At 37.2% G+C, this 72,089-nt stretch overlaps 2 protein-coding genes and 1 long non-coding RNA gene across 3 annotated transcripts; 2 read left to right on the top strand and 1 right to left on the bottom strand.

Moving 5' to 3' along the window:
• The first annotated feature begins 33,404 nt into the window (after positions 1 to 33,404).
• LOC133820899 (uncharacterized) lies at positions 33,405 to 34,961 on the top strand. Its single transcript, XR_009887217.1, has 3 exons — positions 33,405 to 33,682; positions 33,787 to 33,959; positions 34,856 to 34,961. It is a non-coding gene; the product is annotated as an uncharacterized LOC133820899 (long non-coding RNA).
• A 936-nt stretch (positions 34,962 to 35,897) lies between these two features.
• LOC133820886 (stromal processing peptidase, chloroplastic-like) lies at positions 35,898 to 37,458 on the top strand. Its single transcript, XM_062253459.1, has 2 exons — positions 35,898 to 36,614; positions 37,234 to 37,458. Exons 1-2 carry the CDS (start codon positions 36,372 to 36,374, stop codon positions 37,312 to 37,314), a joined length of 324 nt encoding a protein of 107 aa, XP_062109443.1. The 5' UTR covers positions 35,898 to 36,371; the 3' UTR covers positions 37,315 to 37,458.
• A 5,854-nt stretch (positions 37,459 to 43,312) lies between these two features.
• LOC133823597 (protein MOR1-like) lies at positions 43,313 to 47,385 on the bottom strand. The gene is made up of 5 exons (XM_062256462.1): positions 47,327 to 47,385; positions 45,229 to 45,317; positions 44,434 to 44,600; positions 44,229 to 44,304; positions 43,313 to 44,106 (listed from the first exon to the last, which is right to left on the bottom strand). The coding sequence occupies exons 1-5, from the start codon at positions 47,383 to 47,385 to the stop codon at positions 43,970 to 43,972; spliced, it is 528 nt and encodes a 175-aa protein (XP_062112446.1). The 3' UTR covers positions 43,313 to 43,969.
• Positions 47,386 to 72,089: the final 24,704 nt, after the last annotated feature.

Below are 72,089 nucleotides of genomic sequence, written 5' to 3'. Positions count from 1 at the left end.
GACCTTACTATCAGTAGTGTAGGAAAAGTGTTGCCTATAACCATGAGTTTCTATTTGTATTAGTTTGTCTGCCTTTTGATTACCATCAGATAAAGATTTATTTCATTCAGTATATTATCTCTTTTTATTTTTTATTTTTGCAATCTCTCTTAATTTAATAACCTATGGTCACACTCATAGGATATTAAGGGGGCATCAACGGTAGATATGCATTTGGATATAACCAGATGCGCGAGCTTAGATAGTTCGGACATAACCGAATTACCAAAAACATAAAAAGTATTTGGATATAACCAAATACGCGAGCTTAGATAGTTTGGACCTAACCGAATTATCAAAAACATATAAAGTATTTGGATGTAACTAGATACGCGAGCTTAGATAGTTCGGACATAACCGAATTATCAAAAACCGAAAACGTTTGGAGTTAACCAGATGTGCAAACTTAACAGGTTTGGAACAAACCAGCCAAAAAACTAATTGATGGTAAGTAGGAACCTAAACCTATTTCGAAAGAAAAATAGTTTCGAACTCTTAACCTTGGAGCAAAAACTGAGGATGAGGAAAAGTGACTAAGCAAAAAAGATATAACCAAATCATTCACATTACATACCATATAAGTACTTTTGGGTTCATGGTTAAAGTATATCCGACTTTGAAAAATAACGAGGTCGGAAGCGGATAATTTGAACAAACTGTGCATGAATGCATTGAGCTTCGAACCTAAATCCACAATATGTTTGTATGAATAAATAAACATAAATGATTCATCCATAAAAAATGTGCAAAATATTTCGAGCCAAGAAATGTAAAGCATATATATGTAATATTTAAAGAAATTGTATCAGCCCCGAGGGCATAAATTAAAATAATTACAAAGATTAGGGGACGTAGCCCCAATAGATGGTCTCCCCGAGATCAGATTTAAGGAAGAGGAGTCTCCTTGGCCTTCTCGGCATCAGCAGCACCAGATTCCTCAGGACGAATAGCATGGCTGTCCTCCTGGGCTCCCTCTGAAACAGCATCCCGAGCAGCCTTTTCCTTCTCGAGCTCTTTAGCCTCTTCCTTCTCGAGCCGAGCATTCCACCTGTCAAGAAGAGTCACCTCGTGAGGACCTAAGAAGCTGGTGTCCAGATCTTCATTGTAGGCCCACATTCGGTACATGGTCGAGTCAATCGCTTGTTCCTTCTTCTCTTTGTACTCAGCAAGGAGACGAGCTTTTGCATCCTCCATGATGTCAAAGGTAGCAGCCTTTTCCTCTTCAAGCTTCTTGTTGATCTCCTGAAGCTGGGTGATCTCCTTCTTATGCTCCTCGAGCTCAGTTTTCAGCTTCCCAAGCTCGGTGGCCATGTCCTCACGTTCCTTGGCTCCTGCTTCAAGCTTCGTATTCGCTGCATTCAGATCATCGCTCGCTTTGAGATGGAGATTCTTCTCCTCTTGAGCATGAGACTTACTCGAATGAATCTCGTTGTTCAACTTATAATTGAGCTGGGCGGTAAAGGCAAGAGACTGAAAAAGAAAAAGTCATCATTAACACCAAGTCTGTGTGATTATAACTAAGAAGAAGGACTATAGAAGGATACTTACCGCGGCAGCGAGCTCGATACTCTTCTCATAGAGGACAGTGCAGTCTTGGGTATCATTTAAGCATTGCCATTGGGGAGCTTCAAGACTGCCAAAGCTCTGGCCGATCCGGGACATAACATCCGAGACCAGCGTAGATCCATGGGACCCAGCGGCATTGTCAACCACATATGCATCCATGTGGGTGGAAACTGATAGCTTCTGTGCTCGAGAAGCAGAAGGCCTTCTAGAAGGCGGACCTAAGGATGACTGAACCACCACAGGAGGTCGGGACTCAACCATAGCGGAGGGACCGACCAGCGAAGTCGGCGCCACTGCCGAGGCAACGACCTGCGAGGACGGCGCCGTTGGGGAAGCACCGGCCTGGGAAGTCGCCGCAGCGATGGAGCTCAAAACCGGCGGAGCAGGAGGAGGGATTTTCTTAGACCTCTTGGGGCCCTTGCCCGGCTAGTCGGTCTTCAGCGCCCCCGCTCTGGGACGCTTGCTCCTCTTGGCGGCAGCACCATCGATGATGTTGTCAAGGTCGAAGTCCATCTTGCCTGCACAAGTCACAACACAGAGTGAGTTAATAAAAGAGAAGCATACAAGTTGTTTCAGTATCACAGACGTATAAAGTGATGATAGAAGAAACCTAACTAGAACTCTCCCCCTAGATCAAGCTTGGGGACCATGAAACTCCCCCGTCTTCAGAGGAGGCGGGGGGAGTGCCTTCCCTATATGTGGGTGATAACCTCGAAAGGTCCCTATAATCGTTGGTCCCGTACTGAACAGCTATCCCGTTCCATACCTCATCCGTGGTATACACGGTTCGTGGAACGGTTCTCGAAGATTGCTAGTGCTTTGACTGAGCTGACACGCAAAAGCCAGAAGTTTGTGTGGTCAGATAAGTGTGAGAACAGCTTCCAGGAACTGAAGCAGAGATTGATTACAGCTCCGATTCTGAGTCTTCCGACAGATCAGGAGAAGTTTGTGATTTACTGTGATGCTTCTCATCAGGGTTTGGGCTGTGTTTTGATGCAATCAGAGAAAGTTATAGCTTATGCTTCTCATCAGTTGAAGGAGTACGAGAAGAGGTATCCTACTCATGACTTAGAGTTGGCAGCGGTGGTTTTTGCTTTGAAGATAAGGAGGCATTATCTCTATGGAGAGAAGTGTGAGATTTATACAGACCACAAGAGCCTGAAGTACTTCTTCACCCAGAAAGACTTGAACATGAGACAAAGGCGTTGGCTGGAATTAGTAAAAGATTATGATTGTGAGATTTTGTATCACCCAGGAAAAGCCAACGTGGTAGCTGATGCTTTGAGCCGGAAAGGTCCGGGGCAGATTCATGGCATGAGGCTGATAGCCAGAGAGTTAGCAGATGATATGACCAGAGCTGGTATAGAGTTGCTGGTGGGCCAGTTGGCTAATATTACGCTGCAGTCTACATTGTTAGAGAGGATCAAAGAGGGTCAGTTGAGTGATCCACAGCTGATTAAGATCAGGGAGGATGTTCTGGCTTGAGCATCCAGGGATTATTTAGTGTCTAAGGTAGGTTTGTTGAGATACAAGGGGCGGATATGTGTTCCGTTAGACATTGCATTGAGACGAGAGATTCTGGATGAATCTCATACTACACCTTACTCTTTGCATCCAGGCACCACGAAGATGTACCAGGATGTGAGATCATTATATTGGTGGCCGGGGATGAAGAGAGATGCAGTAGAGTATGTGGCTAAGTGCTTGACATGTCAACAGGTCAAGGCTGAGCATCAGAGGCCGGCAGGGACACTGCAGCCTCTGGATATCCCAGAGTGGAAGTGGGAAGACATCACAATGGATTTTGTGGTGGGCTTACCCAGGACTACTGGTCAACATGACTCCGTTTGGGTGATAGTAGATCGCTACACCAAGTCAGCTCACTTTCTGCTAGTGAAGACTATGTATACAGTCGATCAGTATGCAGATCTCTATGTGAAAGAGATCGTGCGGCTCCATGGTGCACCCAGATCGATCGTGTCAGATCGGGACCCTATGTTCACTTCCAAGTTCTGGGGGAGTTTGCAGAAAGCCATGGGGACAAAGTTGAAATTCAGTACAGCTTATCATCCTCAGACAGATGGGCAATCTGAGAGGACGATCCAGATTCTGGAGGACATGCTGAGAGCATGTGTGCTGGATTTCGGTGGGTCTTGGAGTAGGTATCTGCCTTTGATAGAGTTCTCCTACAACAACAGTTACCAATCTACCATTGGAGTAGCACCTTATGAGATGCTATATGGTAGGAAGTGCAGATCTCCCATCCATTGGGATGAGACAGGAGAAAGGAGATACTTAGGTCCTGACGCAGTTAAGAGGACCAGTGAGGCTATAGAGAAGATTAGAGCTAGAATGCTTGCTTCTCAGAGTAGACAGAAGAGCTATGCAGATCCCAAGCGCAGGAATGTGGAGTTCCAGGTAGGAGACTATGTTTTCCTCAGAGTCTCACCATGGAAAGGGGTGAGAAGGTTTGGGAAGAAAGGCAAGCTGAGTCCTAGATTTGTAGGTCCATTTGAGATCCTGGAGAGGGTTGGTCAGGTGGCTTACAGATTGGCTTTGCCTCCGGTGTTGTCTGCCGTGCACAATGTATTTCATGTATCAGCTCTTCGGAGGTATGTATCTGATGAGGACCATATACTGAGTTATGAAGATCTGGAGCTTGAGCCAGATCTCTCCTTTGAGGAGCAGCCAGTTCAGATACTTGACAGAAAGGACAAGGTCCTCAGGAATAAGACAATACCTTTGGTTAAGGTATTGTGGAGGAACAGCAAGGTCGAGGAGGCGACCTAGGAGCTGGAGTCGGATATGCAGAGTCAGTTTCCCGAGCTGTTCAGGTAAATTTCGGGGACGAAATTTCAGTAAGGAGGGGATAGTTGTAATGCCCCGAATTCTCCGATGTGTCTAACGACATGAATAGTAGGCCGGGAGGGCCATACTTACTTAATTATGTTATTAATTGATTAAATGCATGTATATATTGATTATATTATGATATGATGTGAAATGCATGCATATGAGTCCATATTTACAATTACAGGGGTGTGATGATAATTTGGCCCGTTGAGGGTAATTTGTGTATTTGGGTGCATGATATGATTTGTGAATGAGATTCTATTATTATGGAGATATATTCGAGCTAAGCCACATGAGACGGTTATTTTTAGTGGATTAGTGGTTTTACCATAACGGGGTCAATTTTGGGGTAATGGAAATGTTCATTTGGTGATAGATTGGGAATATTTGAGATCAGGGTGAAATTCTGGAGGTTTTGACTATAATGTCCCTGGGGGTGTTTTCGGGACCCCGAGTATTAGGTTTTATTTGAGGTTACTTAAGGTTGAAGTAGCTTATCAGATAGAACATACGATAGAAAACCTCTCGTTCCCCTTCGTTAGTTCATTTTCGCCACCCGGAGCACATTTGACGAAATCTTGAGTTCTAGGAGTCGGATTCGAGCGAGGATTGAGGCATAGCGATCCTAGGAAAGATTAGAAGCTTCTTAACCGAAGGATTCGACGGAAAACAACCTAATCGAAGGTAATCGAAGTTTAAGTTTTGAGTTTTTCCGAGTTTCTAAGCTTTGAATTGATTTTGTGAATTGTTGAGTTTTTGGTTTGTTCGAGCCTTGGGTTTTGAGGGTTTTGATGCATGGGGAAGCTTGGGAACTTTGTTTTGATGATTGGGGAATGTTTAGGTATGTTTTTGGAGGCTTTGGAGTGTTAGAAATGCAGTTGGGAATGGCCCAGGGTTGGGGGCCGCGGCCCTGTTCTTGAGCGCCGCGGCCCTAGTTCGAAGAAGCAGGTGTCAGGAAATTGGCCTTGCTGGGCGCCGCGGTCCAGGCCGCAGCCCTAGCCTCAGAGAACCCTGGGGGCCGCGGCCTAAGGTGCTAGGGCCGCTGCCCTTGCCCTGTTTTCGCCCCGTTTGCTCGTTTTGACCCCGGGAACCTAGTTTTTAAGCCTTGGGAGTGTCCTTACTACTTGGATTAGTTTGGATTGATCTCTTGGAGGCTAGGTAATGGTTTGAGAACCCTTGATTATCTTGATTATTAATAGTATCCCATATGTGTTGTGATTAGGTAACCACTAAAGGACTAAAAGCTAAACCGTTCTCAAGGGTCGTTCTTTTGTTCATTCTAGCTCGAATCGAAGGTAAGAAAACTGCACCCAAAGTGTGACATGCATGGATATTTTTGAGGCATGTTGATTGTATAAATATGGACATGGATTGAGCACAGAATCGACAAAAGTGTTAGTATCAGCTGTGAAGCTGTGACTTATTTGTCAGATTCGGCGGTGATACTGGACACAGGTCAGGTAGCGCTAATTTATTTGTCAGAACGGCCTTAGCGTGAATCACGCAAGCCAACAGAGATTAGATCTAATCGACTACTAGCATTGAATGACTCAAGGAGCATTAATGCCTGACTGACCCTGAGGGTCGATGAATGAGAAAACAGAGCTTGGAGGCTAGTGGCTTACCTAGCAGCCACTCCCCGCTAGAAAACATAGCTTGGAGACTAGTGGCTTACCTAACAGCCACTCTCCCGTTAAAATCATGTGTTGTTCATTTGCTTGTTTGAAAGCTTTATGATTCAGTGTGATTATAATGATAATCACTTGATAATGTTTATGAAAAGTATTATGTTTTCTTGCTGGGCTATGGCTCATGGGTGCTATGTGGTGCAGGTAAAGGGAAAGAAAAGCTCACCTAGCCTTGAGTGGAGAGCTGATGTGGTGTTGTGTACATATGCGGCCGCTTGACCACCATGACCAAGGAGCTCTCAGAGGAACTAGGGGGTTTACCCTATTTTTGCCGCTTAGGTCGGCGGGATTGTAAATTTGAAACAGTAATGACCATTTTGTACTGAGAAACACTTGTAAATGTTTTGTTTAGCTCTGCAGAGCAGTTTGTAATAAAATCTCCATTTCCTTTTTATTGGTTTAATACCTTAACCTGTTAATTACACTTAGAGCACATTTTTGACCAAAGGACTCAGGTAACGAGTCAAATTTCCGGTCCACCGTTCACCGTAACTGTTCTGGGGTAGCCAGGGCATTACAATCTCGCAAGCCATGTGACCTCGGGAGATGTCTCTAGCTCGAAAATTGACGAGAAACCTAGGAAGCTAAGGCCTTGGAGATATATGATAACCACCTTGAATATCTATAAGTGTTATCCATACGAGATGTAATCCTCATTTATTACTGTAAATCCCTTAGAATCGTGGGATATTATTTGGTCAGTTATACGTCCCCTGGTCTTCAGGGGACGTTTCCTTTTATATCTGATTATAGGCATTTAAAGCCATTAATTTTATTTACACAAAAAGAGTAACTACCCAAAATATGTGGGATAGTATTCTGCAGCCTTCTCTATAAATAGAGAGGTCATGCACCATTGTAAGGGACTGAAATTCTGAACCTTGAGAGAAAACTCTGAAGAATTCATGCTAAAGAATTTTCAGAGATAATCTTGAGTTTAATAACAGAGACTCGTGGACTATGCAGATTTAACTGCTGAACCACGTAAAAATCGTGTGTTTGTGTTGTCGTATTTAAATTGGCCATTATCAGTTATTGTTTACGTGCTCTTCTTTCACTGCTGACGAAAAACGGCGTCAACACAGAGCCTACTTCATTATGGATGAATATTTATGATATTCAAACTCCTCTAACATTTGTTTAATAATATTACATTAAAAATTAATTAATAGCAATCCACTTTGCAATTTAATCAACAACCAATAAAATTAAATTAATAATTAATAAATAAAATATCACTAAATATTTAACAATATATAACTTATTCTTGTAATTTTATAAACTTAAGTACCTCAAATGTATGCTTGAAATACAAATTTTGTGGCAAAAACTACCCTAAAATCTTACTCCAACAAAACCACAAGCTACAAAATTAATTTAATTAATATATAAAATATTACTAAACAAATATCACTAAACAATTTCCATTGAGCCACTAATTAACCTAAACAAAAAATGTGGTATATATAGAGCTTAGACTTATAAACTCTAACTACTAAGTCACTAAAAACTCAATAGTTAATACAAAAAACATATAAACTTTTCATATATCTCAAATATTTCAAATTATTTAAAAAATTTATTTTAACATAACTATATATAATCAACCTAGCTACAATGTTAATAAAAAAATTAATATATATATAAAGTATACATAATTTTTAAATTAAAAAATAATAAATAAAAAAAATCATAAACATATACTTGAATAAAATCTATACACAATGTGATATGTAAAATTAATCACAACAAATAAAGAAAAATATCACTAAATGTCATTTTAACAATGATTTATACTTATAATTTTGAAAACTTACCTCAAAGGTGTGCTTGAAAGAGAAAATTTTAGTCAAAATCTCAAGTTTCCACAATTGATATATTCTCCAAGAAAATCCTAAAATATCTAATGAAGAAACACATAATCATAAAAAACTAACACAAATCGCATATAAATATCATCTTAATACATAACGTATAATTTTTTCAAGAAAATTTACCGCAAAACTTTAAAATGGAGAGATTTTCGTAGGTTTCAAACCCTAAAAATTACCAGAATTTTGCCCCAATTCACCTCTGCCCACCTCTATGTATCATGCCTTTGGAAGAGAAGAAGTCGAGGGTAATAGCTAGGGAGAACTTCCAATGTCTCCCAATGGGAGACGTGGCACATGTCCGACATCTCCCAGTGGGAGATGTGCCACATGTCCTACGTCTCCCAATGGGATACGTTGGATGTACCCACTGGACACGTGTTTAGACCACAAATTTTCATCGTCTTCCAACACTTTTGATGTCTTACAATTTTAGTAATTAATAAAAAAAAATTCAATGTCTCCCAACACAAGATATTTAAAATCCCTCCTAATTTTTAATGTCTTACATCAATAGTGTAAGACATTGTAGGGAGTCATTGAATGTCAAAATTGCTGTAATGTATACTCATTTCGTTCTATTATTTCCAAAATCTGTCATAGGTACAATATATTGAGCGTTATGAGAATTTCATCATATATATTTTTATATGTATTTACTTATTCAAACTCTATGATCATGACTCCATTGTAGAACACGAAAGCACTCTTAGTTTCCCTCTTGTTGTATTGGGTTGCATAAGACTGCATTAGGTTACGTTTGACACATGAATTTGGTTGCATTAGTTTGCATGTATTTCCATGTGTTGCTTTAGATGACATAGAGTTGCATTGTGTTATATTTGAAATAAAATTAGGTTGTATTTGAATTTTCATTTGTGGTTGCATATGAGATGCACCATTTTTTGCAATGTATGCAAGCTTTTCAACCTATGTTGCAACAAGTTTTGAAACTTCTTCAACATATTTGACAACTTAAGTTCAACCTCTATTGCATTTGGGTTATTTTATGTTGCATTTGAAATTGTATTGAGTTGCATGGTGTTGCATGGACTTTCATGGATTACCATGTGTTGGTATAGGTTACATTGACTTCCATTTGAGGTTGCAGTGAGATTCATTATTGTAGGTTGCGTGAGTTGCATAAGAATGGAATTAGAATATGAGTTTTTACATTGCCATGGGTTGCATGGCGTTAACGCAGATTGCATGGGCTTTCATTTGAGGTTATAATGCAATTTGCATTAGAGATTTTGCGTAGAAATACATGTATTAGTCATTGCTTTAAGTTGCATTGGGCTTTCAATTGAAGGTTGATTTAGTTTGCATTGAGTGGTATTTAAGGTTGCATAGGGTTGCATTTGAGCTATTTTAGGTTGCATTTTGGTAGCTTAGGCTTGTCATGTGTTGCTTTAGGTTGCATGAGATTGTACTGGCTTGCATTTAATATTGTAATGGGTTGCATGAGTTCCATAAGAATGAAATTAGAATATGAATTTTAATGTTACCATGGATTTCATGGGCTTGCTTTGAGGTTGCAGTTGGTTTTCTTAGGATGATTTAGGTTGCATTGGACTTTTGTTTGATGTTGAAGTGGGGTTGCATTAGTTGCATATGGGTTATATTTACAAATGATTATTTTAAAGTTGCCTGAGGCTACATAGAGTTTCATTAAGTTTCATTTTAGGTTTCATCAAGTTGCTTGAGTTGTATAACAATAAAAATAACATTTGAGTTTATTTAAATTTTCATGGTTTGCATTTAGTTGTAGAGGGTTGTATAAGAGTTTATTGGGTTCATTTTAGGTTTCATCAAGTTGCTTGAGTTGTATAACAATAAAAATAACATTTGAGTTTATTTAAATTTTCATGGTTTGCATTTAGTTGTAGAGGGTTGTATAAGAGTTTATTGGGAACATTTTTTAAAAAAAATATCAACAAGATTAAAAAAAATCAACATTAAAAGATTGAAGAGTGTTAATTTGCACCTATAAATATATATATATATTTATACAAGATGAGTCTGTAATAATATCAAGTAGAAATAGATATTTGTTAATTCTATTTTTAACTGTTTTTATTTTAAAATAAACTAAATAATGGAAGCTGAAGTGTAGGCTCTCTGTCATGATTGGAACTATAACTACATTTGAGGCTTTTGATACAAATGGAGGTAACAGATATAAAGATTGTTAATATTTACAAGTAAAACGTAAACAAAAAGAATTCAAAACTAAAAAATGCTCTACATTATAAGCAAAACAAAGAAATATCACGCTTGTTGATAGCACAACATTTTGCTAAATGACAATTTTCAGAAGGAATAATTAATTGCAAACCCTACAAAATAAGAACATGAAAATAAAGAAGAATAAATAAAACTATAGAATAATGAGCCCTAATAAATCAAATTTACTGGATGCAACCACAATTAACTACATACAATTACATGTTGCTACAAATTAAATCATATATAGTCAAATTAAAGAAACCATATGCATTCTTAAAAACATAACAAATAAAGACAAAAAAGAAATCTAAACAACACGTGTAAACTTGTTGCAACCTAAATAATAGAAAAATTAAAAAAAATTACCAAAATCCACACATAATAAATTTCTAGGTTGTTACATAATTCACTTATGAAATAATAATAATAATAATAATAATAATAATAATAATAATAATAATAATAATAATAATAATATAGTTGACCCTCAAAGCTATCATTCAATGCATACTCATATTTCTTGTATTGGCCCGTTATCTGTATGTTAATAAAAATTTGCATAATGAGGTTGCTTTAGGTTTCATTTGAAATTGCATTGGGTTGTATGGACTTGCATGTGTTGCTTTAGGGTGCATGGGGTTGCGGTGCATTGCTTTTGAGGTTGAAGTGGGTTGCATTGCATTTAAAATGACATTGGGTTGCATGGGCTTGCATATGCTGCTTGAGGTTATATGTGGTAGGAGTGGTTTGTATAATTTACATAAGAATGAAATTAGAATATGAGTTTTTATGTTGCCATGGCTTGAAGTGGTTTGAATATGCTTGCATTTGAAGTTGCAATGATTTTCTTCAGGATGCTTTATGTTGCATTGCGCTTGAATTTGATGTTTATTTAGGTTGCAAAGGGCTTGCATTAGTTGTATAAGAAGGGAAATTTGCAAATGAGTTTGTTTAAGTCATCTTAGGTTGCATGGAGTTACATTATGTTTACAACTAAGGTTGTAGTGGGTTTCTTGAGTTGCATAAGAGGGAAATTAGCATATTAAGTTGCCATGTTTTGCATTTGAGGCATTTAATACAAGTGGAGCTAACAAGTCCAAAGAGAGTTAAAGTGGATGCAAAAATAATCCAACAATGAAAAATTTGAGCTCCATATCTAACCAAGAGACTAAAAGTCATGTAAAATGCTCCCTCAGAGAATAAGATGTCTTGGCCACGACGCGTCTTGCGAGGCCTTCACCTCACGCGCCTTGAATCCACCCAAGGCCCTCGCCCCATGTGCCTCATCTTTGCTTGAGGCCTCACTTGTGGCCATCGCCACGCAAGGCCTACCCTCGAGGCTCCACTGCATGCATGCCTCTCAAGGCAAGGCATTTCCATATGCCATGTAAGTTTCAACCTCAAGGTAACTATGTTCGGCTATGAGAGTCCCTCTATTAGTGACTCAAGTGGGACTTCACCCCGAAGGGTCAGATGATTGCCAAATATTCTCGCGAATTTCCATGGCATGGTACAAGGTAAGCACCTTGATTTGGATCTAAGTCACAAAAAAGGTCTTCCATCTTGCCTACCTAAATGCCTCAACACAAGGCCATTATCAAGAAGTGCCTTTCATAATGAGACCACACTTACATAAAGGCCTCAACACAATTCCATCATCAAGAAGGAGTTCGCTACACGAGGCCCACTTACATACATGCCTCAACGCGGTACTACGATGAAGAATTATGCAAGGCCATGCCAATGTAATGCCCCAAATTCTCCGATATGGTTTAATGGCGGGATTAGTAGGCCGGGAGGGCCATACTTGCTTAATTATGCCATTAATTGATAGAATGCATGTATATGTGAATTATATTATAATATGATGTTAAATTCATGCATGTGGGTCCACATTTTAAATACAGGGGTGTGATGATAATTTGGCCCGTTGAGGGCATAATTGTATATTTGTATGCATGTCGGTGATATATTGTTGAGGCTACATTATAATGTGGATTTGTTCGAGCTATTCGGCATGAGACGATCTTTGATTATTAAGTGGCGGTTTAGTCATAATGGGGTTAAGTTCGAGGCTCGGGATGAGTCTCGGGGTGATTTTAATGATTAGAGCATTACCGGGAGTTAAAGGGTAACGGGATATGAATTATTGGTATTTGGGATTATCGAGAATAGAGGGAATTGGAGAGCGGTAATTATGATTAACGAGATGGATTGGAAAGGATGATTTTACCCTTGGGAGGCTTTAGAAACTTTTGTTTGACCTAGGGGCATTAAGGTTATTTGACTTGAGATATATATTGTTTTGTTAACCTGTAGAAGAACAGAACAAAAATAGAGCAAGGTTTCACCTCTCCCGTACATCATCCTCCTCCTTCTTCCTTTCAATTTTTGAAAGTCAAATTGAGGAATCAAGCTAGGAAATCAAGGATTTGAGTTTATAGATTTGGTCCATCCATTGAAGAGGGTTTAATCTCGAGCTTGAGGTAAGATTCAGCCATGAAATTTCTGGTTTTACTCTGTTTTTGGTTTGGTTGAAAGCTTGAGAGTTTTGATTATAGAATTGGGTATTTGGTGTTGTTTTAAGTGGTTAAAAGCTTGGGTTTTGTTGTGGGAATGTTGGTTGTGTTGTGGTGATGATTGGTGTTGATTTTGGGATTGATTTGAGGAAGGTTTGGTTGTGTTTGGTTTGAGAAAGAAAGGGAAAAAAATCTGGGTTCTAGGTTGAGCTACAGCTCTATTCTTGGGCGTTGCAGCTTAAGCTATGTAAAGGAGAATTTGGTGCTGATGGGCTATTAGAGCTGCAGCTCTAACTTGTACAGCTGCGGCTCTAATGCTATCAGAGAGGGTTTTGGGTGGGGCTAAGGCTCAAAAGTTTGGGGCCGCGGCTCAAAATGGGAATTTGGCCAAAATGGGTTTTAAGTGATAGAAACTCAAACCTAAGGGCTCGGGATTGAACCTACTACCCGGTTTAGTAGAATTTGACATCTCGGAGGTTAGGACTTGGTCCGGGAACCTTTGATTATTCATTTTATTGATGGAATCCCATAATTGGTTATGACCAGGTGACCGCTAAGGGACCAAAAGGTTGATCATTCTCAGGGGTCGTTCTTATATTAATTCTCGCTCGAGCTTAAGGTAAGAAAACTGCACCCTGTGTATATATGACATGCGTGATTGTTATTGAGGCATGTTGATTGATAAATGTGGACATGGATTGCCTATTAAATGCTAGCGAATGTTGTTTACTTGTATATGTATTGACTAGTCAGGGACACTGACTTAAGAGTCAAAAATGGCATAGCGTCATGAACGCCGAGCCAAATGAAGACTAGATCTAATCGATATCAGCGTTGAATGGCTCTAAGGCATTAATACTTGACTGACCCTAAGGTCGATGAACTTATAAGCGCTTGCCTAGTCTAAGACTAGTTACTAGAGCCAGGGCCAATGGCCCAGGTGACTGTTTGTCACATGGCTAGGGAACGATGTTCTAGGGTTATGACTCTAAGTTCATGAGGAAGGTTATGTTGGTGACTAGTCACCATGCACCTATCCTGTTCGAACTAATAAAAGTTCACTTATCTATTAAGCCCCGGTGACCCTATCGTCACAAGGCTCAAGGGAGTTGGACCCAACTTAGTGACTTTTGCGACTGTCACCTATTTGTTTGGACTAATGGTCCTGAATGATTATTATGATCATTGATGATATTATATCATGCTTTATTGTGTTTTCTTGCTGGGCCATGGCTCATGGGTGCTATGTGGTGCAGGTAAAGGGAAAGAAAAGCTCACCCAACATTGAGTGGAGAGCTTCGGTGGTGATGTGTACATATGCGGCCGCTTGACCACCACGGCCAAGGAGTTCTCAGAGGAACTAGGGGGTTTACCCTATTTTTGTCGCTTAGGTCGGCAGGTTTGTACTTTTGAAACAGTAATGACCTCTTTGAGTTGTAAATAACTTGTAAATGTTTTTGTGGGCCCATGAAAAGTTTTATGTACTTAATAAAATATATAATTTCCTTTCTATTGATTTTCCACCTTAGCCTGTTAATAACACTTAGATACACGTTTTTAACCAAAGGACTCGGGTAGCAGGTCGAATTTCCGGTTCACCGATCACCGTAACTGTTCTGGAGTAACCAGGGCGTTACAACCAACATATGTGCCTTGACATGAGACTAAAATGAAGAAGAACCTTGCTCTACAAGGCCATGCCCACATACATGCCTAGACATGGGACTATGATGAAGGGCCTTGCTATGTGAGGCCATGCCCATATATGTGCCTCGATGTGGGACTACAATGAAGAGGAGCCTTGTTATGCAAGGCCATGCCCACATACATGCCTCAACGTGTGGCCAATGTCCTAGATAGGCTTGCTATACGGGTTGGTGACCTACCATCATCAGCCCGAGCCATCTTTGCAAGCATACATGTAGAGATATGCAAGAAGAAGTCTCAAGAAACTTATGTGAATGTTTGTTTCTCACTTGAAGCGTCAACGTAGAAGAGACTCACTCTACCTTGAAGAAGGATTTTCTAGCTTACAACCACTTAAAAAGCATGTCTTAAAAAGGTGAGAGGCAACCGCTAGGTACGGGGAACTCTGTCATGCAAGGTACATACCAACAAGCAGTGGTACTCCAAGTTAGTACAAGAGGTGGTAGCACTACCTCCTCACCTCTACATAGCTTAGACCTGACCACAACTACCTCAACACCACTACTCTCTACACCCTAACGCCTACGACATTTCAAAGTAATATGTTTTCCCCTTGGGAAAACCATGCATTAAGTGTTATGATTTGTACATAGTGAAATTGGTCGTGCACAACAAGGTGCAAAAACCATAATGATTTCATTAAAGTCAACATGAGAGTGTTGATTTTTGTTGTAAGCATTAAAAAATATTTTTTTTTGGGTGCAAAGTGTTTCTTTGGAGTATATAAGAGTACCCAAAAAGTTTGGACGCATTTGGAGATGTTTTGAGTCAATCTATAAGGATAAAAGTTAGTGGCAGTGGCGTTTCATTGCATGTTGAGAGGCATTTCAAGAGGCGATGCATCGCCTGTCTCATAAAAGTATAGAAAGGAGATGCATCGCCTGCATGCAGACTATGTATCGCGTGGGTCGTCCGTACAAAGCCATATAGGTACGTGTTTTGGCTCCAAAACTCATTTTAAAATGCTCTAATCTTATTGGTTAACACGAATGATGGTTCCTACACTATTTAAGGGGTTCATATGAGATTTTAGTGAATTGATCACTCTCCACTATCTCTTTCTCTCCCTTAAACCCTCTCTCTTTCTAACTCGCAAAGATTACTAGTTTTCTCCAAAATTGTCATCAAGAAGGCTTGACTTGTTTGAAAACCAAGGCTTATAAATCCCAATCTCATTCCACTTTGTTGTAGCTTCAAGCATCCTCTTATGGGAGGATAGATATAGAGATTTTTGGATAAAAAAATCTATTTGTGTGAATCCTTTTGTCACCTCCATTGATTTATTTAAGTTCATAATCTTTAGGATTTTATGTAACTAGGGTTTCTCTTTTCAAAGTTCATCTCTTCCTCTTGATTTAATTTTTGTTATTCTTAAATTGTTTATGTTGTTATATTGTGCTTAATTCTCCTGAATAACAATATCATTTTTGGGATCATAAACCATAATCCCAACAATCAGCAATCAACAATCGCTATCCCCAAACCCTAGAGTTCTCTATTCCAAAATTGTTTATGCCTAGAGTTATACTCTTTCAAGAATCCTGAACACCATGTAAGAAAGTTCTTCAATCTCAGCCCTTAAGTTCATGTGCCAAGATCTAGTGAGGCTAGATCTATTTGATGGCTCTAACTTTGTTCTTTGGCAAGACAAGATCAAGTTTCTCCTTACAACTTTGAATTTATACTACAACTTGGATAAGGATATGAAAGGTTTAGGTCCACCCAAGGACAATGATTCTCAAGAAGTCATCAAGGTGAGGAAGAAACGTGAAGAAGATCAACTTATATGTCGTGGTACTGTGATTTGGGAGGCTCATGAGAAGAAATACAAAGGGGAAAAGGAAGGTACTGAGAAATCCCTTATAACTCAATACATGGAATTTAATTATTTGATGAAAAACACCTACTTCCTCAAGTACATGAATTGCAAGTTATTGTGAATAAGTTGTCTACTCTGGAGATAACATTGTTGGTGTCCTTTATAGTGGGTGCCATAATATCCAAGTTGCCTCCATCTTGTAGGAGCTATAGGAAGAATACGTTCCTTAAGAATGAGGAGATATCTTTGGAGGAAATCCTAAAGCACCTATGGATTGAAAAAAAATTCTAGTTCAAGAGACAAGTGTATGGAAGTGTCCAATGTAGGGACATCAAAGGTTAATGTCATAGAGAAACTCTCTCAATCAAAGGGGAAAGCTCACAAGAAGCTCCAATTGAAGAAGGACAACCACCTAGCCCTAAGGAAGAATGAAGGGTAGTTTAAGGGTACCAGAGGCCTTTGGTTTGTTTGTGCCAAGAGTGGCCACTTGGCTAGGGAATGCAAAGTCTGGAAATCTACTAATTTTGGATCCAAGGTCAACAAAACTGAAAAGAATTTGGTTGCTACCTTGATTGAGGTTAATACCATCCAAGGCAAAGTGCAAGGATGGTGGTATGACACCTATAATACTATTCATGTAACTTATGATAATGGACATAGATACTTTATTAACTTTATTGATGATTGTTCTAGGTTGACATATGTTTACTTGCTTAAGAATAAGAATGAAGCCTTTAGCATGTTTAAAATTTACTAAGCAAAGGTTGAAAATCAATTGGAAAAAGAAAATCAACGTAATAAGAAGTAATAGGGGTAGTGAATATTTTCCAATGAATTAAATTTGTTTTGTGAAATGAATGGTATAACACATGAATGTACAAAACCATTATACACCCCCAACAAAATGATATAGTGGAGAGAAAGAATAGAACATTTGTGGAAATGATAAATTCTATCCTTTTGCAAGCAAATTTGAGTTTTGCATTGTGGGGATAATCCTTGCTATCCGCTTCTCATATTCTAAACTAGATTCCTTCAAACAAAAATCAAATTTCACTGTATGAAAGATGGAAAAGAAAGAGGCCCAACCTAGGGTATCTCAAAGTGTGGGGTTTCCTTGCTTATTGCAAGAGCATGGAACCTAAAAGGACAAAGTTGGGCCCTAGAGCGATAAAGTGTGTATTTGTAGGCTATGCCTCAACTAGTAAAGTCTATAGACAATTAGACATAGAGTCTAATGTCATAGTTGAATCAAGTGAAATTGAGTTCTTTGAGAACTTGTGGTATAGTGACAACAAACCTCAAGAACATATCTCATTGGAACGAATTCAAGAAGAGTTACCTTCAAGGGTTGTAGAACAACCATTATTTCCTAGAACAAGCCAAAGGATTAAAGAGGTAGGGTCACAAGACAAGTGTTCACAAGTGGATATACTTTACTTAGTAGAGGCTAACTACAAAGGAGACACTTGGAAGTATCCAATGGTACTTTAAGTGGAGGATGATCCTAAAACCTTCCAAGAAGCTATATTTTCAAGAGACTCCAAATTTTGGACGGAGCCAATAAATGATGACATGGATTCAATTATTTCAAACCACTCTTAGGAAATTGTTGATCTACCACAAGGATCACAACCAATAGGTTGTAAGTGGGTATTTCAAAGAAAATATCACACCTATGTAACCATTAAAAAGTTTAGAGCAAGGTTGGTGGCTAAAGGGTTTAAATAAAAGGAAGACATAGACTAGTTTGATACCGGTGGCATGAGTAGGGTTATTACTATTAGGCATGCTTCTTATTATTTGGTAACTAGTTATTAACTGCTTATGAGCATGTTTAAGTTTTCTTGCTGAGCCTTAGCTCACAGGTGCTATATGGTACATGTAAGGGGAAAGGGAAGCTAGACCAGCCATGAGTTGGAGAGCTTCGATGGCAATGTGTATATATGCAGCTGGTCGACCACCACGGTCGGTGTTTCTCACAGGAACTAGAGTCAAACCCTAATTTTGCCGCTTAGGTCGGCTGGTTGTAATTTTAGAGTTGTAATTACCCTCTTGGAACTGTAAACAACTTTGTAAACATTTATTATGGGATCCCATGTACAACTTAACGTTTAACAGAATAACTATTCCTTTTGACAGAAATATTTAACCCTAAACCATTAATCACATTTAGTTACACATTTATGGCCAAATGACTCGTTTAGCGAGTCTAGTACTAGTTAAAATACACAGTGTAATAGTCTTGGCTAACCAGGGCGTTACAGGCGCGCCTCAGAAAGTGTCTATGGAAATGCATAGGAATGTTCTCTAACTTGTAGAGGGTTGCGGCCCCCAGAGGAAGGCCACAGATCAAATGGAAAATGTAACGTCCCAAATTTTCTAATAAGGCTTAGTGCCTTGATTAAAGTGTCGGGAGGGCAATAATTGATTTAATTGTATTACTATGTGATTATTTGTCATATATGTGTATCAATAAGTGATTACTTCAATTAAATTATTATATGACTAGATATGCATGTTTAGGTGATTTAAATATGCCTATGGGCTCGTTCATATTGTTAAGGGCATATTTGTAGTTTTTGACCCATTGAGGGTATATATATGTGTGTGTTATGTTGTGATATGTCTGAGACCACAATATTGTGGATATATATTTGAGATGTGTGATCTGAGGCTGTTCTAGGGAGCGGAAACGCGGAATAGTCACAATGGGGTCAAATGGCCGGCTCGGGGTGTGCCTAGGGGTATTTTGGGGAGTTAGTGTGTGTTCAAATTTATTGGGTAATTGGTAGCTATTTAACGAATATTTGGGTATGTCGGGATGAATTGGGGATTTATAGGAATACTCAAGGAATTAGCGGGAATGGTGCAAATGGCGTGTTTTCCTTTGGTGGTATTAAAGAGCTAAGATTTAAGTTAGGGGAAATTTGGTCATTTTGGTGCCAAGGGCTAGACATACACATATGACCTTAGGGCTCTAGAATCAATCAGAAGGAACTCAGCCTCTCAATCTCTCTCTCTCTCTACTTGAATCATTCTCTCCCCCTTGGTGCACTTCAAAGTTTGGTGAAATTCTTGGGTAATCTTCTGAGGATTTGAGGAAACTTGAAGCTTGAAGTGCTTGGGGTTTAGCTTAGGGTCGGATTCTCAGTTGAGGTAAGGATTTTATTCTTAATTTTGTTAGTCTTTCTGCTATCATTTAGGGGTACTCATGGGGATTGGGCCTTAGGCTAGTTTGTCGATTTTAGTGAGATTATGGGATAGTTTTTGGGGTATTTATACTGATTATGTTGCCTTGATATGAATTCTACATAAAATTATGGGTTTAGGTATTTATTTGGGTCTGAATTGGTGATTTTGTCTAGAGAAAACGCAGGGGGATTTATGCATTTTGGAGCTCAAGCCGCGACCTTGTTCTTCAAGAGTCACGGTCCGTGTGCATGAGAAGGCCTTGGAGGGTCTATGAAGTTGCCCAGACGCTGCGGCCCAGGTAGGACGCCCTGTGGCCTGTCTCCCCCAAGAGAGAGCCTTGGGCTCTCTGACTTGTAGCGCGTCACAACCCTAGGGGCTAGATTGCAGCTCAAATTAGGGGAAATGGACAAAACAGGATTTTAAGCTCGGGAACTCAAATTTAAGGGCTCAGGATGGATTCTACTACTCGGTTTAGTAGAATTTGAGGTCCTAGAGGCTAAAATATTATTTCAAAATTATTTTAATTGGTTTAGGTTAAGATGGATATTGATTATTATTGAGTTATGACTAGGTTTATCTGATAAGGCCCGAGTTTAGGGGATTATGCTCGAGATCGCAATATACGGTCATCTCGGTACAGATGTAAGCAAATTTTTAATGCTATGTATGAATATTTATAATTTGTTATACCATGTTTGTGTGATTATGATTGATCGGCGAAGGCCAGCATCGGCGACGGCCGGGAACGACAACAAGCATGCTGAATGCAGGCTGCAATGGCATGTCCATATAGGGTGTTGTACTCACCCATTCAGTGAAAACCGTGAACCCGGTGCTTGGTACTGCAACTTGGTTGGCATAAGCTGCTATGTGAATAGTTTGTGTTATCTGTATTAAAGTTATGAATTTACTGAAATGAATTGTTATATGTTATATGTGTGGAGTTTTCTTCCTGAGCCTTGTCTCACGGTTGCTCTATGGTGCAGGTAAGGGGAAGGAAAAGGCCAACCAAGCATGAGTTGGAGGGCATGGAGTGGCGCGTACATGTTTGGCCTACCTAGCCGACACGGTTGGGTAGTTTTGAGGAACACTGTGCAAATGTCTAATTTTGTCGCTTAGGTCAACTATACCCTAACTCTTGAGTTTTAAACATATTTTAAAACAATATTTTGGGATCCCAATGTAACACCTTTTATGATTTAAATGAATGTCCAACCTTTTGACTTGAGTTTCATTAAATGAGACTTTATTTTGATTTAATCACCCTTTTTGGTATAATACCTCGATTAGCGAGCTAATGGCACATTTTAAAAGCACATGGTAATTGCTCTAGGGTAGTAGAGCATTACAAAAAATAGTGCCCAATTAGGGGTTTTGGGCTCGGGAACTCAAACTTAGGGGCTTTGGAAGGATCCTACTACCCAGTTTAGTAGAATTTGAGGTCCCGGAGGCTAGTATATTATTATGAAGGCTTTTAATTGATTTTGATTATGATGGATATTTATTATTACGTTGTGACTAGGTTTTATCGCTAAGGCTCGGGGTTAGGGATCATGCTCGAGATCGCTTGGTACTGTCTTCTCGAGACGCAGGTAAGAAAATGTGTGTGCCCGTAGAGTAGGGCATGGCGTGATTATCTATGTTTTGTATTATGTATGAATATTTATAATTGTTATGTCGTGTATATATGTTTTCAATTTATTGAAAAAGGTCAGAATCGGTGAAGGTCGAGATTGGCGAAGGTCGCGATTGGCAAAGGCCGGGATCAGCAATAAGCATGTTGAATGCAGGCTGCCATGGGATGGCCATCTAGGATGTTTTACTCATCCCTTAGCTGAAGACCATGAACCCGGTGCCTGGCAACACACCTTGATCGGCTTAGCCGCTATGTGAATTCTCTGTTGTATCTTTTTAAGTTATGCATTTACTGAAATTAATTATTATATGCTATGTTTGTGGAGTTTTCTTGCTAGGCCTTGGATCACGGGTGCTCTATATGCTATGTAAGGCTGACCAAGCATGAGTTAGAGGGCATGGAGTGGTGCGTACATGTTTGGCCAACCTGGACGCCACGACTGTGGTGGTTTTGAGGAACGGGTTATAACTGTTCGATTTTGTTGCCTAGGTCGACCGTAAAGTAACTTTTGAGTTGTAAATATGTTTTAAACAATATTTTGGGATCCCAATGTAATACTTCCATTACTTAAATGACTATCCAAACTATTATATTGAATTCTTATTTAAATCAGTTTTTACTTTAACCTAATCACACTTTTTGTCAAAAACCTTGATTAGCGAGTTAATGGCACATTTTAAAATTACATGGTAACAACTCTAGGGTAGTAGAGTGTTACACCAGCTATTCAATTATCTTTGGTAACTTAGAACATTTGAGGCACAATTCTTTGGTCGTTTTGAGGTATCCAACAACTCTTTCTGCGATCTTCCAATATTTAATACTTGGATTGCTAGTAAACCTACTTAGTTTACTAATCATAAATGCAATATCTGCTCAAGTACAATGTGTGGCATACATCAAACTCCTAACTATAGTTGCATTCTCTAGTTAATCCACCACTCTCCCTTCATTCTTTTCAAGCTTTAGACTTGAATCGAAGGGTGTGTTTGCATCTTTGATATTAAGATAACCAAACCTGTCAATCATTTTTTCAATATAATGAGCTTGACCTAAGACATATCCATCAACATTTCTTCCAACCTTGAGAGATAGTATGGTATCGACCTCTCCCAGGTATTTTATCTTGAAGGTGGAAGAAAGAAACCTATTTGTTTCTAATATGCCTTTCATGTAATTGCTTAATATCAACATTTTATCAACATATAGACACACCAAGATGACATAGTCATCACAAGTCTTAGAATATAAGCACTTATCCACTCTATTGTGTCTAAACCCATATGAAACAATGGCTTTATCAAACTTCTCATGCCATCATTTTCGTGCTTGTTTTAAACAATATAGTGAATTAACAAGCTTACAGAGCTCATGTTAATTTTCCCTTAGAACAAATCCTTCTAGCTGTTCCATGTAAACCTCCTCTTCAAGATTACCATTGAGGAATTCCATTTTGACATATATTTGATGAACATATAGGTTTTTTTATGATAAGGCAAACAACAATATTATAGATGTTTTCCTTGCTACAAGCATGTAGGTATCAAAATAATCTATGCCTTTTATTCATCTAATACATTTGGCCATCAACCTTGCCTTGTAGCTCGAATGATCCCATTAGTGATGTATTTTCTTTGAAATACCCACTTGCATCTTATTGGCTTTGATCCTTGTGGTAGATCAATAATCTCCCAAGTATGGTTAGAAATGATTGAATCTATCTCATCATTTATTGCCTCCTTCTAAAAGTAAGGTCCCATGAGGACATAACTTCTCAGAAAGTTTTAGGATCATCCTCCTATTGAAGTACCATTGGATACTTCCATGTGACTCTCTTGTGATTTTCCTTTACTAGGTAAAGAGTCTCCACTTGAGAGAGTTTATTTTGTGATCCACTCTATTTAAGCCTTTGGCTGCATATAGGCAATTTCGATTGCTCTACAACCCTTGAAGGTAACTCCTCTTAAGTTCTAATGAGATAAGTTCTTGAGGCTTATTGTCACTATACTAAAAATTCTCAAAGAACTCAACTTCTCCTGATTTAATTATCACATTGAATCCAAGTCTAATAGCCTATAGGCCTTGCAATTTGAGGCATAGACTACCAATACACATTTAATGGCCCTTGGACCCAACTTGGTAAATTTAGGCTCCGTGCTCTTGCAATAGGCAAGGCACCCCCACACTTTGAGATACCCTAGGTTTGACCTCTTTCTCTTCCATATCTCATATGGTGAAATTTGATTCTTCTTTAGAGGAATCCAATTTAGAATATGACAAACAGAGAGCAAGGTTTCTCCCCATAACGCAAAACTCAAATTTCATGTAATAGCATAGCATTTATCACTTCAACATATGTTCAATTCTTTCTTTCTGCTATGCCAATTTGTTGGGGTGTATACGGGGTTGTACATACATGTATTATACCATGCATCTCACAAACACGTTGAATTCATTGGAAAAGTATTCACTGTCCCTATCACTTCTAATCACTTTAATTTTCTTTTCCAATTGATTATCAACTTTGGCTTTATATATTTTGAACATGCTAAATGCCTCATCCTTATTCTTATGCAAGTACACATATGTGAATCTATAACAATCATCAATAAAGGTAATAAAATACATATGTCCACCCCTAGTAATTATTCCATTCAATTCACATAAATCATTATGCATCAAATCAAACAACTTAGTTTCTCTCTAAACACTTGGATAAGGTCTTTACAATCTTAGATTTAATACATAATTCAAATTTATCATGCTGAACATCATTGCATACAATTAAACCACATTTGACAACTATTTCAATTGTACTATAACCTATATAAGCAAGTCTATTATGCCACAAAGTAATAGGATCAAAGCCAAGCATATAAGAGGAAGATGTGCATGCATTATCATCAAAACATGAGTTTTTGGTACACTATTTGATGATTCCATAAAAAACATACCCTTTCCCCACAAAGTAATTCCCCTTGGACAAGATTATTTTGTTGAACTCAAACACCACTTTGATGCCTGATTTGCTCAACAAGGGCCCACTCACAAGATTCCTACACATATCCGGAACATTCAACACATTGGTCAAAACAATCTTCTTTTTGGATGTGAAGTAGAGATAAAAAATTCCCATTGCTCAATACCTTGGATCTATGCTCATTCCCATTTGAATCTTATGGCCATCCTTTGATTCTTCAAAAGTTTTGAAGTCCTCTCTATCATAAGTTACACGAATGGTGGCACAAGTGTCATACCACCATCCGTGCACTTTCCCTTGGATGGAATTAACCTCACTCAAGGTAGCAACCAACTCTTCTTCGGTTGTGTTGGCCTTCAATCCATGGTTACGGGACTATCGAAACATGCATTCTCTAGCCATGTGACAACTCTTGTCACAAACAAAACATGGTCTTCTCACACCTTTGAATTTCTCTTCATTATTCTTTGGGGCTAGGTAGGTATCCTTCTTTAATTGGGGTTTCTTGTGTGTCTTCCCTTTGGATTAAGATGGTTTCTCTATGGTGATAGCCTTGTATGTCCCACTATTGGAATCTTCCATTCTTATGGATAATCCTCTCTCTATAGCCCCGCCACGTCCCATCCATATTGAAAGATTCCAGCAATGTTATCTTTAGAGTAGATAATTTATTCACAATAACCTGTAGCTCATGTACTTGGGGGGGGGGGGGGGGGTAAGGGTTTTCCATCAAAGAATTTAAATTCCATGTATTGTAGAGATCATAGAGATGACCCAATAGGTCATTGAGTATGTGGCCTCTATATATTAATTCATCTTCTTCCCTTTTCTTTATTTCCTTAATCACTTCGTGAGTATGATCATCATTTGTAGCATCCAAAGTCTTCAAATATTTGTAAAGGATGTGGTGAACCTTCAATGTTGTGATAAGAAACTTGAACTTGTCTTGCCAATGCATAAAGTTTGAGCCATCTAATTGGTCTAGTCTCACTATATCTTAAGACATCAACATGAGGGCTGAGATTGAGGAGATTTATTCCATAGTCATTGTGAGTAGATAAACCATAGATATAGACATACTTTGATACAAAACTTAGGTTTGGGGTTAGAGATTTTTTATTATTGGGGATAAGGCTATAAACCAAGCTTTGTATATTACAATTCAAAAGGATAAATAGGATAAACTATTCTATAATGGAAGAATAATACAAAGAACATAACATAAATAAAACAAGTTGCAGAATCGACCTTTGGGTTGAAGAACCTTGGTTACATAAAATCACAAGTCTATCATTTTCTGTGAATCACAAAATGGAACAAAGGCTTGACACAAATGAAAATTTGTTGTAAAAAAATCTCTATTCCTAGCTTCCTCTTAAGATTACTCTACAATGGAATGAGATTGGGATTCACAAGCTTTGAATCTTCATGCAAGTCAAACTTTCTTGATGAATATCTTTTTGAAAACTAGTAATCTTGAGAGCTAGAGAGAGCAAGAGAGGTGAGTGATCAATTCACCAAGAACTCAAGTGACTGCTTTAAATAGTTAGGAACACTCATTAGAATCAACTAATGTGATTAGAGCATTTGATTTGAATTTTGGAGCCAAAAACACGTGAAAGTACTGACCGCCCAAGCGATGCATAGCCACTATAGAGAAAATGTGTCACCTGTGTAGTTATTCCAAGGACCAGTGACGCGTCACCTCCTAGAGGCAACACAACACAGGTTTCTCTGACTTGGTACCCTAAAACATATCTCAAAACATCCCCAAATGCTACCAAACATTTTGGGTACTCTTATATACTCCAATGAAACAGTTTTGATCCAAAAAGATAATTTATAGATGCTTATACCAAAAGTAAACTCTCACATTTTGAATTTAGTGAAATAATTATGGTTTTTGCACCTCTTCGTGCCTAACCAATTTCACTATGTAGTTAACTAATTATAATAGCCATTATCTCAGACGAGTTTTGATACAATAGTGCGGACAAGTGCTTATATTCTAAGACTTGTGATGACTATGTCATTCTACTATGTCTATATGTTGATGATATGCTGATATTAAGTAATGACATGAAATGCATATTAGAATCAAAGAGGTTTCTATCTTCTACATTTAAGATGAAAGACCATGGAGAGTTTGATACCATACTAGGTTTCAAAGTTAGAAGAAATGTGTATGGATATGTCTTAGGTGAAGCTTATTGTGTTGAGAAGATGCTTTTCAAATTAGGTCATCTTAATATCAAAGATGCAAACATGCCCTTTGATTCAAGCCAAAAGCTTGAAAAGAATAAAAGGAGAGTGGTGGCTCAATTAGAAGACACAAAGACTATAGAGAGTTTAATGTATGCCACACTATAGATATGGCATTTGCGGTTAGTAAACTAAGTAGGTTTACTACCAATTCAAGTGTCAAACTTTGGAAGACCATATAATTTTTTTTTGGATACCTCAAAAGGATTAAAGATCTATACCTCCAATATTCATAGTTTCCAAAGATACTTAAAGGATATTCTGATGCTCACTTAATATTCGATGTAGGAGAAAATGTTTCTACAACTGGTTGGGTGTTCACCAATGTTGGGGGTGCAGTTTCTTGGGGATGTAAGAAACAAATATATGTATGTTACTCAATCATGGAGTTCAAGTTAGTAGGTTTAGCAGCAACCGAAAAAGAGGCCGTGTGGCTTAGAGACCTCATGATGGAGATACCTTCAACAATGGTTGATGTATCAATGATATCGATACATTGCGATAGTCAAGAAACATTTATTATGCTTACAATAAAATATACAACAAATATTATAGACATATAAGTTTAAGACATGACTACATGAGAAAATTTATAGATGAGAGAGTCATATCAATAACGCAGGTCAAATTGTGTGAGAACTTAGCAGACCCATTTATCAAACCACGAGGAAGAGATTTGGTTAGTTCTATAAATAAAGGGATGAGACTAAAGCTCCTTTAAAAATAGACTCCTGAATAATGGCAACCCTACTCAAAGCTCGTATACATCAAGTGTAGTGTTCAAAGGGTAAGAAAAAGTTGTTGATATGGGAATAGTTGACAACATTAACGAATTAGAGTCCCATCTGGAATAGTTAATGTTGGTTGCTACCGGAGATGAGGGTTAAGCCATAGGCTTTTAATGAAATTCAATTGAGAGAAATAAGGATAGCTAAAAGGTAGCAAAAATGTTGTAAAAATTTTACCTATATTAACCTAAATGTGGAGGCACCTCTCAAGAGAGTAAGAGTTTTTCTCCAGATGATTCATGAATTGATAAGCACAAGGACATAATAGTGTTAAGCATGCAAAGTGGGAACACATGAGTAATCAGGTAGAGGTGTATGAGATACTACCAGATTTTTCACTAGGAGTGCTTGGTACATTCTTTTAATACTACCAATTATTTCGTTAAAGTTGTAATGCCCTAAATATTCCATTCTTTCAAAAATACTTAATTCGACATAATTCATAAAAAAATACCAATTTTTGCTACTATCATCTTTATAACAAAACATGTAGAAAATACTAGATCCAGATTTAAGTAAAACATTTAATGCAACATGATACATGACTTTAAAATAATACTAGACTTCTTTAAAATATTTTAAAATATAAAATAAATCTGTGGCATTCTTGATCATTTTCTGGTTCATATGCCCCTCCCCCCCAACATACATACTTCATCTAGATAGGGTTCAACTGGCTACGATAGTAAGTAAACATTTACTAATGCCTACAACTGGAGGGAAAGTAAAGGAGTGAGCTTGAGAGCCTTGTAAGGAAGTACAATAGAAAACTGTCTTAGTAACTAGCATAAAATCATAGGCTTTCCTAATACATAAAATGTTGAAGCATTTCCAAGGAATTCCATCATACCTTATTCATTGACTTGCCACCTTTATCTCAATCTTGTAATACTAACAAAACATACTATCATATAATGCCATGTCTTAGCATACATGACATCTACCAAACACAACTTTAACTCGTCACATTCTAACATCCATATGATATGACATATTATCAAACTAGACATAGTATACATCACCATGGTCATAGTATTCAAATCTCACCCATAACATATGTCAAACTTAACATTCATACAATCATACATAAAACATTACATGCAACACGTATTATGGAATAAAAGCTAGGTTAGGAAAATTATCCTCTTAGGCCCACCTTGATCATTATTCTAGGGCAACCATTGCCAAACATTCATACATGGTAAACTCATCTACCAAAATAATTGTGCCTACAACCATCATCATAACATAGCAAACACATAACGCAACACATAGAAAACGAGTTGACTTCCTTACCTCAAGTCCTTCCTAATAACAGAGCATGACTTCTTCACAAAAATACCTATAATCAAAGTTATAAACTTTACTTTAAATTAAATTACTTATAAACATAAGAAAATACAAACTTGCATTATTATGATCTCCCTTGAACTCTAAGTAACCTTGCATGGGCCATGCGCACATCTAGAGCATATATTCTCTCATAGGCCAAAACCCACATATAAAGTTCCCAAAATTATTTCTTTGATTCTAATCATGATTTACCAACTTATCATTGGATTAACAATAATAGTAAGTCATAAAATTACATAGGGTATTTGAAACCATTTCCATACCCTAATTTCCTAAGGTTGCCTAAAACCCTAGCTTAAAATAATTTCCCAAAAATAATGTCATTACCCTAACTTAAGTATAATACCTAGTGCTCTTATCAAATATCATGAGCACAAAACATATAGCTTACCTTGTTTTTGGGGCTTGGTCGAACCCTAGTGACCTTCTCCTTTATTTATTTTTTGTGTCTGAAGCCTAATTACCTCAATCACCACTTTCTATGTTAACCATAGCATCATTGAGAACTTTGACTACCAAATAAATCACACTTATTTGTTCTTGTGGGTGGCTGAAACTCTATATCTTTCCATTTTGAGAGGAGGAAAATGAAACTACTTACCTCAAACCCTAGCTTCTTCTTCTTCTCCTTTGGCCTCTTCTCTCTTTTCTCTTCTCTTCCAAACTGAAAGAAAAATGAAACCCTCACCTCCTATTTACAAGCCCTTGGCAGAAACCCTATAAAGAGAAAACAAGGAAATTTCTATTTTCCTTTTTTTTTATTATTTTCCATAAAGCCTTTTTTTATTAATACAATTTTTATTTCAATAGTTAATAAATAAATTGAATTTATATTATTTTTTATTAATTAAATAAGAAAATAAAAAAAATTAAATTTGAAATCCTAATTTTAAAATTATAGCCCCTTTCACTTTTTTTTTTGGATTCCCTCTCCCCCGATCTCACTTTCTCTCTCTTTCCCTCTCCCTTGCGTCGCCTCTGCCCAGGTGAGTTGAACTAGCTCTGGCCACCACCTCCATACACACATGACACTAGGAGGAAGAGGAGCTCTCAAAACCTAGGACACCCGAGTCCTGTCGTCTCACTCGCTGCCCTCTCTCACAATGGGGAAGCTGAACCGTGACGTCGCCGTGACTTTGGAGGAGTTTTTCGGCCTCCATCATCGTCAAAACACAAATCCAAGGTCATGGTTGAGTCCAAAATGATGATAGAAACAAACCCCATTGAGGGATCGATTCCAATCATTGATGAAGAAGTGGGAGGTCCTTCATCGGAATCCATGGATTCCATGGTTGCTTAACTTCAATCCGCCCACCACATGCCACCGTGAGTCACACTGCCGTCACCACTAGCTTCCCCATTGAACAATATTCGAAACCCCTAGATTCAATTTCTCAACCATCATTGTTGAACAATTACGCCGCTGCCGTGGCCAGAGCACCACTGTGAGTAAGACCCAGCTCCAACTCCTTGGTGTTCTGATGTTTGTTTCGAACTTCACGTGTTACCACAAAGCTCGTATTGAATGGTGAACCTATTTGTATAAATTTCTAACCCCGATTTTAATTGTTGTCTATGATTTTATCATTGGAAATGTCGCAGTGATTAGAGAAGTGATTTGGCTCCTCAGAAGATAATAATGTCTTGTAGAGCTCGCCTAGAGCTCCTCAGAGTGTAGATTCCTCCTAACATGTTATTATCCGTTTCTAGTTGTGGATGTCTTCAACTTAGGTCACGTCCTGAGTACATCTGTTATGGTCCTCCCATCTTCTTGACCAATTAGTCTTCTAGGCCTAGGAGTTTGTCCTCGGGACTTAGAGGGAACCCCAGATGTCAGTAGGAGAAGCTTTGTACCGCAAGCGGCCACGTTACATCTTTTTGTGCTTTGAATAGTGGTATCGAGCCCGTACACTCAACAATTGGCATGTTCCAATGTGCTACCTAACATAGGAAGCATGCAGCTGCGTTCTGTTAGTGTCAAGGGGGGTATCTCCAGTAAAGAAGTGGGTTGCAACATATGAATTAGGCCCACCAACTTTATTAGGGCACCTGAAGGTGTTAATTAGTGTTAAACTCTCAAATGACTGGGAATATTTGTAATAAATCCTTATTAATGGAATTAATTGCCCCTATACACTTTAATTAGGGCTAGGGCGTCCATTGTAAGGGACTTTTGGCTTTTAGATATTTGATCCCACTTTTGTACTCATAACAATATATACGCTTCCTGAGAAAACCTCCATGGAAGCTTGCCATATCCAACATCAAGAATACTAATACTAAAGCCTCGTGGACTAGGGTGGTGTTTTTAACCTGAACCACATAAAATTTGTATCTTTTACATGCATTTCTTTTAGTTCTTGTTTAATTAGTTGGTAACGAAAAAGGCAGTCAAAATTTTGGTGATTTTAGTGAGAGCTATGCAGAAAGCTTTGAAGATTAAATAATGCTGACCGCCAAAAGAAATGCTCCAGATGATGCTGATCCTCCCACCGGAGTTGAGGGAGGACCACCCAACTGACCACCTCCACCAGAGTATACAGAGGTGGCCTAGATGGATTACGATGAAAATGCTGACTACGACAACAAAGACGGTGAGTTTTACGAGGATGATTATCCTCAGTCCATGGTTGAGGAACCACCAGAGGTGGTGGCTGTCAGAAACCAAGTCGCCACCAACATCAAAAAATTGATGCCCAGAAGAGGAATATCGCCACCGTACATGAGATGGTTAATTCCATGAGGGCTACTCTAACAACCCAAGGGCTGTGATTGGACCCTCATGGTGAGGTACCACTTAGGCAACCAGTTAGCGCCATCTGCGCACCCAGCTAGAGCATCGCCTGATGGGCCAGTGGGTGTGCCTCTCAAGCACCCCACTGACAGTGGCGCATGGTCCGCTAGCTGGCGTGCCACCTGCACACCCTATTGCAGCTGGAACCACACTTGCACCACACAATTGTGAAAAATGCAAAGTCGATGAAGATCTCGCACAAGGGTGGAAGAGAACTCATCGGGCTTCTGAGCCCGTTCAGGCCATGAGATGGGCCAATGATACCCAAAGGCATGGAATCTGAGACACTGCCAAGCCACTAGTGTTCGCGGAGCTCAGAGTGTCCCACCCAAAGCACGCTGCGACAGACCGCGTTAGGCCTGGAGGTCGTATCCTACCGACACCTCGTCCACCTCACAAAAACTCTGGCCAAGGGGCCAACATGAGAAATGTCTCTGCCAACTGAGGACAAGGAATCAATGTCTCGGTCAATAACGAATACGTTGACTCCGAGGGGAAAATAAAAGTAGGATTCCCCAAAGATGGTGGTCACCACCAAGCACAACCTGACTTGCAAGGCGACTTGAATGCTCGTAGGGGCAGGGTAACTCCCGAGGACTATCCTTGGAGACAACAACAACCAAGTAGCTTCAGCACCATGCCATATGTTGGTTTTAGTACCACTGTGATAGGCTAGAAACTCCCACTGGATACAATGCTTTTTAGCCGACATTTAGTGCTAGAACTGCAGCTCTGGCCCTTTTAGCGGCACCCAGAGAGATCCCCAACATGAGCAAATGTACTAGAAAAGGCAAGAGAAAGAAGCCCAAGAGAACTGGAGCAGCTCCTGACGAGAAGTATGTTCCACAATACTTCGAGTACTCAGACCTGGTGGATACTCAGGAGAATATTTTCCTGGTCACTAAGCAGTAGGTCCACTACCAAAAACCGTAACCTATGTGGAGGGATCGAGAGAAAAGACATTCCACTATGTTTTTCTGGTTCCATAATGATTTGGGGCACCATACCAACGAGTCCATGAAACGTAGAGATGAGATTGAAAGACTCATCAAGCTAGGGCCAGTGCACGCCCAGCCCAGGCTCCGGCCAGAGGATTGCCTCCACAGTAGGTGGTTCCTCAACCCCTAGGCCAAGTGCACGCGACTCTGTAGTAGCAGATAGCCCCTAGTGAACGGGCACGTAGCGACAATCTTTGACCGAACCTGCCTGGGAGGTATATCGAGGTGCTCGCAGAATCTCAATTTGTGGGCCCTAAACCATGACAACGATGTGGTGGCATTGGCCGACTTTCCAGCACAAATGCCTTGAATGATGAACCAAGTCATCACATTCTCTGAGGACAATGCTTAGAGTGTGCATTTTCCCCACCACAATCTTTTAGAGGTCAAGAGCCAGATCTCCAACAAGATCAGTTCTGTGAACATCTTGTTCAAGAAAGCCTTCGAGAAGATTTGGCTTATTGCTAGTTACTTGACCCCTTGCACCTCCACCCTTTTTGGGTTCTCAGGGGAATATCTTATTCTAATGGGGCAGGTTAAGCTACCAGTGACACTTGGAGAAGTTCCATGCTAAGCCTTCAAGTATTGCACATTTGTGGTCGTAGACTTCTCCTTCGCTTATAACACTACTACAAAATACCCTTTACGGGACACTTTTTTAGGACACGCACATAAATGCAAGTCCTTAAAAATATTTATGAAGTTTTTAGGACACTCATTGAGAGTCCTGAAAAAACGTAATTTAAGACTCGCAATGAGTGTCCTAAAAGAAAATGCGAGTCCTAAAAAAATCTGGGCTATAAAAATAAGTGTTTTACTTAATATTTTTAAGGACTTGCTTTGAGAGTCTTTAATACTCTTTTAGGACTCGCAATGAGTGTCCTAAAAGAATCTGCGAGTCCTAAAAAATCTGAGCTAAAAAATAAGTATTTCACTTAAAAAATTTAAGGACTTGCTTCAGGAGTCTTACTATTTTTTTAGAAGCAAGTCCTAAAAAAGTATTAAGAACCCTCATTTTTAGTATTAAGACTCTCCAAACGAGTCCTTAATTATTTTGAAGTAAAAAGCATAAAAAACTATGGCTTTTTCGAAATTATAAGGTTAAAATACACAAAATAGAAAACTCATCAGCCATTTGGGGATTTATTCATCACACGATCTAGGGCTGCTGGGTGGTGAACGGCGGCTGCTGGGCGAACAGCTGCTCGGCGGCGGCTGGGTGAACGGCGACGGTGATGGTGGTGAACGCCTCCAGCAAGCGTGGGTTCTCGGCTCCAGCACTCTCGGCGGCGGTGCGGGTTCTCGGCTCCATCACTCTCGGCGGCGGCGTGCTTCTCAGCGTGGGTCTCTGCTGGTTGCTGGTTGCTGGTTCACGATTCCAGCAGGTTATCTTTTGCACCTTTTATTTAATCTATCCACCATTATGTTTAAAATTTTATTTCTTATTTTGTCTCTCTCTTCCAGACCTCATCTGTCTCAAAATCCCTAGAATTCCTCTACACATCTAGCTCTCACTGCCTTTGAAATCCCTCATTTCAATACAAAGGGACCAAAGCCCAAATGAATCCTCATCATATCATCTCACTGTTTCTATGTGCATCGTCTTCCCCCTTCTTTCTCTACGGAGCTGTCTAGGTTTCATTTCATTTACAACCAAGTGTGGTAAGTTTCGATTCTTATATTTGGTGACCTTATTTGTTTTTTGTTTCCTCTGACTGTAAAATCTATCTTTTGTTAATAGATTTATATATTTCTTTATGGAAAGACTTTTGGTAAATGGTTAAGAATGACTTTGTGAGCATCCCATGAGCATAAGACATATGGAAGTGTTTAAAGACTGAATATATTTGATCTTTAAAATAATTCCTTAAGGTTCTTTGTTCTTCTCAATTTTTTTTCTTCATGTTAATTTCTATTCATGTTGATTTGGGGATATCTTTAGGTGAGTCTTGCTCCTGTATATTTTTTAAGAAAGTAGTAGCAACGTTGGTAATATTTTTTCTCCCCTGTCTCCTTTTCATTTTAATTTTATACCCATCATGATTTTGGTATACTACCCATTGTGATTTCTGGAATCACTTGAATGTTCAAAACGTAAGAATAAAATATAAGAAAAGAGCACTTTGAAGAAGTAGTTAGTTTACTATGCTCACGGGGAGATATTATATATATATATAAATCATTTATAGGTGATGTCTCTTCAATTAATTATATATGATGTTGTTAAATTTTTAATCTTCTGTTTTTTTATATTTTAATTTGTAATAGAAAGATGATATTTCCTACAATAGAACTTTAATAATAATAGTTATTTAAAAATTTGTAGGACCATGTTTGATGTGTTTCTTGTGGACTTCTTGAATGTCATGTTTACAAATTGCCACTTATGATAACTTTAAAAGCTTGGCTCTGTTTATGTAATGTAGTTTAGAATTATAGATGTTTCCTATACGAAAGCCTAAAAGATTGAAGAGTATTCTAGTATTTCTTGAGACTATATATATATATATAGATAGAGGTATCCAAGTAAGTCTGATTCATGTCTTTTAATCTCAAAGCTGTTGCAGCCCCAAATTAGTAGAAATTAAATGATGGCTTCTACTAAAGATCAAGTTCTACAAGCTAGCAAATATTGTCAGAAATTGCACTAAATGATCAGGTACTGAGTTTATATTTCAAATGAATTTCCTTTTGTTTCCACACTTTATTTAATAGTATTGAAACTTGAAAGAGCTTGGTTATATATATATATAGTAATTGGAATAGTAATTCATAGTTATACCATTAAGACAAAATAGAAAAACACAGATTTTGGTGGAGCATGAACCTATACATATAATATAATCTAATTCAAACAAATGAGGTGCACACCAACCGTTTGTTAAATGGCCTCTCGAAACTCTGTTATTGTTATTTGTATTAGTTCTATTTTGGATGGAATAAGTTAAAATGGTTGGTCTTGCCATTGCTTTCATTTTATTTAGCAGCTATTGCTGTCACATAAAACTTAAATTAGTTATCAGTTGTGTTAGTGCTGAATTTATTCTTCGATGTATTTATGAGCTTATATGCCTGTGGTTGTGCATTATGCAGGTTGATCATTCTCAACTTATTTTGGTCTATATGTATTATTAATTTTCATCATGTCCTAATGCAATTTATGCTATTTGGTAAATGCCTTGTTCTAATTACAATTCATTTATCAACAAATTTATACTTGCAGTTCAAGACTAGACTATTTAATTGTTGAAAAGATTATCTGGTCTAAACTTGCTGGACTAAAATAATTTTTTTAGTTTCATTTGGTTGATATTGTCTTAAGGACAACTTTTTTAGTAATGATTTATCATTGTATTTATGTGAATGAACATTTATTATAGATTTGTTCTCTGTTTTTGTTATGCCTTTGACTTTAACTCTGTTTTTTGTTGAGTTGAAGTGTTTTGATCATAATAATGAATATATCATTATTTTTACCTAAACCAACATTTACTTATTAATGAATTTTATATCTTGCTAATTGCTGAGATGATATATGGGTGCAAAGCAATACTTTTTTAAACTATTTGACTCTTGTTTGTAGGCCAGATTTGATTTATATATATATAGAAAGGAAGAAATAAAACTATCTCTTTTTTAACAGCAAGTATTTGTTTTCTTTTGAAATTAGTGGGGCTGAAAAATTACATGAAAATTTGCACATGAAATTTTTTATATGTATATATATGCTATTTATCTCAGACCAAATGATAGTTTGCCACGTTCAGTATATATTTGAAATCTACTGTGAAGTTGTTATCTATAAATATACATATTATATATATAAGCTTATGCAATGGTGACAAGTTTTCTTTCACCAATCAAATTATGGTGAAAGAAATCATACCATATTGAAAGGAAGTTTATGACTAGTCAAGTTCATAAGCTTAGGTGTGAATAGATACATGGTGACCTCTATAGTCTCTTATTTATGTGCATTTATTTATCGAAGTTTTAATAAGAACATATTAATAGACGGAGTTAACACTTGTGGTGCCATTTACTTGGTTAAAGTTTTTTGTAGTGAGGCTAATCATGCTTGCGCTGTTTCAGGTTCATCGCTTGAAAGAATTTGGGGTTACCAAGGGAGAATTGACTCGCTATTTGGATGCACTTTTGAAAGATAGTGAACATCTGGCAGCTATGATTGATAATGTGTCATCCGTAGATAATTTGGATTTTATTATGGAGAGTGACGCATTGGGCCATACAGTAATAGACCAGAGGCAAGGACATGAGAGTTTGGTCACTGTTGCTGGAACAATTAAACTTGAGGAGGTAACAACTTTACTATACAAGACTAGTTCTGTCTTTAGAATCTGTACTGTGTTGAGCTTGATGATCTTCTGTAAGAACTTAGCTCTTCATTCAAATAATAATATTAAATTAAATGGCAGTCTTGTTGAGGTAGTGTGGTTATATAGCTTTATGGTGAAGTTTTATTCATCTTTGGGTGTGTTGTGCTTTTGTGCAAAAAATTAAGCAGTTATCTTAGTTTTGGTCATTTGGTTAACTAGTGAACTAAAGTGTTTTTTTTTTACCGTCTGTGCAGCCTCCTAGTATATATTTATTGATCTTTTATTCTCAGTTACCTCATTTTTCACTGGCATGTTATCTTTAATTATTTTCTTGTATAGGTACGTTCTATTGGGGCTAAAGTATTGGGACAACTCAAAACACATTTTTTTCAGTGATTTACAATAAATAAAAACATGTACTGGTGAATTATGTTTTAATTTTCATGTAATATGTTTTTTTTTGTAACCTATTTATTTGTTAAATTTTCATGTAGTATATTTCTGTTAATTGATGTTGAGCTTTGCTTAGTCAGATTATACATTTTTTTTTGAAAAGTTTGATGAAGCTAATAATTAAAGAACTTTTTTACAATGTGCAGGTCTATATTGAGATGCATTTCTTTAGCGCAATACTAGACAACAATGTTGAAGCTTTTAGAATCAAAATTATATTTCACTAACTTTGTATACATTTCTTGTTTAATATTTGGTGATGATAGAATTTTACTATAGTATAAACTATCATGTAATATGATTTTGTAAGTCGAGAAGACTAAATACTGGAATGATATTTTTGAGTAATTAATAAATTATTTTGTTGTATTTTCTTTTGAAATTTTAGAAATCTAACATATATAATACATTTTGGACACTCAAAGGGATATATTTTTTCTAAATCAAAATGAAAATTGTAGCTGCATTTTTTTTAAAAAAAAATTACTTTTAAGGGCATGCAAAGTGAGTCCTAAAAAATTACTTAAAGAACTAAACTAGATTTTTTAGGACTCGCAATGAGAGTCCTAAAAACATAAGTAAAGACATTCAACCAGATTTTTTAAGACTTGCACCAGATTTTTTAGGATTCGCGTTGCGAGTCCTAAAAACATTCTTTCAGGACTCGCAATGGGAGTCCTAAAAACTTAATTAAAGACACTCGACCAGATTTTTTAGGACTCGCACTAGATTTTTTAGGACTCGCGTTGCGAGTCCTAAAAATGTTCTTTTAGGACTTGCATTGCGAGTCCTAAAAACTTAATTAAAGGCATTCAACCAGATTTTTTAGGACTCGCAACCCGAGTCCTAAAAACAATTTTTTAGGACTCGCAATGCGAGTCCTAAAAAACCTTAGTTTTTAAGGCTCTCAAATAGAGGACTCGCGCCTCGCGAGTTCTAAAAACTTTTTTAGGACTCGCAATGCTAGTCCTAAAAATCCTTTTTTGTAGTAGTGTAATGCCATTCTGGGATGACCATCCTTGGTAGAGTTTGGAGAATTCACCTCAATATGCCACTTGTGCATGAATTTCCCCACAGTGGAAGGAATAGACACAGCCTACAAAGATCAAGAGGAGGCCTTCCAGTGCTACAATGTGTCACTCAAGCATCCAGTGATGGTGATTGAGGCGGCAACAACACACAAGCAGCCTCCTCCTGAGGTGACAGAGGTCCAGGCTTTCAAAGGGAAAGGGAGTCTAATGAGTTCCACCCCGGAGTCCAGGAAGCACTACAAGAAAAAATTCTTTTAATAACACCAAAAATGTGTTATCAAAACCTACGATAACACTTTCTGATGTGTTAAGACAGACTATGTTATCGTAGGTCAGGGTACTTTACATAACACTTTATCAGTGTTATACAGATGTGTTATTGTACTGTCAACGATAACACAATTTCTATGTTATTTTAATATATAGATAAGTGTTGAATTATGTTATTTATAGTCGATACTATAACACTTTTTTTGTGTTATACTACACTTTAGCATAACACTTTTTTTGTGTTATACTACACTTTAGTATAACACTTTTTTTGTGTTATCCTACACTTTAGTATAACACTTTTTTTGTGTTATACTACACTTTAGTATAACACATTTTTTGTATTATACTACACTTTAGTATAACACATGTGTTATATTAGCTTAGAGAAACATAATCTTTTTTTACTTACAAAACTAGGAAAATAAATATGAAAGTTGAAGCCAAATAAGGTAACATAAATAGATTTTTATTAATTACTCAAATGTAATTACAATATTTAGTCTACTAGTCTAGGCTTAAGAAATCATATTACAACATAATTTATGTCCAATTCAGATTCATTTATCACTAAATACAAAACAAGAAATGTATACAAAAATTAGTAAAATACATTCTTCCATTCTAAAGGCCGCAACTACAAATGTTGTCAAGAATTGCTCCAAAGAAATCATCTCAATATACCTGCACATTGTAAAAAAAAGTCTTTTTATTATTAAGAACATAAGACTTAAGCTAGTTTCCACCTGTAACCATATAAAGTTTAAATAAGCAACTCAACTCAACTCAAGCAAACATCTATTTTATCATACATAGAATAAGCATAACATATCAGTGAAAATAAAAGTTTATATATACATAGAATAAGCATAACAGGCATTTGTGTTGATAGTCACACCCTAATAAAAAAGAAAAAGAAAATTCGTATGTGTCACTATGTTGTAAGTTGGTTATGTACTATATATGGTTCGAAAATAAATTAGCTTTTGAGGAGAGAGATTTTTTAATGAGAATTAAGTGAGCTCAAAAAATTGGAGACTTTAAGTATGAATTCAGTAGCTTATAACAGATAGAAAATCTACAATTATATCCAAATATATATATGTATGAATGCAGTAGCTTATAACATAAGGTCTAAAATTATGTATATATATATATATCTATGTATGGATACGGCTAAACAATAATCTGGCAGCCATGGAGATGAACCATAACAGTACAACCTAGCATCATAAAGATTACTAAAGGCTCACTGCTAGTTATGAAATGGAATAAAGTAAATGGATTGTATGTGTTAGATGGGTAAACTGTATCTATTGCTGAAGCTGATGCTATTAAAGTTCAAGAAAATGAGATGCAACTATGGCACTAAAGGATGGGTCATATAAGTGAACAAGGCTTGAGGGAACTACACAACCAGAAAATTATAGACAAGATAAAATAAAATAACAAAATAAAGACAAACAAAGCAATAACAAATTAAGACAAAGCTTTTTCTAACAGACTTTTGGATTATCAACACTAATACAATCTAATCTAAAGGAAATTTTTTTTAATTTAAGAGATGAACTCTATCTCTAAACAGAGAGATACACCACAAAATGTAAGAAACCTATCATAACTTAAAAAAACTTTCAAAAAGATCACTCATGGAACTAAGAAGTTTATGCTCAGTCTAATATAAATTAAAATACTAAATAAGAGGAACACCTCGTGTAGTTAATGACCATTAAACAAATAAGCTCCAAAGCTTTTCACTTGACTGAGAAACAAAAACAGGGCAGTACTCATATATTTCAGTTGGGGAAACAAAACTAAGTAGACTAGGAAAAACAGAGGACAAATATCATCATCAGGCCAAAAAAAAAAGTTCATAATCTAAGAAGCAAAGGTGGGCCAAAATAGATATAGACAAAATCAAATCCAATGTAAACAAGAATGCACTGCAAACATGTTCAAGTTACTTGATACAAAAGCATCTAAGGCATTGTCAAGTAGTGTTCAAAAACATGCATTATAAAACAGATTAATAATAAAGGTAATCTTTAAATAATTCTTCCTCTAATCTATTAACAGGTGATAAAGCAAATAAAGCATTATAAAACAGAGAATAACAAACTTAGATATTCAAAAGCCCTCAGATCTCATAAGCTAATATGGTCATTAACAGTGTACATGAGAATTTTCATTATAAGCCTTAAGAGCACTCACAATAGATTCTGTAAAATAGACTTTTTCTGGTGAAAAAGTAGAGAGAGAGAGAGAGCAATATATATGTATGTATGTATGTATGTATGTATAGAGAGAGAGAGAGACAAGGCTTATAATGCAAAACCATGAAACTGCTTCTGAAAATTAGATTTTCCATCACAGGGAAAATAAGCATGCAAAGAAAGTGAAAACTAACAAAAAAAAAATGAAAATATCTTCATATTATTACATAAGGCAATAAAATATATATTTTGTAGCTATAAAAAGGAGACCATTTTAATATATAAATGCCTTCAGAGATTAATGCTAGAAATTTCATGAACATTGAAAATTCATTAAGAACCAATCACATCTTCAAGGTTTAAACACCACCACTTCAACCATCACCTTTGGCATTCACCACCACCAACAGCAAACACAGATCATCATCACCACAGCCAACATGAGAACATAGTAATAAATAAATAAATAAAATAAAATAATGGATCATGGTGAGTACCAAAGATGGTGAGAGCAGAAAAGATGGAGGCTCAAAATGAAATCAATGCACATATCAATACAAAAATAAAAGTTTTCATCATTAGGCACAAAGTAATCTAGAAACAAACTAAAGAACCGTGGAAAAAAAAGGAAAGTAATCATCAAGCCAAGGCATTGTTTCCAACATTGAGTTTTTCCATCATAGGGCTTGTTGAGGTACTGCTGAATAAAAAAAAATTAGTATACATTGTTCCTCTGATCTAAATAAATCATAAAGAAAAGAAATTCTTAAGACTTTAATCATCAAAATTTTAATGTGTTTAAGTAAGATCAAGAGTAATGTTAGTAAAAGAACACATTGTTAGAATTCTAGTTTGTTTTAACTACCTGGGGTACTTTTGCTATTCTGTTGTCAGATCAAGAGTAATGTTAGTTAGTAAAAGACCATATTGTTAGAAGTCTAGTTGGTTTTAACTACCTTTTTTAGGAGTCGATATGAGTTGTTGAAATCAATTCTCATTAAAGTTTATTGAAACTTAAGCCTGTACATTTTCTCCACAATTTCTATTTGCACTCCTGGAAAGAATCTAAACTTCACTCTCACTACTTTCTGTTTCACCAAAACAAGACCATTTTCAACATTCTAAAGAATTCCAAAAAAATAAAAAAATAAATAAATCAACTTTTCTCATTGGAATTTGTGTGCGAGTAATGTTGAAACACTTACATAAACTTCTTACAGCCTTTAAATAATTTCTCGCAGCGATCTTTCAACTCTCAGCTGACTGCTCTATAGAACACACTTGTCAAAGAAGGCAATTGAATAGTATAGAAACTCTACATTGCATTAAATATTGATGTACAGAGAAAGAGAATTAGGGGCCTGGGAAAGGATTTGAAGGGCCAGGGGAAAGATAACCACAACTAATCACCCACTGATAATCTACTTTATCATTTTTTAACAGAAAAATTTTTTTTGTACATAATCCAACTAATTCAGGAAACTATTTCAAAACACCCCCACAGGACCCGTACCTTGTCAAAATAACTCCCCTGCTTTGCTTCTTTCTTCTCCAATCTGCCTTCTGCATTCAATTTTCTGAGCTCTACTCATTGCCTGAAAATGAACGCATTAATTAAGTAAAACCATTTTCTCTGATTATATTCTGCAATGAAAAAACCCATAAAAAATAACATAAAATACCCAAAAGAAATTAAACCTGTAGGTCATTTTGAGGGTTCCAGTCCGAATCAAATATGATAACTGTATCTGTTGTTGCAAGGTTGATACCTAGGCCACCTGCCCGAGTTGAAAGAAGGAAGCAGAAATCACCACTACCAGGTGCATTAAAATGACCCATTGCTTGCTGACGCAGTTCAGCCTTAGTGCTGCCATCTAGCCTTTGAAATTGAAACCCTCTATGTGACATATATTCTGCTAGTATATCCAACATTCTTACCATCTGCAATAAATCAGTATTATTAATTTAACCATCAGCAAATACTTATCTGGGCATTGAGTAATACAATATACTGCGAAGACATAATCACAGTCTTAGATAGATAACTCCCATACTACAATAGTAAAGATACAGGAACACTGAAAATCAGCAACATGCCTTTTATTTATCTAGATATATTGGCATTATAATTTTCTTCAGTATGAAAGAAAACTAACATGGTCATCAAAATGAAGATAACAATTAAAAGAGCGTAGAAAAGCAAGTCTCACCTTTTCAAAATAAGTAAAGAAATAAATCACAACTCTCACAAAGTAACCCAAGGATTCCATCAACTTCTAAGGTCTAAAATAATAGCATACTCCACAAATATAATAAAGAGTGTATGTTTTGTTAAATCATCAGTTCAGCATGTAAAAGAATTAGGTGCTGCTTGGCTTTGCTGAAACAGGAGAACGAACGGTTGCTTCTAAATTCATCAGAACCAATGCATATAATTTCTTTCTTGTAAGGGTTGCATCTCACAAGGGTTTCTAATTTTCATTTAAAAGGTTAAACTCCAAACTTTTCACATAGCAACAATGCTTAAAGCTAGTGAAAAGATTGCACAAACTGGTTGTGAGGAAAATGCAAGTCTTAAAGATAAAAGAGGAAAAAGAACATGATGTGAATCATCGATCACAATAAATATGAATCACAACAGTTATTAATAACATAGGATTTTGACAGAAATGAAAAATAAGCTAAAGTAGAAACATTTTTCTCACCAGAAGATATGCGTATAACAGCTGGACCTAGCTTGTCCTGTGGAACTGGTAATGTATCCTATGTTCACTGATATCTCAACCATAAGAACAGAAGTAAAAATGGAGAAAATGAGAGGTAAAGAAAATCAAAACAATCAACACCAGTTGACTCTTACACAAAATTAAATACTGAATAGATTGTAATGTATATCTGACATTGGAAGGGCATTACATATAAAATTTGAAACAATGCCAACATTCATAATTAAAAACAGGCATGGTATTTGACTTGAAACAAGTATTGCACATATAAAATGCATCAAGTGTGGAAACTGTCGTATATCTAGCATTAATAATTAATCATAGTTTAGATGTAAATATAATATTTGCTGCACCACGAAAAATATCTAGATATTATTCACAAGGAAAACATGCATGGTAGATAACACAGATAATTCAGGAATTTTGAACACACGAAAACCAGTGTCTAGATAAATCAAAATCTTGATCCCTACTAAAGAAGAGATGGCTAGACTTGTGAAGATGAAAAAAAAATTGACTTAGAAAAAAAAAATAGTGAACATAATGATAGTTCCATAACAAAGTATAAGAGGAAACGACCAGAATGGCAACAAGAACCAATAATATCTAAAGAGTACACTACATAAAATTTGCGATCATGAATTAGAAATCAACCTTGCTTGCTTTCTCAACAGCTGGACCCATTGCACATGCAACATTGCCAATGCATGTCAATGTTGCCATGACTAAATTTTTGTTGTTGTCACCTAGACGACCCCTTAGAGCACCAAACAATTCAGCTGAAAATAAACATTAAACAATAATTAACAAATGGGAGGATATAAAGGAGGCTGAATAGCATGTACAATAATAAATAATAACAATAGAGGGAGAGAGAATTTAAACACATGATAGAATGTACCAGTTCCATTGGGTTGGACGCGCTTGTTAGCCTCTTCCAAAACTTTATTCACAGCATCAATTGACTCCAAGCGAGCCTAGAAAGCAGAAAATACAAAACATCAAAACACTACAATGGCTGCTAAATATCTCCCCTTTAGGCCTTCCAGCAGCAGGCACGTGTCAGGCTCCATCCCTAAAAACATTAATTATGATCAAAATATTACCTTCCAATCAGTACTTTCTAAGCCTTTAAGCAGGGTAGGTGTAATCTTCCCACTAATATCTTCCCGTGGCAGGCCATCTAGTCCACCAGAAGATGCAGATGTAGAATCTTCATTAATCTCTGGACTTTCTTCATACTGATCATTATGAAACCCCAGTTGATTTGCAGCTGATTTATTGTGTTAGGAAAACATAATAAGGCTAAACCAGGAAGAAAACAGAGAAAACAAGAATTTGACAACAAGAGAAGAATTTTAGCATGAATGCTTTGAAATCGTATTGATTCCAATGGAGGGATGAGCTATTTATACACACAGAAAGAGTGGTTAACTATCCACACTACAATGAGAGCTCACAACTCTAGTACAAGAAATTAAGAGAAACTAAACTCAGGGTAAAACAGAACAAAATTGAAATAACAACCATAGGCACCTTGAATAGTATTCAGTTGAAACGTGGAATGTTGGTTGGTGGTTATATAACAGTACCTTATATTGAATAGGCCTTTACGCTACTGTTGTCCAAAGTATATTCTAACAAACAACATAAAAATTTCCAATAATTCACTAGTTAGTGGAAGTAATATTTCAAGTCAACATATACATTTTTTCACCCAAACTTTTAACTATTTACAAATATGTGAATAACAATTAAATCTTGCAAGATGCAATACCATTCAAGTGATTCAAATGTACAAATACATGAAAATATGCTGCTGAAAATTTCATTTATTAGAACTTTAATTGTCAAGTACACAAAGTTAATGAACATTTAAACTAATATGCCCTCACAAGTACCTAGCAACTTGTGATACATCTTTGATTCTAAATCTCTACATGGTGGTCGGTTCAACTGAAACACCACTTTGACAATGGTGATGGAATAACTAACTGAAAAAAATAGTTGTCATTTACACATTTACACATTCACACAAAAAACATATTGATTGATTTAAATCCCATTTAAACATATATAAATTTTTCTATAAGAGGATTAATATTTGAAGAAGCCTTCCCTTTTAAGCTCTGAAATAACCACCAAGCTACAGAGTCCAACAATGACTAACAACCAACATCAATTGAAAAACAAATACCAAAGGTCACTCTAGTATAATCACCAAGCATCAGTAAAAAATGCTATATGGCTTTAGCAGAGCAGTTTAACAAAAACACAGCCACATAAAAAGTTATGCAGTACTAAAGCATAAACAAAAATACATGCAACAAACACAACACCAATAAAAAAAAAATACACAAATGAAAGATTAGAAACATATAAACAAGTTCTCCAATAATAGCACGAAACACCATCAACCAAGAAAAAGACAGAGAAACATAACTTGAGACACAACATGACTAATAAATACTACATATATATTCCAACAAATGTTGTCTCCACTCTATACAAATAGCTAATTGAGTCTCCACTCTATACAACAAATAGAATAATAATGTAGCATTTGCTATAAACAAAATGATATAAGAATGACTTTGGATTATAATCCAGGCACAATATCTATATAGTTTGTCTTCATGCATAATAATTTCTTCCTTTATATTGTCTTTGACTAATGTAAATATAAATAAATTCATAAATAAGATCTTGTCCTCCCCCTTTGTAATCTTGAACTCTCATTTGAAAGGTGAAACAAGGGTCTCGAAATGAGCAATTAAAAAATATCTATTAAATTGTATGTAAAAATATTGGATAGTTGCGATCTACAATAGATTAAACTACTTGCAAGACACAAGAAATGAAGTTGTATTCATGGGAATAATTGGACTGAGATCATCATTCATCAGCATGCACCCATTTCTTAGAACGTTTGGAGGAAAAAAAGAGCGCAGGCACTTACATTATTGATTCCTTTATAATGGATAAGGGCACCCCCATTATTTAATACACATATAATTAAATATAAAAAATCATAAAAAAAATAAAAACTAGCTAGCACCCACATTATTGATTTCTTTATAGCATATACGGATATCACATTATTTAATATATATATAACTAAATATAATAACAACTAGCTAACACCCACGTTATTTAATTTTAATATAAGTAGTTGATTGCTACAAAAGACAAATGTGTAGATACAACACAAATGGACAAATGTGTTGAAGTTATATATATATATTTATATATATCTCCCATAGATAGTGAAAATGAAGCAACAAAAGGGTGTTAAAGTTACCTGATTGAGAGAAGAGTGTGTTGTTATGATTGTAATGAGACATCTGGAACTAAAGTGAAAGCAGGTCGATCCATACTTTATATATATATATATATAAGAACTTGCTAACACTGAATCAATATCCATTTAACGCTGAAATGAGCCCAGGCAAATACAGAGGAACTCTTCAAGAAAACAAAAAAAAAAGATAAAACACAGGGGAACTCATACTCTATTAAAGAAACTGAATCAGATAACAAAGTCACTACAATCTATAAAGTCTTTGGAAATTACAAAACAAAAGAAAGATAAAAATTAAAGTTTAAAAAGACAATAGCCATATTCGGTCGCTGATAGTAAAATCTAACATACAAAGCAAAACTCTGAAATATCACCAAAAAAAAAAAAAAAACCAAAGCAAACACGGCATCCAAAGGAAGAACAAAACACCATATCACAGCTTATATCAAATGCAAAGTCAACAAGCTGAAAGGGCATATATTCGGTCTATACATATATTAAAAAAATTCAAAACCCAAATCATAATCAAGTGGAAACACAACCAAAGAAATTTTAGTATAGATTTATATCATCTAAATATCAACATGAAAATACATAAACATGATCTAGTGTTTGGAAATATATTAAAATCTCAGAAGAAAAATTAAAAATTACTAAAATTATTTAAGATATGAGAAAATGAAAGATGAGAAGCAAACCAGGAAGAAGGAACACTACTCCGTGATTGCAATTCAGATTCTGAAGAAGAAGAATTCATGAGTTTCAGGGATTAATATGTGTTTTACTTTGGACTTTTATCGAACATGTGGTATGCCAGATAATTATTATCATGCTCAATCTGATTTATTTATTTATACAACCAAACCTTGAATTATTTAATTTATATAGAGAAAAGAGTATAGAGAAAACACATCCAACCATTTTGATTTCTCATAATTGCTACTTTCTTGTGACAACGAATAAATATAACAAAATGAATAAACACACACGTGTACTATATGCAAAAAAAAAAAAAAGTAAAATAAATAAAATGAAACTAAAGAACAGAAAACCCTCTGCTCTTTCTCAGTATCCGAAAGGTATTTCTCAAAAAATTCCTCTACTGAAAATGTGTTGAATGAGACCCTATGATATGTATAGCTAGCAAGCAGAATAACTCTCATACGATGTAAAACAAATATACATATATATATATACACATTGATTATCTGATATTAAATTGAAATCTGAATTAATAAAATACCTCACATAGACAAACGGAGGTCAGAGTACTCTTGCATGGGTTCTTGCTTCCAGCAGGAGAGATGTCGGCATGGAGGACATAGAGCAGCAGGAATCGCGTGAGGGAGAAGGATCAGCGCACCTCGTACAAGTCGTGGTGTGATCCAGCGGCTCAAGGGAGAGACCGAGAGAGCTACTAGCCTACGGGAATGACCGAGAGAGATAGACCGAGAGAGCTACTAGCCTTCGTGAAGAGAAAGAATGAAGAAGAAGAAATGGGTAAGGGGAAATGGGTACACGGGAAACTAGAATAAATTTAGTCATTTTGGTTGGCGGTACTTTATTTTACTTTGCCGCCCGAAATTTTTCACATAAACCATAACTCTTTTTAAATACTATTATAATCATGTGTTATGGTAATGGGTGTTTGGTGTAGTGAAGAAAGGGCTATAAAGACAATGGAGGAGGACGAGGAGGTCACCCTTGACACCTCCAGTCTTGACAGGAAAACCAAGGTTGGAAAAAATCTCATGGTAGAAGTCTGAGAAACCTTGTTGTAATTCCTTAAGGAGAATCAGGATGTCTTCGTATCATCGCACTTCGAGATGATGGGAATTGACCCAAATATCATATGGCATGCTTTGAATATTGATCCTAACGTCTCCCCAATACAACAGAAGCGGAGGACAATGGACCTGATTCAGGCAGAGGCTTTAAAGGCAAAAGTCAATAAGCTTCTCACCAACGACTTCATCCGAGAAGCCCAATACTCAAAATGGTGCCAAAGCCAAATGGCACCTGAAGGACTTGTATAGACTTCTCCAACCTTAATAATTCATGCCCAAAGGATTGATTTCCATTGCCTAGGATCGATTAAAAGGTCGACACCAACTCTGGGTACAAGCTCTTGTCCTTTACGGATGCGTACTAGGAGTACAACCAGATTTCAATGCATGTTTCTAACCAAGAGAACACTAGTTTCTGAACAGACAAAGGTGTCTACTGCTATAAAGTGTTGCCCTTTTTTCTTAAGAATGTTGCTGCCACGTATCAAAGACTAGTTAATCGGTTATTCAAAAACCTGCTCGGTGTGAACATGGAAGTATACGTGGATGATATGTTTGTGAAGTCTAGGATGGCCTCAGACCATATCAAAGATCTGTCAGAAGTATTCTTGATCCTCCGCCGATTTGGGATGAAGTTGAATCTCCAAAAGTACACCTTTGGGGTTGCCTCTTGGAAGTTCTTGGGCCTCATGGTCAGCGCCCGGGGGATAGAGGAGAACTCTGTGAAGGTTAAAGATCTAATAGAATTTCCATCCTTGAGGAAGCATAAGGATGTGCAAAGCTTGACGGGAAGGATAGCCGCCTTAAGTTGTTTTGTCTGGAAGGCGACTGATAAGTGTGTCACTTTCTTCAACACCATTCGAGGAGGCCAAAGGTTCGAGTGGATAGAAGAATTATGAGCAGGCATTCCAGCAAATGAAGGTGCATATGGCTAATCCTCCAATTTTATCCAAGCCCATAGAAGGAGAGCCCCTGCTCTTGTACATGGCTTTCTCTAAGAATGCCATTAGTGCTGCCCTAGTCCGCGAAGAAGGCGGTGTAATGCCCCAAAATCCCTAATGAGGTTTAATCGTCAGATTAGTAGGCCGGGAGGGCCATAATTGATTTATTATTCCATTAAATGATTATATGCATGTGTTATGTGAATTATATTATTATATGATGATAAATGCATGCATGTGGGTCCACATTTCATTATAAGGGCATTTTGGTAATTTGGCCCGTTGAGGGCATATTTGTATATTTGCATGCATGTTGGTGATTATTGATGACGCCACATTATAATGTGTATTTTTTTGAGCTATTTGGCATGAGACGATCTTTGAATACTAGTTAGCAGTTTGGTCATAACAGGGTTAATTTCGGGGCCCGGGATGAGTCTCGAGGTAATTTGGTGATTAGTGCATTACCGGGAATTAAAGGGTAATGGGATATAATTTATTAGCACTTGAGAATATTGTGAATAACGGGAATTGGAGGACATTAATTATGATTAACGGGATTAGAGGAGAAAGGACGGTTTTACCCTTGGTAGCTTAAGAGGGAATTAAATGACCTAGAAGTATTTTTGTCTTTTGATCTAAGGATATATATTAGCCATAGAAAGTTGTAGAAACTTGCAAAAACAGAGCTTCTTCTTCTTCTTCTTCTCTCGACTAAATTTCTTCTTCATTTCCTTTGAATTTTTTAACTCCATTTGAGGAATCAAGCTAGGGAACCAAGACTTGAGGGTCTAGGGTTGTGTTCCACCATTGAAGAGGGTTCCATGTTGAGATTGAGGTAAGATTCCAACCATAGAAACTCTAGCTATACTCTAATTTTCTTTTGGTTTTCAGCTTAAATTTTAGATTGGATAGTTGAGAATTGATGGGAGTTTTTGGCAAAGATTGAATGGGTTATGATGCCTAGAAATTGTATGTCTAGTTTTTGGGTTCATTTGTGAGTTTGGATTGAGTTTGGAATCAAGTTTTAAAGTTTGGAAGTGGGGAAATCAAAGGAGGAAAACCAGGGCTGAATTAGCCGAGTTCTAGTGCTACAGCACCCAAGGGAGGGCGCTACAACGCTATTCAAGGCCATTCATCCCTGCTTGTAGCACCTAGGCACTAGGGGGGCAGTGCTACCCTATTTTTCCAGGGTCCTATTTTGGCCACTTTTGAGGGTTTTTGGCTAGGGATTTCAATTACTAAGGCTCGGGATCGAATCTACTAACCGTTTGAGTATGATTCATGGTCCCGGGAGTGAGGTTTAGATCATGAACCTTTTATTGCTCATTTTCATTGATGGAAGTTATATTTGGTTATGACAAGGTGACCACTAAGGAATCAAAGGATCGATCGTTCTTAAGGGTTGTTCTTTTATTGTTTCTCGCTCGAACCAGAGGTAAGAAAACTGCACCCAGTATGTATGATTATTAATGAGACATGTTGAGTGTTATATTTGTGGACATTGATTGCATATTAAATGCTTAACAATCTTGCTTATCTATGAATGGCACTGACCTATGAGTCTGGAATCGGCAATGGTGTCAGTACTGACTGTGAAGCTGTGACTCATTAGTCAAGTTCGGTAATAGTACTGAGCATGGTTGTATGGTATTGGCTTATGAGTCAAGAACGGTATTAGCGTGTTTAATGCAATTGAAAAGATTAGATCTAATCGACATAAGCATTATCATCATAAGCATGAAATGCTTGACCAACCTTAAGTTCGATGAAAACAAAAACACTTGTCTAGTCTAAAGTCTAGTTACTTAGAGCCAGGGCCAGAACACCCAGGTGACTGCATCGTGACATGACTATGGGTGCGGAGCCCAAGTTCGTGACTTACACATTAGTCACTTATTTGATTCAAGTTTGTGACTCCATAGTCACTTATCTGGTTTAAGTTCGTGACTTACTCATTAGTCACCATCTGTTTAGGGCTACATGCCCCAACATGATTATTAGATCTCAATATTATTCGATTAGGGATACAAGCCCAGTATGATTATCATAATCATCATTTGATATTGTATACATGCAGTAATGAGTTTTTTTGCTGAGCCTTGGCTCACGGGTGCTATGTGGTGCAGGTAAAGGGAAAGAAAAGCTCACCCAACCTTGAGTGGAGAGCTTAGGTGGCGATGTGTACATATGCGGCCGCTTGACCACCACGGCCAAGGTGTTTCTCAGAGGAACTAGGGGTTAACCCTATTTTTGCCGCATAGGTCATCAGGTTGTAATTTTTATACTGTAATGACCATTTTGGATTGTAAATAACTTGTAAACGTTTTTATGGGCCCATGTACTATTTTATCTTTTAAATAAAATATATCCTTCCCTTTTGATCGAGATTTTTCACCTTAGCCTATTAATAGCATTTAGATGAACGTTTATAACCAAGTGACTCATTTAGCGTATTAAGCACAGTTTAAAGTTCACAGTAACGGTCTTGGAGTAACCAGGGCGTTATAGCAGGAGCCAACATCTCGTCTACAATGTGAGTAAGAGACTCCTTGGTGCGGAGTCTAGATATCCAATCATGGAGAAGCTAACATTCTACCTAATGGTAGCTTCTCAGAAGCTGCCACCCTAGTTCCAGGTGCATCCCATTAGGGTCCTCACAAACCATCCCTTGCGACAAGTCCTCAAGAAGCTTGAGTCTTCTGGGAGAATTCTTAAGTGGGAAATCGAACAAAGCATGTGCGATGTCACTTACCACCCGAAGACTGCCAACTAAGGGTAGGCACTGACATATTTCATTGCCGAGTCACTGGAGTTCAAGAGCTTCCCTCAAAAGCCCCAGTAGTCAAGCCCACCTGGAAGTTGTATGTAGATGGTCCTCCAATGAGAATGGAGTCGGAGCAAGCCTTATCTTGGTGTCCCTTGAAGGGCATAGGGATCATAGTGCTTTGAGAGTTGGATTCGACACCTTAAACTACGTAGTTCAGTATGAGGCACTCATTGCCAGAATTCGGGTGGCCCTGGAGCTTAAAGCTCAGGGCCTTGAGATTTTTAGTGATTCTCCGCTCATGGTGAATCAGGTCCTCGAAGAATATCAGGCCCGGGGAAAAAAAAGGCCACTTATCTTCCTAAGGTCGGGGAAATGCTACACAACGTAAAGAAATTTACGATCTAGTAGGTGCCAAGGGAATAGATTTTGAATGCTGTTGTTGTATCCAAGCTTGCTACCACTAAGGAAGCTGAGTTGATCAACGTGGTCTCAATAGACTACTTGGGTGCACCAAGCATTTCAACTCCCGAGGAGATAGAAGCAGTTCAGCCATAGGACAAGAAAGCCTATTATGAAGTACCTTGTCTTCAAAGATGTACGTGATCATGGACAGTAAATTTTACAGGCAAGGATATTCAATGCCCCTTCTCCGATGTGTGTCATGGAAAATGACCAGCCTCATCCTCCGAAAAGTGCATGAAGGCTTTTGCGGGGACCATGCCAGGGGCAAAACCTCGCCAAGAAAATCCTAAGACAAGGAAACTTTTGGCATACAATGAATGGTGACGCAATGGACTATGTCAAGAAATGCGATAAGTGCCAACGCTGATCCAACTTACCTTGAGCTCCTCCGAATGAGCTCACACAGATGAAAAGTCCCTATCCCTTCATAATTTGGGGCATTGACCTCATCGTCTCCTTACCCACAATAATGGGAGGAGTTAAGTATGTTATTGTGGCAGTCAAATACTTCACAAAGTGGGTCGAGGAAAAACCTCTCACTACGATCACTTCCAAGAAGGCGCTATACACTACAAGAAAAAACAGTATTCATAACACTTAAAAACTGCTAACCGGAACTATTGATAACACTTCTGAAAATGCTAACATAGCCCCTCTTATTAAAAGTCCAGTGTTTTCTATAACAGTATTTGAATGTTATGTTCGGTGTTATCTTAAACTATTCAATAACACATTTTTAGGTGCTATAATATTCAAATAATAACATTTAGATAGAGCTTTTGGTTATAAATTTGAAGTTTAATCTTATACTTTTTTCATAACACTTTTCAACTGTTACATTTGATTATTTTGATAACATTTTTAGTTTGTTATATTATATAAACCATAACGATTTTTTACGCTTATAATATGTTTTTAAATCATAACATATAGTAATAAAATTTTAAATTTTATTTTGATAAGTATACTTATATGGTTTCTTTTTAATTAAAAGATTTTCATTATTGTATTTTGATAAAAAAAAATTCAAAATTAATCATAAAATGTAATTCTCAATAGATTGATAAACCATAAGTATTACATTAAACAATAACTAATTCAAACCATGAATGTGTCTACTACATGAGATCTTAGTTCTAACTTAAGTTTGAAAGCATAAAATAATAAATTTTTATAATCTTGAACAATTTTTACTTCAAAAATGAAAAATAGAAACATTACAAGATACACAAAAGTAAACCAAACTTGCTCCATCCTTCAATTCATCATCCTTTGTGCACTTGTCTTTGTTGTGAGTCCATTTTCTTAACTACAACAAAATTTAAATAATTAATGCTTCAACTTAAAGTTATAGTAAACTAAAAGAGTACATAAAAAAAAGTTAATTACCTAATTATAACTTTATCAGCTGACCATGCAATTATATATTATAACTTTATTTTGCATCTATCTTGTGTTTAATATAAGAAAATAAAACCTAATAAGTACCAAGAATTTGAATAAATGTTTACGACAAACAAAAGTCAGTTGTCATCGAGACAATACCTGAGGCCTGAAGCATCAGACTGTAAAGAGGCCTCAATAGCAGCATCATTGTATTCAGTAACAGGAGAAATTATTGGCTGGGTCTGGGGTGGAGTAAAGAATGGTAAACTGCTCTCTTCTTGTGGTGGGAATTCAACTCCAGCAGCCTGTGATATATATTTATACATAGATTTCTTAGAATACTTTATTATAAAAGTGAGTTAAGAAATCAAAATAGGTTCCTTTCCAAATACTGTAGTAGCACATTAGCTATAAAAACACTAAACAGAAAAAGGAACACATAGAGTTAATACACCCATCCAAACACAGACGCAAAACATTCATCATAACTTAAGCATCAAGGACAACACTAAGGGATTCAACTTCAGCATATATATACCTAGTAGGCTAGTATAACCATGTATAACTAACATTCACATTCATCTGCAACCCATGCTATTGCATATCTCACATAAAGCAGAAAGAAAAAAAAAAAAAGGTTGATCATACGATATTTACACTTTAATCAACTTAAATAAGCTTTTTCCCGAATGCCTTGGCTGACGAAGTAATTAACAAGAGAAAATTGTGTATCAAGCTTAACATGCTAAAATAACATTTAATAAACTAACAACCTTCAGTTCATTATATGCTGCATAGTATTGAGGATATCTCCCCTGAGGTCCCCCAAAGGCTTCTTGCCATGTGTCAATTAGGATTAGTATCTTTTCCCTCACATTCAAGTCTGGCTGCAGAATTTAAATAATTGCGTCGGACAAGTTAGATTTACTAGGAATGCATAGGAGAGATTCACAGTGAAAGGACAAGTTAAAATGGCATAGGAGTTCAATATCTTCCCCAATTTAGTTGAAGCAACTGCTTATGAGCAAATAAAAAGAAAAGGCCAGTTAAGCAGTGGCTGGACAAATTTAAATATATGTAGGCAGCGAATGAAAATAATATGAAGTATCTCAATTTCTTAATTGAATGAAGGTGAAATAAAAAGCTCAACACCTTGAATTTGATCTAGATTAAGTGTTTCTAAGTTATAATATAGTGGCCAAAGTTATAAATAAAAAGTACAAGAATTTATACACACATGTTAATGAAATTAACACATGCCTACAACCAAACAAGGTCAAAAGGCCACTAGAAGTACATGAAGCATTGTCCCAGATCCATATATATGTAGTATTGAAAAAGAAAGATTCACTAATAATATTACTGAATGTGTTTTTATTAATTGCTGTACATAGTATTGCTCACTATTATAAATATGCCTTAGTTTCTTGATCTTGTACTAGTTACCTGTTGGTGTCTATAGCCCTTGTTCTAACCCCAACTTTAAAGCCAACTTTAAAGCTAGATATAAGCCACAGAGAGGCCTTTAGTGCTACTGCAAAGAATGTGAGACACCATTCAGGATTCCTTAATTATAATATACTTAATAAGCTAGCTATAACAAATAAAAACACTTAGTGACACTATAATAAATAAGAGTTCAAGCAAATGTTTTACAACTGTTAATAAGACAAGAAAACAACAACATAACAAAAACCTGAACACCAGGATGTGTCTCATGCATGAACTCAAACAATTTGTTCACAACAGTTTTTAGGAACTTCCAGTGAGCTCTTAGAAACCTCGGGTACTGTCCAACAACATACCTGCAGAAAGAGAGGAGGATTATGTACAAGATTTCAAAAAAGTACTGGTTGTATACCTCCAACCAAGTTTCTCATAGTTCTCAAATTTACTCAAATTTACACATGTGACTATCTTTGATCAGAATAAACAATTTTTTGTAGTCAAAATAGAAATGCCAAGTAAACTATTATCACAACTAGGGAGGTGGGACGTAGACAATATCTCGAGAAGTAAATGATGAGTTTATAGTTGAATCAGAAAGTATAAGCAGTGACCACAAATAGAAAATGAGTAGAAATAACATTTATAAGGTAAGTTAAAAATGTACCTGTTCTTCCATCATCGAACCAGATATAGACCCTATTGCCCAACATAATGTGTTTAAGTTGTTCCAATTCCAATCCTCGCCACTTAATTGTTTGCTTAGCTTCTTTAGCATCTGCATCATACAAGAAGAATAGACAGCATAAGATAGAAATTATAATGAAAATAATATATAACACAATCAAATGACACATTTTCTCTGCAAGTGTCTGACAAGATAGAAACAAGGTGTTCCATTATAATTATACATGCAGAAAATAATTTCAATTGAATGGCCAATAAAGAAATTCCCCACTCATATTTTTCCTCAAACTATTCACTATCAGCAGCCCCCAAGCTGCAGCCACATGACTTGAAAGAAATTTCTACTCAAAATAGGTCACATCATAACAGAAATATTATTAGACATAAATATAAATAAAAACTATAGCTAACACAAGCTTGTACTAACTTTGGTACAAATAGAAAACATGAATAATATTTCAATACATTTACTACTTTATTTTCCATAAACCCATACCAGCTTTTCCGTGTCCTCGTGATCAAGATGTGACAAATATATCAAAGTCTCCCTCATGATCTGCAACAATAATAGATTAAGGAATGTTGCAATAATAAATAAGAGTTCAATCAATTTTATACCTTAATTCCCTTTACTACATCCTCAAGAGTAATAACCTGTAACAGAGACAAAAAAAATAAGTCTGGAATAATAAAAAAAATGTTTTGCAACTGTTAATGAGAACACAAAACAGTAGCACCACCAAATTGCATTATTTGACTTTTTTATTTCTGTATTAGTAATTTATTTCCCTTTTGTAGAATAAATAAAAGAGATCATGTTGGACTTCACATTAATCAATATCTGAAACCAAAGTTAAAAATAATCACCTCAATTAAAGTAAGTCCAAATGGCTCAATGAAGGCTGGATTTATGAAAACACCCTACCAAAACAGAGATACTCAAATCAGGTTGAAAAACATACCTCCTAGATAAAAGAAGTGATAGATTTCAGGGACACACGCACACATATGATATGTACCTTTGTTTTTGCTGCTAGACGATAGATTTCAGGGACATCAGATTGCTTATGACGTTTAGGATATGTAACTTGACCATATAAAAAGTGAGATTGCTAGGAAGTCATGTAAAACTCTTGTGTTTAAAGAAGAAGTTATGTAACAGGAAACAAAAATTCTAAAAATTACACACGATATAGATAACAGGAAACCATTAAACCAATAGCTTGTATGCCATTACACAAGTTCAAATTATAAGAATAAATAAAAGTGAGATCAAGAAAAAGCTCAATATGGAATATAATAATATTTTCTTGTTATAAATTAAAACAGATAAGCTGGTAGGCTGAGTCAAAAAGTCCTAAGGCAGAATTGTTCTCTAGCTGCTCTTATTAAATGTCTATAATCTGTTAGCCTTTTGAGTTGGTTTTGAACTGGTTGTATTTGTTTGTTTTGGTGCAATATATTCCTTTTTTCATCAAAAAAAAATAAAAAAACATGACACATGATTTTTAACAACTTCAATTAGTGCCTGAACAAATCAATATATGGGAATGAGCATACATAAGATGCAAAAATAATTATATAAATATGACTCATTGAGATTCATCCACACTTATTAAGATATATAGTAGGGATTTTGATTCCAAACAAGAACAAACAGTGACTATTTGAGAAAAATGCTCAACCTGAAGCTAAGAACACACATGTATGTATATATAAATCATCCAACTAATCCCCAACAACCCATAAATCATTTACTTGTATTAAAGTTGTTTGTTGAAGTAAGAACTAAATAAATTGATAAGATAAGTATATTTGTTCAAGTAAAACTGAAATAACCCCAAAAAAATCAAACACCAACTCTAATGAATGAAAGCCAAGGAAGAAAGAGCTTACCCCACAACTCAACAACATTTTCCAATTTCTAAAAACAAAATCTGAAATAGAATTGAATAGAGAGAAGTTAGGGCAAGAGATTGAAATAAAATAGAAAGATTCAGATTTTACCCAAAATTGCAGAAAAAAAAGATGAGAGACTTGGATTTCTAAGAGAAAAATCTAAAATGACAGAGAGTAATCTATATTCATAATTCTACTTTGGTTAGGAGTGCCCAGCAAGAGTAATAGTTGCACACTTAATTGCTACATTGTACCTAAAGAGATGAAATGATAAAAGAAAAATTATGCCAGGCATAAAGAGTATAAGCAAGGGAAAATGATTTCACAGCACAATAAGATTAAAACAAGAGGAATTATGTATATGTATAAGACAATGTATAGACATGGGTTTCACAAGTCTATTAAAAGTAGGGATAAGTATATTGTTGGTTCAATAACAAACATAGAAAGCTAGATCAAGGTTATATGTACAGAGAAGATTCACTTCATCATGGTGAGCTCTATTAATAAATCAAGTTCAAACAAACACTCAATTGAAATTTGTAATGTGTCTTGACAAAAATTGATTGGCTCGGACAATATTCAATATTCAAATTTATTACTTATATAAACTATATTCAATTGTATAAAATTCCCGGTCATGACGACATATATATTTATTTTATTCATCATTTATAATTTGTATGTTCATCCAAAATCATAAATCTACCATGTTCATTACCAATCCTACAGTGGACTATGGTATTTTTAGCCCTTTTCATTGTTTTTTCTGTTCTGCGTCACAAAGAAATCTATGGCTCATGGCATAGAAGTTTACCTAAAAGAAAGAAATGCTACTATATATATGTATATGTGTTGTATGCACACAGGTTTTGTTATTTCTCTAGATTTGAATATAATATAAAAAAAATGAAATCAGATTATAAATCACCCTAGAAGTTCACCCTATATTTATATATTGATTATATGAAATTTGTATAAAATAAACTCACCTCACAAAGATGTTCTTGCTTCCAGCAGGGGAGAATCATTATGTGAGGCAGAGATAGACGAGACAACCAGAAAAATGACCTCTGTCGTGTGCTCCAGAGACTCGCGTGAGGCTGAGAATGACGAGACGAAACCAGAAATTAGTGAGTGAGTGGTTGTGTAGATGAGAGTGAGTGGAGGAGAATAACGTGGTTTTTACATTGGGGAATCCTTTCTAGATAAAAAATTGTTGGACATGTGAAAATTCTGGGCTTTTTATCCTTGTAAATCTTAGTCTGACATTAATATTCTTTGGCAATCTCCTTATTTTTATTAGCATTTTAATACCATCCATTCCAATCAGAGTTGACGCTTTTGTTCGGCTAGTTTATTATAAGACTAGTACTTGTGAACTAGTTTGCATTTAACCCTCTCACCTTTGTGGTGTGTTTTGTATAAACATAACTGAACCATTGGATCATTTGTTCAGCATTGCAGCAAAGCTAGATCATTATGATGTGAATTGTTGAATGAAGTTGATTATGTTGGGTATTACCTAAAATATGTGAGACAGTATAGATGGAGAACCTATATGTTTTTGGTAAAAGCGAGATCGTGGCTGTAATGTGGAACAATGTGATGATGCAGCTTTTGAGGTCATCAAAGATATGATATCATTGTAGAAAAGGATTAGGTTATCAACTTACCATTGAGCTTCAGTAAATGAAATTCAAGGATTTTCTCCTTCTCTAATTACTCTTACTTGGACTAATATTTTTTTTTAGTGGTGTTAGCTTTGTTTGGTTTCTTTAAATAGAGTTTAAGTTTTTTCGATTTCTTGTATTTAAAGATACTACATCACATTCTTGTAACTATAAATACATAATTTTTTGAAATTTAATGAAAGTTTTGTTTCTTATAAAATACCGTAAAATACATAAACAACATCTAGATTATCATATTTCTTCTTTGAAACATAAATACTTAAATCCCTGTTTCTTTGTATCTTCATTTTTCAATCATGCTATTCACAAATAATCCCTGTTTCTTTGTATCTTCATTTTTCAATTTATTTTAACAAGAAATATAGAAAATTTATATGCAAGCATTAGAAGATTAACTTCGGCAAATCAACTTTCCAGGTTGAGAACACTTTACCTTGACCATTATCATTTGCTCTACAAACAATTAGCACATACTTGAGAAGCAGAATAAGAGTAAGCGAGTATATTATCAAAGATAAAGCTCCAGTCAAATCTTTTGGGTCTTTAATTCCATCAGGGAAAGTGTTGTAGAAAACATACAATGGAGATGTGCCTAAATCTCCATATACCACTCCAAGGCTCTGGAATGCAAGTTGCAGAAGCATTACTGCTGAAAGCTTCTGGACAAGACAGAACAAAACCAAATCAACAAAGGAACTAAATACGTAGCATCACATGCTAAATTTCTATAAATTTTTGTTTACTCTCATGGCTAGTAGCTGGCCATTTTTAATGCATCGCACAAGCAAATTAAAGTAGAACATACAAATCAACAATAAAATTTTGAGAGAAGCGTATTTCTACATTCTTTCTATGAAGTAAGATGTGCACAAATAACGTCTAGCTCAGAAGTGAAAAATACAGAAGTATCAGTGCTAATATTTTCTAAACAAAACAAAAGCAATTCAGTAAAGGAAACATGCAACTATCATAATATGCTCAATTTCATCAAATTTATTAATCTCATTGACCGCCATTTTCAGAATACATCCCACAGGAAATTAAAATAGGGCCTAGAGAATTGTAATTTACCCTGAGCACAAGCATACAACTATATTGCAGCAATCCCTTCTATATCGGTAATATCCATTTTGACGATTTCCCATATTGTGAGAAAAATCCAAAGCTTTTGAAGTAAACATTTTGCCAGGTATCATGAGTTTGACTTTGATAGGTATTTCAAAAGGATGAAAGACTAAGAGAAAGAGATCTCCAAGAATAAGAAACAAGTATACCTTTTCTGTGTACATGTTTTTAAGCTTTCTAGCCTCTTCGTCCATGGGTTGATCAAGCTTCTGATCTATAGTCCACACAGTACCATTTCTATCAGGACCTTGATCAGTTGTCATATTTGCAGCCATTTTCAACTTGATCATTCAAACTATTCCTCAGAGTTCAACCAATTCACCTCTAAGTTTTTTTCTTCATCAATACTTCGGTTGTGCCATCAGCTTTCTACATATATTGAAAGCTATAAAACTCAACAAGTTCAAATCAAAAGGGTTAAAGGAACAACTTTCAGCTAAATGTTAACCTATAAAAAAATTATATGGAGATTTTCCTTGTTCAACATACAGACCAAGGTAAATTACAGCATAAAAGGATTGATAATGTAAATATTGGACAAAAATAATCAACCATACCTTTAGAAATTGTAAATACTCGTGATGGTCAATAAATGATAAAGACATGGAATTTATTAGCATGAGAGTCAGTGAACCATATGGAGGAGCTCTGACAAGTTTCACAGCTACGTGTGGCATCTTACCAACCAAAGGTGGCAAAATATTTGAACTCTAAAGTGAAGGATAAAAATTTGGGGTCAGAGACCTGGTGTTGTGAAGAGTTTTCTTAGTCATCTGAGATCCCAGTGCTGGGGTGTTGGGCCCCAATTGGGAAGCCCCATAACCCATAACTAGTCGAGAGCATTGTGTGTCTAGGGCATACAAACTGGCCTAACTGAATGGGGAGTTAGTGCCCCACGCCTGGAATGTCGAGCATCTTACTGGTATTTTTAATAGTATTAAAAGTGTATCTTGCTGCACACCAGCCATCTTCACCAAACAATGAACAAATTGATTAGAATCCTCTATAATATTGACTTTAACAAATAACTTTCTCCAAACTATTAACAGTCGGCCTTCAATAACTGAACTTGTGTGAAATTCCCAATTCGGAAGCTGATGTTCCATGAACCTACTTATTTTGGTTCCCTTCATTTTAGTCTCTAAAAGACCACCAACTCCTATTTTATTTCTACTACAAAGGTCACTAACCGGGCTATGTTTATTAGAACCATTAAGCCCTCTAACATTCCAACTCAAAATATTATAGTTATCCATTTGAGGAAACAGAATTAGTGTTACCTTCTTTACCACTCACCATTTGCTCTTGTAGCACCACAAACTTGTTTGATTTCTTGTACTTTTGACCTGAGTTTTTAGCAATAATTTCTGACCTGTGTCCTTCCTTGGCTGGAGCAGCAACTCGTTTCGGAGTAAGCCAAGGTTGGTTTGCCTGATTGCCTTTATCACTAGCAGCTGATTCCTCACTATTAAGCTGTAAAGTCTCAACTGGGATTACCTAAACCTTACCATCGTCTGAAATAGTCTGAGTCGCAGGCTTCTCTAGCTCTACATCCTGAAGTCCTTCAGTTCTCTGATCCTTTTTCTCCGTATTAGTTGTAGGCTCCTTCACGACCCACTGAGTATTCTTGTCCTTCCTATAGTTTATCATTGAGTGACCAAAACCAGCACAAGTCTTACACTTAATCGGTAACCATTCATACTCAACCCCCTGCTCCATGATTTGGCCATGCTCATTGATAAATTGTATACTTTTAGGGGGGTTATTAGTAACTTCCATTTCTACCAGAATTCTAGCATACTGAATACGTGAACACTCCCTTGTGAATTTGTCCACCATTATTGGCTTGCCAATTGTACTCACTAGGGCACTGAGACATTTACTACCCCAATATTGAAGCCCCAAGTCTTGTAGATGAATCCAAAGAGGAACAGATCGCACAAGTCGAATAGCACTCAGATCTGTTGTCCATGGCCGAACAATTACAGGTTTCCTGTCAAATTGAATAATGCCATTTTCTAGAACATGATCCCTTGTTGCATCATCATTGAACTTGACCATAGTCATTCTTGCTATCTGAGCTATCCCTAGATGACCCCAAACCCTTTTTATGAACCCTTCAAATACAGCCATTGGGGGGTTAGCACCTAGCACCGTGCAAATGACTGCCGAGCTCCAACTTCCAGATTGTATTTTGACCTCCTCAACATCAATTCTAGCAAATTTCCATCCCTCCCTATATAACGGTTCAGAGAATTCAAGCTTCTCGTTTGAAAAGGACAATTTACTTATCGTGAAATTTTGCCACTGTCTCTGAGCTGAAGCTTGAAAGTCTCCTTCATCCACCTTGTCTGCCCATGAAGCCATCGTAGAAGGCAAAGCATCATTTCCATTCCCTACAGTGGTAAAAACCTGGGTTCCTTTTTCTCCTGACCCATAGACCTCTTCAATTTGGGGAGTCAAATCCGCAGCACTGGTCTCTTCTTCTTCACCTGTTACAGCAATCTCTTGGCCTTCAGGCACCCGATCGTTGTCCAAAGCATGAATTGGAGCCTTCTCTTCCGAACTCAGCTGTAGATCTTGCTCTCCTACCCGAAGAACTGGCTTACGTATTAGCTTCTTCTTCTTCGCCATGGGAGAGAACAAACCAACACTCAGCCTCTGGGAAAAGAATGGTTAGTTTTAGGGGACTTTAATGCCCCTTTTTCAGGCAAAGACAGATCAGGTGGTAAGCCTATTTCAGATTTAGAATTGGTTGATTCCATTCGGTAGCTTGTGGGTGGTCATGTTGAGCCTCTAAAAAGTGTAGGTTCGTATTTTACTTGGACTAATAACCAAAATGGTGCAGCTAGAATTTACTCAAAAATAGACCATGTTCTTATGAATGAGAAATGGATTGATTTGTTTCCTCAGTCCACTGCAGTGTTTAGATGGGAAACCATTTCAGATCACTGTTCCTGTCTAGTAAGAACTCAGCCTTTAGAGAAGATGGGGTTAAAGATTTTTCGGTTCTATAACTATTGGACAGAGCACCATGAATTTCATGATCTGGTTTTATATAGCTACAGGTCACCGCTTAGAGCCACAGGTATCAAAGCAATATTTCTTAAGCTGCTGAGACTTAAACACTGTTTGAAAACTTTTAACAGGGACAACATTGGTGATCTGAAGGTTAACTATTATAAGGCTAAAGAGACATACCAAGAAGCTCAATTGCAAGCTCAAGCCTACCCTCATGTATTTAGTTATCAGGAAGATGAGAGGATAGCAGCTGAAGCCTTCTCGGTTCACGAAAGGCTTTATCATAGTTTTTTAATCCAGAGGAGCAAGATAACATGGCTGAGACAGGGAGATATGAACACTTCATTCTTTTATGCTTTTTTAAAGAAGCGTAAAGCTGAAAATGGTATTGTCTCTTTCATCACAGAAGAAGGAAAATTAGTTGATAAATTCTCAGAAGTTGTTTCTCATTTTGTGGGTCATTTCATATGCTTTTTAGGTAGTCCTAGCTCGGCTACAAGCATATTAAAAATCCAGAATGTTGAGATGGGTGCTAAGCTTTCTGTTGAGCAGCAAGTGAAGCTTCTGAAACCTTTTTCAAAGAAGGAGATTCAGGAATCTTTGTTTTGCATTCCTATTACCAAATCTCCAGGACCTGATGGATTTGGTTCAGGCTTTTTTAAAGCTATTTGGCATGACATAGGGGAAGAGGTCTGTGCTGCAATAACTCAGTGTTTTGAAACAGGTCATTTCCCATCTGAGCTTCATGAAACAACCTTGTCACTGATTCCTAAGGTAGCTAACCCCTCCCGGGATGTTGACTATAGACCCATAGTTTGTTGCTCTGCATTGTACAAGTGTATGGCTAAATTGATTTGTAAGAGACTGGCTTTAGTTCTCCCTGAACTTGTACAGCCAAATCAGGGAGCGTTTGTTAAAGGTTGCTCTATAGCCCATAATATAATGATTTTTCAAGATCTCATCAAAAACTATGGGAGAACTTCTACTTCATCAAGATGTGCTATCAAAATTGATCTAAGTAAGGCCTATGACACAGGAGACTGGGAGTTTCTTAAGGACCTGTTAAAAGCTCTAAGTTTTCCTATGAAATTCATAGGATGGGTTATGTCATGTGTTCGGAATACATCCTATTCTCTACTGATGAATGGTAGAATTCAAGGCAAATTTAAAGGTGAAAAAGGGCTGAGACAAGGTGATCTCATGTCACCTCTGTTGTTTGTTCTTATAATGGAATATTTGACAAGACGTTTACAACTAGCAGTGCTTAAATCTCCCTTTAGATATCACCCTATGTGTAAAATTCTCAAGCTTATTAATCTGTGCTTTGCAGATGATTTGCTTTTATTCTGTAAGGGTTCTATCTCAGCTGTAAGAAGTGTCAAGGAGGTTCTTGATGAATTTGTTGCTGCTACTGGGCTTTCAATCAACTCTGATAAATCTCATATTTTTTTTGGTGGAGTCACTAGCAATGACATAACTCGGATTGCTCAAGAAATTAATCTGACTGAAGGTACTTTTCCTCCTAAGTACCTTGGGGTTCCCATGAGGCCTACCAAATGGAGACATGAAGATTGTGAGGTAATTATTCAGAAATTTTGTTTAAAAATTCAGAACTGGGCGAGTAGATATCTCTCCTTTGCTGGCCGCATACAACCTATCAATTCTATTTTGCTTGGGCTTCGAAACTATTGGATGACCATTTTTGTTTTGCCTCAAAGCATTATCAAGGAAATTGAAAAACTTTGTAGGGGTTTTCTGTGGGGCACATCTGGGCAGAGAAGCAAGATTCACATCCCCTCATGGCAGAAGGTTTGCCTGCCCAAAGCCTATGGTGGACTGGGATTCAGAGATGGAGCAAGTTGGAATCGAGCTATTTTAGCAAAGTATGTATGGGCTATATCTGCTAAACCAGATTTATTATGGGTTAAATGGATCAATTCCATTTATCTGAAAGGAGTCAATATTTGGAATTATGAATTGACAGCAGATTGTAGCTGGTATTGGAGGAAGCTCTGCCATCTCAAAGATCGTTTTAACCCTGCTGCTATTCTCTCTGCTGGTGCGCAAGGGAAGTTTCAGTCTTCAAAATTGTATAACAGCCTTTTAGACCAGCAAAGGGTTGATTATTATCGGACTGTTTGGAGTAAACTAATCCTTCCTAAACACAGATTTATGCTTTGGCAGGTGGTTAACTCTTAGCTTTTAACAAGAGACAATCTCAGTAGGCTGCATATTCATATGAATACATTGATTTGTCCGGTTTGTGAGAGATATCCTGAGAGTCATTCTCATCTATTTTTTGACTGCATTCTCTCTAAACTGGTGGTTAAAATTATCTTTGAATGGCTGGGGTTCGATGCTTGGCCCATTGAATTTAATAGCTGGATGGTGTGGCTGGCTAGAGCTTGGATTGGAGTTTCAGTTGCTATTGTGAATATGGTTATTGCTGCTATTATATACAACATCTGGAGAAATAGAAATAGGTGTTTTCATGATGGTTATTCTTTTACTGTTGTGAATCTAGTACAGGAAGTAAAATACACAACTAAATATAGGCTTTGCATAGTGACCAATAGGCAGCTGTCTGTTAAAGACCAAGTGTATATTCAGAACCTTCAATGTAATTAGTTGAGTATCTTGATTGGTTTGTAGTTGGCAGGTGTTCCTGTTTGTTTTTGAGTCTTTGACTCTCATTTGTATTGTTCATTTGTTCAACGAAGTTCATTTTCCTTCTTGATAAAAACAAAAGTGTATCTTCTTAATTTTGTAGTCATTTTGTAGCTTCCAAGCACAATTAATGGAAATCGTGTATACAAAGCTCGTCCGCAATGGACGAAGTTGCGAGAAGGAAGATAAAAGTTAGAAAGTCTGCTTATATTTCTTTCAGTTTTTAAAATTTTAATTGGCTACCCGTGGATCACCTGCTCACTGGCCTAGACAAGTGAACAGAGACCAGTCTCTGATCAATTGGGGGCATAGCTAGGTCACCTCGCGGGGTAACCTCTCGCAGAGCATGACTTAGGAAACTAAGCTCGTCATGAGCTGAGTAAGCGTAGTGTCACGACGTGCGAGAGTAGAACAACCTAGCATGGGAAAACCCTAAGAATAACCGGTACCTTGAGTCATCTGTACTCTGGCGCAAACATCACTTGAACTTAAGTTCTCAAACCCCTAGTAACCCACACTCGGGCAAAAATATAAAGTTATCAAAAACTTGACCTCCTATACTCACAAAGTAGGACCTAGGAAACTAAGTTTGTCGTGAGTAGAGTAGGCTTAGTGTCATGACTTGCAAGAATGGAATGACCTAGGAAAACTAGTGAAACTCGACATTGAAAAAACCTAAAAAACCCATTTAATGGGTGAACTTGAGTTGTCTCCAAAGTACTATGCATCCGAGGAGCATTAACCAGATCTTAAGCCCCGAGGTGGCCATACTCAGGCACAAACCTCAAGTTGCCTAAAACTTGAGCACAAGGCCCGACCTAAAGAGGCGGAGATCTTGTTCCATGTCCCAAGGACTGAGAGCCCGAGGACTAGCAGTGACTTTCTAATTCCCAAAAACCCTGGTAACTCGTACTCAGGGGGCAAAGTTATAATTATGACTAATGAAGATAACCTAATGCGATCTCCTTAGGACTACGCGCCAGTGGAGTAACACTTCATTTTCAAACCCTAAGCAAATTTGACCTCCTAAGACCTGAGTTGTTGGGACTTGGGGACGTAAGGACACATAGAGTGCCCCCACTTGGCAGCGCACTAAATTTACTTCCGAGGACTGCGAGCCCGTGAAGAAACACTAAGTTCTTAAAAGCGTAAAAATACTAGGTGAGTCGAGAAAACTCTAGTCATTAGGACTCGAGCACAAGGCCCTAGACGAACTGACTAGGGCAATTAAGACATGAGTCTGGAAGATTAAGGCCCATGTGTGGTGGACAAGATGAGGTTTAAAATTCTCGTGACATTAGATTACATTGAGTAAAATTTAAATCCTTATCAAACTTAACACCAAATTGCGCAATTACTAAAAGCTAATTATATGTTGAGTGATAACGCAGTAAAGGTAGAAGACTAGTGCAAGAAAGACCGATCTAGTAAAGTAAAAAGAATTTAAAGTTGCGTTCGGGGATTCGAGCAGTAACTTGTTTGTACCACAAATAGAGCAATGGCATGCAAGCCTATTTAAAAATAAAGAAATAAAACTAAATTACCAAGGCCTACTCACCCAGGGGGACCTCCACAACGATGTCTACTACATGATCGCCCTCGGGGGTACAACCCACCTCAGCTGCAGTATGAGCCTGGGAAGCTGCTGCCTTATCCGCTTGGAAGCGCTCTTCGAGCAACATCCTGTTGTTGGGGTGATGTTGGGTTATCCGTGAAGGCCAAGTCCATCTCCCTATTCCTCTACCAAGCCACATAAAGGGTGTCCTTTGCCATCACATCGAGCTCATTCTTTAGCTCGTAGACTATCAGTTTGAAGCTGCCAGACTCTGTTGCAGCAGTTTGAGCCATCAAAACTGCCTACACAACTTCTGCTCGAGCTCGAGTGGCGTCTCCTCAGGCCTAGGTGGCATCCTTGACATGATGCTACGCCTCCTCTGCATGCTTGGTCGCCTCCTCATGGCCAAGGCGAGTCTCCTCCCGTGACACCTTAAGGTCCTCCATGACCTTATGGACAGCCCCCTCAGTAGCCTTGGAGTGCCACATGGCTTCTTCCACTAGCCTAGAGGAAGTCTCCTCGATTGTTTGGAGTCTCGAAACAGGTCTCCAGGTTGGAGGCACGATCCTTCTCATCCTCCAGTGGCCTCCCTTAACTCCTTGAGCTTGAGGGCCTTGTCGTGACGACATCCATGAGCCGCTGATATAGAGTCAAAACCTGCACAAAAAAAATTTAGAATAATACTTCCCCGTAGTGTGGAATAATGGCAGGTTATGAGGAGGGAAATCTCGTTGTCTCGTCCGCAATGGGCGAAGTTACGAGAAGGCATCTCGTTGAGGGATCCAATCAAACCTTGAAGAACCTCTGCCGCCGGTGGAGCTGTCCTCTCTCCAAGCCTCCCCACTAGGATAGGGTCCAGCTCTTTGCGGCTAGGAAGTAGCATCACGGTTTTCATCCTGTCCAGATCCTCCCCTTCAAAGAGCCTTAAAATTCTCATTCCCCTCCTCTAGGCAGAAGTTGAAGTACTCAACCACCCGCTGGTGCCTTTCTAGATCCTCCCCTTCAAAGTGCTCCAAGAAAATGACAAGTCAATGCGTTCTGGATGGAAAATTTCCAGGCACCTCAGAGGATGGGATGTCCTTTCGCTTCCTTAAAGTCCCCTCATCACGAATTGGGGACCCCCCACAAAGGTCTATGACCTCTCCAGTCATCACAGTGCCTCAGGGAGGAGGCTAGTGGAACAACCACCAGAGCTGCAGAAACTCTCAGGGCTGGAGGAATGGCCAGTGCGGGTGGAGGCACCATGACTGATGCAGTCGCAGTTTGGATTTGAGAGGGTTTCGAGACCCTCTGGTGTTTGGCCCTAATAGATTCGGACAAACCCATGTGGCTTACAAAGCATTGAAAAATGTTTAGCCTCGGGAAGGAAAAAAGCAAAGAATAAAAATGCATGCATAGTATTCTAAATACTCATGAAAACTCCTCGGGAGCCACACCACTAGATGGATCCTCTTGATGAAGAATAGAATTTGTAAACTCTCACACTAGTTTTCCTATATTCTGGGTGGTGTTCGTCTCGCACTGGCAAAACCACCTCACATGAATGGACGTCACCTCGTCCAATGGCACAAACCCCTGGGGGTCGATCAATCTCTTTGGGTGGTGGAGGAAAGCGTCAATCAGGTTTTGGTAGTCTTGGAACTCCTCTTCAGTCCAAGTACATCCTAAGATCTGTCCGCATTCGAGGAGTGATGGCGAGATCAACACATGTTCGAGACTAACTCTCTCTCATACATGCCTAGCATGGTATAGTGTGATAAGGGATTTACCTTGGTCTATAGATGAGGATTTTATCCCTACCCAAAGCTCCTCCTCAAGCTCCCAATCCTCCTGGGCCTTGGTAGCAGCCTGAACGGTGTGCATGGTCTCCATGTGCTCCTCTCGCATCCGTTGAGTAAATTGGAGGAGGGCCTACTCAGCCACGTACTCCATGTGGAGCTGGGCCTCCTCCAGTGACTTATTGGAGTTTGTATAGGGAGAGGTCCACCAGACCCAGATGTTGGTCTGCCTAGAGGAGGCCGTATTTCTGCAAATTCTCCTCCGTCACAAGGCGGCCAAGATTCAGGTCCTCATCGGGAAGAGCCTTCATCTGCTATAGGGACTTGCAAAAGGAATTTCCTAAGAACTTTTAGCCCGACTAGCATCTGATACCCATTCACGAATAGCTAGAAGGAGGCTATGCCAAAGAACTTTAGGAAGTCGACATAGTATTGGTGTAGGGGCTGAGATGCTCCCACACGTGGTATCCATGTTCACCTCTTCCTCCAAAAAGCCCATCGGTTGGGGCCACTCCACCCCCGTTGGTTCTTCCCTCACCACAAGGGCCCTGCTCTACTCCGAGGCCCGTCGCCTCTTCTCCTTAGGTAGTCATCAAGCATCCCAAGCATTCTCCAGTATCTCTTGGTAGAAGTAGTAGAACCCTTGCTAGTGGAGATGGCATAATTCTTTGGACATCTAAAATAGCAAAACCAAGTAGCTAACGCATTGACCAGAAGAATGATTGGTCAAAACAGGAATCCCTAAGACACTTGCTCGGGGAAGGGAGGAGAATGAATTTTATAGGACTGGGGTGTCCTGGAAACTAAAGAATTGGTGCCAGAGGGCTTCGCTGGAACTCATGGACCTCGTCGAAATCTGAGAAATTTCTAGATTCTTGTTGAAGGTGCATAAAAGTGAAGAAACACTAAAAGGCCTAAAGCGGTCCATTTGGAGCATTTTTAACGCTAAAATGGACCTAAAAAGACATAAAGAACATCAAAATGACCTCTGAATATTGAGAATCACTAGCTCCTAACACATACAACTATTCTCAACCCGAAAACTCAAAATAGAAAAGGAAATAACACACTTACTCGAGATGTAGCCCATGTAAGTGTTTTGCTACGTGCAGACATGGAAATATTTCGTTTCATTTATCCAGAAGTACGAAGATTCTCTCTAGTCGTCTAGATCGCCAGAGGTTAAGAGCTGATGAAGATTGGGGCTGTGAGTACTCGAGGGATTTGAGAGAGTTTGGAGAGCGCTAGTAATTCTAAAATTTTCTAATGGAAAAAGATAACAAGAGAAAAACAACTCTCAAGTTTTATACTCTCCTGCTGGGGGGGGGGGGGGTAACTCCACCTCCAATTGTTGATCACTTGGGTAGGCACTCGAGTGTGATGCAACAAAAAAAATTATTAAGGGACGAATTGTGAACATTAGCATGGGAAAAGAAGGCCTTGGATACAAGGCGAAAGGATGCTTTAGGTATAGATTGGTAGTCTTGGGAATGGAATGGACTCCTCATTAGTTGCACCGATTGATGGGGATAGATTAGGAAAAAATGGCCATCTGCCATATATTTGTGCCTCAAGTAGTGGTTTCGAGCCCATACACTCAAAAATTGGCATGTCCCAATGCGCCCCCTGACATGGGAAGCGTACAACTGCGTTAATTAGCGTGCACATGGGCCCTGTGCGATACACTTGGGCCCACCACCTTAATTAGGGCACCCAAAGGTGTTAATTAACGTTAAACTCCCAAATGATTGGGAACATTTGTAATAAATCCCCATTAAGGGAATTAAATGGCCCAAACCACTATAAATAGGGCTGAGGCATCCATTGTAAGAGACATTTGGCTTTTAGACATTTGATCTCACTTTTGTACTCATAACAATATATACGCTGCCTGAGAAATCCTCCATTGAAGTTTGCCATCTCAAGCATCAAGAACACTAATACTAAAGCTTCGTGGACTAGGGTTATTTTTTAACCTGAACCACATAAAATCTTTCTTTTTCGTTCATTTCTTTAAGTTCTTGTGTAATTAGTTGATAGCAAAAAATGCAGTCAGCATTAACAATTTTCAGTTTTAGAAATTAATTGCGATTTAGGAAAATAATATGCAATTATGATGTTAATTGTGCTTAATTAATTGTTTTGATGAATTAAATTGTTCTATGATATGTATGTCTGCTCTGGGATTGTTTATATGTTGTGTTTGCAGATTTTTTAATTTGGGGATGTTCGATTGGCAGTTG

This window comes from Humulus lupulus, chromosome 1 (assembly GCF_963169125.1).
Source record: "Humulus lupulus chromosome 1, drHumLupu1.1, whole genome shotgun sequence".
In the NCBI taxonomy this organism is placed as follows: domain Eukaryota; kingdom Viridiplantae; phylum Streptophyta; class Magnoliopsida; order Rosales; family Cannabaceae; genus Humulus; species Humulus lupulus.
Note: the sequence above shows the minus strand (reverse complement) of the source record. Positions and strands in the feature narration are given on the sequence as shown.

Bases quoted from the DNA above. Each gene is read 5' to 3' on its own strand.
- LOC133820886 (XM_062253459.1), top strand. From the start codon at position 36,372: ATGCTTGCGCTGTTTCAGGTTCATCGCTTGAAAGAATTTGGGGTTACC. The intron at 36,615-37,233 runs GTAACAACTTTA...TACAATGTGCAG, and splicing joins GAACAATTAAACTTGAGGAG to GTCTATATTGAGATGCATTT.
- LOC133823597 (XM_062256462.1), bottom strand. From the start codon at position 47,385: ATGAATTCTTCTTCTTCAGAATCTGAATTGCAATCACGGAGTAGTGTT. The intron at 44,305-44,433 runs GTAATATTTTGA...TCTGCTTTCTAG, and splicing joins TAGAAAGTACTGATTGGAAG to GCTCGCTTGGAGTCAATTGA. The intron at 44,107-44,228 runs GTACATTCTATC...GTTTATTTTCAG, and splicing joins CGTCCAACCCAATGGAACTG to CTGAATTGTTTGGTGCTCTA.